This window comes from Salminus brasiliensis, chromosome 14 (genome assembly GCF_030463535.1).
Source record: "Salminus brasiliensis chromosome 14, fSalBra1.hap2, whole genome shotgun sequence".
Lineage (NCBI taxonomy): Eukaryota > Metazoa > Chordata > Actinopteri > Characiformes > Bryconidae > Salminus > Salminus brasiliensis.
Window position 1 is genome coordinate 20612587 of NC_132891.1, and position 72089 is coordinate 20684675.

A 72089-nucleotide genomic window follows, 5' to 3' on the forward strand; every position below is an offset into this window, starting at 1 on the left:
ACCTACCTGTTACACACTTGCAGACAGATTAATAGCGAGCCACACACAGTTGCAGATGCACAGACCCTTGAAGGACAGATCCTCCATCAGGAAGGGAGGGAGGCGATCATGCTGTCGGTAAAACCTGTAAGACAAACAAAGAAAGTCAATACATGTATAGAAACTGAATGATGACTTACCTGTTACACACTTGCAGACAGATTAATAGCGAACCACAAACAGTTGCAATGGACAGAACCTTGTTGACTGTATGGACCATCAGGAAGGGGGGAGCCATTGGTCCTGAAAGCCTGTAAGACATCAAAAAGGCAATATATGTATAGACACTGAATGATCACTTACCTGTTACAGAGTTGCAGAATGATGGACAGCGAACCACACACAGTTGCAGAGGAAAATATTTGTTAGAAGGATACACCTTCAGGGAGAAGAAGAGGTTAATGGACTTCTTGAGAACCTGTAACACAAAAAAGAAAGTCAATACATGTATAGAAACTGAATGCTCACCAACCTGTTACACACTTGCAGACAGATAGTAGCGACTCACACATAGTTAAAGATGCACAGACCCTTGAAGGACAGATCCAACATCAGGAACGGAGGGAGGCAGTCATGCTGTCTGAAAAACCTGTAAGACAAACAAAGCATGTCAATACATGTACAGAAACTGAATGATGACTTATCTGTTACACACTTGCAGACAGATAGTAGCGAGTCACACACAGTTGCAATGGACAGTCCCTTGTTGGCTGTATGCAACATCAGGAAGTGGGGAGCCATTGGTCCTGAAAGCTTGTAAGACAACAAAAAGGCAATACATGTATAGACACTGAATGATCACTTACCTGTTACAGAGTTGCAGAATGATGAACATCAAACCTCACACAGTTACAGATTAAAATATTTGGAGGATACACCTTCAGGGAGAAGAAGAGGTTGATGAACTTCTTGAGAATCTGTAACACAAAAAAGAAAGTCAATACATGTATAGAAACTGAATGATCACCAATCTGTTACACACTTGCAGACAGATTAATAGCGAGCCACACACAGTTGCAGATGCACAGACCCTTGAAGGACACATCCTCCATCAGGAAGGGAGGGAGGCGATCATGCTGTCCGTAAAACCTGTAAGACAAACAATGCAAGTCAATACATGTATAGAAACTGAATGATGACCTACCTGTTACACACTTGCAGACAGATTAATAGCGAACCACAAACAGTTGCAATGGACAGAACCTTGTTGACTGTATGGACCATCAGGAAAGGGGGGAGCCATTGGTCCTGAAAGCCTGTAAGACATCAAAAAGGCAATATATGTATAGACACTGAATGATCACTTACCTGTTACAGAGTTGCAGAATGATGGTTAGCGAACCACAGACAGTTACAGATGAGAAGATTTGTTAGAAGGATACACCTTCAGGGAGAAGAAGGTTGATGGACTTCTTGAGAACCTGTAACAGAAAAAAGAAAGTCAATACATGTATAGAAACTGAATGATCACCAACCTGTTACACACTTGCAGACAGATAGTAGCAACTCAAACACAGTTGCAGATGCACAGACTCTTGAAGGACAGATCCACCATCAGGAAGGGGGGAGCCATTGGTCCTGAAAGCCTGTAAGACATCAAAAAGGCAATATATGTATAGACACTGAATGATCACTTACCTGTTACAGAGTTGCAGAATGATGGACAGTGAACCACACACAGTTACAGATGAAAATATCTGTAAGAAGGACACAACTTCAGGGAGAACAAGAGGTTGATGAACTTCTTGAGAATGTGTAACACAAAAAAGAAAGTCAATACATGTATAGAAACTGAATGATGACCTACCTGTTACACACTTGCTGACAGATTAATAGCGAACCACAAACAGTTGCAATGGACAGACCGTTGTTGTCTGTGTGCAACAACAGGAAGGTGGGAGCCGTTGGTTCTTAAAGCCTGTAAGACAACAAAAAGGCAATACATGTATAGACACTGAATGATCACTTAACTGTTACAGAGTTGCAGAATGATGGTTAGCGAACCACAGACAGTTACAGATGAGAATATTTGTTAGAAGGATACACCTTCAGGGAGAAGAAGAGGTTTATGGACTTCTTGAGAACCTGAAACACAAAAAAGAAAGTCAATACATGTATAGAAACTGAATGCTCACCAACCTGTTACACACTTGCAGACAGATAGTAGCGAGTCACACACAGTTGTAATGGACAGTCCCTTGTTGGCTGTATGCAACATCAGGAAGTGGGGAGCCATTGGTCCTGAAAGCCTGTAAGACAACAAAAAGGCAATACATGTATAGACACTGAATGATCACTTACCTGTTACAGAGTTGCAGAATGATGGACAGCGAACCACACACAGTTACAGATGAAAATATCTGTAAGAAGGAAACAACTTCAGGGAAAACAAGAGGTTGATGAACTTCTTGAGAATGTGTAACACAAAAAAGAAAGTCAATACATGTATAGAAACTGAATGATGACCTACCTGTTACACACTTGCAGACAGATTAATAGCGAGCCACACACAGTTGCAGATGCACAGACCCTTGAATGACAGATCCTCCATCAGGAAGGGAGGGAGGCGGTCATGCTGTCCGTAAAACCTGTAAGACAAACAAAGAAAGTCAATACATGTATAGAAACTGAATGATCACCAACCTGTTACACACTTGCAGACAGATTAATAGCGAGCCACACACAGTTGCAGATGCACAGACCCTTGAAGGAAAGATCCTCCATCAGGAAGGGAGGGAGGCGATCATGCTGTCCGTAAAACTTGAAAGACAAACAAAGAAAGTCAATACATGTATAGAAACTGAATGATCACCTAACTGTTACACACTGGCAGACAGATTAATAGCGAGCCACACACAGTTGCAATGGACAGACGCTTGTTGACTGTATGGACCATCAGGAAGGGGAGGGCCATTGGTCCTGAAAGTCTATAAGACAACAAAAAGGCAATACATGTATTGACACCGAACAATCACTTACCTGTTACAGAGTTGCAGAATGATGAACATCAAACCTCACACAGTTACAGATTAAAATATTTGGAGGATACACCTTCAGGGAGAAGAAGAGGTTAATGAACTTCTTGAGAATCTGTAACACAAAAAAGAAAGTCAATACATGTATAGAAACTGAATGATCACCAACCTTTTACACACTTGCAGACAGATTAATAGCGAGCCACACACAGTTGCAGATGCACAGACCCTTGAAGGAAAGATCCTCCATCAGGAAGGGAGGGAGGCGATCATGCTGTCCGTAAAACCTGTAAGACAAACAAAGAAAGTCAATACATGTATAGAAACTGAATGAGGACCTACCTGTTACACACTTGCAGACAGATTAATAGCGAGCCACACACAGTTGCAGATGCACAGACCCTTGAAGGACAGATCCTCCATCAGGAAGGGAGGGAGGCGATCATGCTGTCCGTAAAACCTGTAAGACAAACAAAGAAAGTCAATACATGTATAGAAACTGAATGATGACCTACCTGTTACACACTTGCAGACAGATTAATAGCGAACCACAAACAGTTGCAACGGACAGAATCTTGTTGACTGTATGGACCATCAGGAAGGGGGGAGCCATTGGTCCTGAAAGCCTGTAAGACATCAAAAAGGCAATATATGTATAGACACTGAATGATCACTTACCTGTTACAGAGTTGCAGAATGATGGTTAGCGAACCACAGACAGTTACAGATGAGAAGATTTGTTAGAAGGATACACCTTCAGGGAGAGGAAGGTTGATGGACTTCTTGAGAACCTGTAACAGAAAAAAGAAAGTCAATACATGTATAGAAACTGAATGATCACCAACCTGTTACACACTTGCAGACAGATAGTAGCAACTCACACACAGTTGCAGATGCACAGACTCTTGAAGGACAGATCCTCCATCAGGAAGGGAGGGAGGCGGTCATGCTTTCCGAAAAACCTGTAAGACAAACAAAGAAAGTCAATAAATGTGTAGAAACTGAATGATGACCTACCTGTTACACACTTGCAGACAGATTAATAGCGAGCCACACACAGTTGCAATGGACAGAACCTTGTTGACTGTATGGACCATAAGGAAGGGGGGAGCCATTGGTCCTGAAAGCCTGTAAGACATCAAAAAGGCAATATATGTATAGACACTGAATGATCACTTACCTGTTACAGAGTTGCAGAATGATGGACAGTGAACCACACACAGTTACAGATGAAAATATCTGTAAGAAGGACACAACTTCAGGGAGAACAAGAGGTTGATGAACTTCTTGAGAATGTGTAACACAAAAAAGAAAGTCAATACATGTATAGAAACTGAATGATGACCTACCTGTTACACACTTGCAGACAGATTAATAGCGAACCACAAACAGTTGCAATGGACAGACCGTTGTTGTCTGTGTGCAACAACAGGAAGGTGGGAGCCGTTGGTTCTTAAAGCCTGTAAGACAACAAAAAGGCAATACATGTATAGACACTGAATGATCACTTAACTGTTACAGAGTTGCAGAATGATGGTTAGCGAACCACAGACAGTTACAGATGAGAATATTTGTTAGAAGGATACACCTTCAGGGAGAAGAAGAGGTTTATGGACTTCTTGAGAACCTGTAACACAAAAAAGAAAGTCAATACATGTATAGAAACTGAATGCTCACCAACCTGTTACACACTTGCAGACAGATAGTAGCGACTCACACATAGTTGAAGATGCACAGACCCTTGAAGGACAGATCCAACATCAGGAACGGAGGGAGGCGGTCATGCTGTCCGAAAAACCTGTAAGACAAAAAAAGATAGTCAATACATGTATAGAAACTGAATGATGACCTACCTGTTACACACTTGCAGACAGATTAATAGCGGGCCACACACAGTTGCAATGGACAGACCCTTGTTGACTGTATGGACCATCAGGAAGGGGAGGGCCACTGGTCCTGAAAGTCTGTAAGACAACAAAAAGGCAATACATGTATAGACACTGAACGATCACTTACCTGTTACAGAGTTGTAGAATTATGAACATCAAACCTCACACAGATTAAAATATTTGGAGGAGACACCTTCAGCGAGAAGAAGAGGTTGATGAACTTCTTGAGAATCTGTAACACAAAAAAGAAAGTCAATACATGTATAGAAACTGAATGATGACCTACCTGTTACACACTTGCAGACAGATTGATAGCCAGTCACACACAGTTGCAATGGAAAGACGCTTGTTGGCTGTATACACCATCAGGAAGGGGGGAGCCATTGGTCCTGAAAGCCTGTAAGACATCAAAAAGGCAATATATGTATAGACATTGAATGATCACTTACCTGTTAAGGAGTTGCAGAATGATGAACATCAAACTACACAAAGTTACAGATGAAAATATTTGTTAGAAGGATATACCTTCAGGGAGAAGAAGAGGTTGATTAACTTCTTAAGAATCTGTAACACAAAAAAGAAAGTCAATACATGTATAGAAACTGAATGATCAACAAACTGTTACACACTTGCAGAAAGATCGATAGCGAGCCACACACAGTTGCAGATTCACAGACCCTTGAAGGACAGATCCTCCATCAGGAAGGGAGGGAGGCGATCATGCTGTCCGTAAAACCTGTAAGACAAACAAAGAAAGTCAATACATGTATAGAAACTGAATGATGACCTACCTGTTACACACTTGAAGACAGATAATAGCGAGTCACACACAGTTGCAATGGACAGTCCCTTGTTGGCTGTATGCAACATCAGGAAGTGGGGAGCCATTGGTCCTGAAAGCCTGTAAGACAACAAAAAGGCAGTACATGTATAGACACTGAATGATCACTTACCTGTTACACACTTGCAGACAGATAGTAGCGACTCACACATAGTTAAAGATGCACAGACCCTTGAAGGACAGATCCAACATCAGGAACGGAGGGAGGCAGTCATGCTGTCTGAAAAACCTGTAAGACAAACAAAGCATGTCAATACATGTACAGAAACTGAATGATGACTTATCTGTTACACACTTGCAGACAGATAATAGCGAGTCACACACAGTTGCAATGGACAGTCCCTTGTTGGCTGTATGCAACATCAGGAAGTGGGGAGCCATTGGTCCTGAAAGCCTGTAAGACAACAAAAAGGCAATACATGTATAGACACTGAATGATCACTTACCTGTTACAGAGTTGCAGAATGATGGACAGCGACCCACACACAGTTACAGATGAAAATATCTGTAAGAAGGACACAACTTCAGGGAGAACAAGAGGTTGATGAACTTCTCGAGAATGTGTAACACAAAAAAGAAAGTCAATACATGTATAGAAACTGAATGATGACCTACCTGTTACACACTTGCAGACAGATTAATAGCGAGCCACACACAGTTGCAGATGCACAGACCCTTGAAGGAAAGATCCTCCATCAGGAAGGGAGGGAGGCGGTCATGCTGTCCGTAAAACCTGTAAGACAAACAAAGAAAGTCAATACATGTATAGAAACTGAATGATCACCAACCTGTTACACACTTGCAGACAGATTAATAGCGAGCCACACACAGTTGCAGATGCACAGACCCTTGAAGGAAAGATCCTCCATCAGGAAGGGAGGGAGGCGATCATGCTGTCCGTAAAACTTGTAAGACAAACAAAGGAAGTCAATACATGTATAGAAAGTGAATGATCACCTAACTGTTACACACTTGCAGACAGATTAATAGCGAGCCACACACAGTTGCAATGGACAGACCCTTGTTGACTGTATGGACCATCAGGAAGGGGAGGGCCATTGGTCCTGAAAGTCTATAAGACAACAAAAAGGCAATACATGTATTGACACCGAACAATCACTTACCTGTTACAGAGTTGCAGAATGATGAACATCAAACCTCACACAGTTACAGATTAAAATATTTGGAGGATACACCTTCAGGGAGAAGAAGAGGTTGATGAACTTCTTGAGAATCTGTAACACAAAAAAGAAAGTCAATACATGTATAGAAACTGAATGATCACCAACCTTTTACACACTTGCAGACAGATTAATAGCGAGCCACACACAGTTGCAGATGCACAGACCCTTGAAGGAAAGATCCTCCATCAGGAAGGGAGGGAGGCGATCATGCTGTCCGTAAAACCTGTAAGACAAACAAAGAAAGTCAATACATGTATAGAAACTGAATGAGGACCTACCTGTTACACACTTGCAGACAGATTAATAGCGAACCACAAACAGTTGCAATGGACAGAACCTTGTTGACTGTATGGACCATCAGGAAGGGGGGAGCCATTGGTCCTGAAAGCCTGTAAGACATCAAAAAGGCAATATATGTATAGACACTGAATGATCACTTACCTGTTACAGAGTTGCAGAATGATGGTTAGCGAACCACAGACAGTTACAGATGAGAAGATTTGTTAGAAGGATACACCTTCAGGGAGAAGAAGGTTGATGGACTTCTTGAGAACCTGTAACAGAAAAAAGAAAGTCAATACAGGTATAGAAACTGAATGATCACCAACCTGTTACACACTTGCAGACAGATAGTAGCAACTCACACACAGTTGCAGATGCACAGACTCTTGAAAGACAGATCCTCCATCAGGAAGGGAGGGAGGCGGTCATGCTTTCCGAAAAACCTGTAAGACAAACAAAGAAAGTCAATAAATGTGTAGAAACTGAATGATGACTTACCTGTTACACACTTGCAGACAGATTAATAGCGAACCACAAACAGTTGCAATGGACAGACCGTTGTTGTCTGTTTGCAACAACAGGAAGGTGGGAGCCATTGGTTCTTAAAGCCTGTAAGACAACAAAAAGGCAATACATGTATAGACACTGAATGATCACTTAACTGTTACAGAGTTGCAGAATGATGAACATCAAACCTCACACAGATTAAAATATTTGGAGGATACACCTTCAGCGAGAAGAAGAGGTTGATGAACTTCTTGAGAATCTGTAACACAAAAAAGAAAGTCAATACATGTATAGAAACTGAATAATCACCAACCTGTTACACACTTGCAGACAGATTAATAGCCAGTCACACACAGTTGCAATGGACAGACGCTTGTTGCCTGTATGCACCATCAGGAAGGGGGGAGCCATTGGTCCTGAAAGCCTGTAAGATATCAAAAAGGCAATATATGTATAGACATTGAATGATCACTTACCTGTTAAGGAGTTGCAGAATGATGAACATCAAACTACACAAAGTTACAGATGAAAATATTTGTTAGAAGGATACACCTTCAGGGAGAAGAAGAGGTTGATGAACTTCTTAAGAATCTGTAACACAAAAAAGAAAGTCAATACATGTATAGAAACTGAATGATCAACAAACTGTTACACACTTGCAGAAAGATTGATAGCGAGCCACACACAGTTGCAATGGACAGACACTAGTTGGCTGTATGGACCATCAGGAAGGGGGGAGCCATTGGTCCTGAAAGCCTGTAAGACATCAAAAAGGCAATATATGTATAGACACTGAATGATCACTTACCTGTTACAGAGTTGCAGAATGATGGACAGTGAACCACACACAGTTACAGATGAAAATATCTGTAAGAAGGACACAACTTCAGGGAGAACAAGAGGTTGATGAACTTCTTGAGAATGTGTAACACAAAAAAGAAAGTCAATACATGTATAGAAACTGAATGCTCACCAACCTGTTACACACTTGCAGACAGATAGTAGCGACTCACACATAGTTGAAGATGCAAAGACCCTTGAAGGACAGATCCAACATCAGGAACGGAGGGAGGCGGTCATGCTGTCCGAAAAACCTGTAAGACAAAAAAAGATAGTCAATACATGTATAGAAACTGAATGATGACCTACCTGTTACACACTTGCAGACAGATTAATAGCGGGCCATACACAGTTGCAATGGACAGACCCTTGTTGACTGTATGGACCATCAGGAAGGGGAGGGCCACTGGTCCTGAAAGTCTGTAAGACAACAAAAAGGCAATACATGTATAGACACTGAACGATCACTTACCTGTTACAGAGTTGTGGAATTATGAACATCAAACCTCACACAGATTAAAATATTTGGAGGATACACCTTCAGCGAGAAGAAGAGGTTGATGAACTTCTTGAGAATCTGTAACACAAAAAAGAAAGTCAATACATGTATAGAAACTGAATAATCACCAACCTGTTACACACTTGCAGACAGATTGATAGCCAGTCACACACAGTTGCAATGGACAGACGCTTGTTGGCTGTATACACCATCAGGAAGGGGGGAGCCATTGGTCCTGAAAGCCTGTAAGACATCAAAAAGGCAATATATGTATAGACATTGAATGATCACTTACCTGTTAAGGAGTTGCAGAATGATGAACATCAAAATACACAAAGTTACAGATGAAAATATTTGTTAGAAGGATATACCTTCAGGGAGAAGAAGAGGTTGATGAACTTCTTAAGAATCTGTAACACAAAAAAGAAAGTCAATACATATATAGAAACTGAATGATCAACAAACTGTTACACACTTGCAGAAAGATCGATAGCGAGCCACACACAGTTGCAGATGCACAGACCCTTGAAGGACAGATCCTCCATCAGGAAGGGAGGGAGGCGATCATGCTGTCCGTAAAACCTGTAAGACAAACAAAGAAAGTCAATACATGTATAGAAACTGAATGATGACCTACCTGTTACACACTTGCAGACAGATTAATAGCGAACCACAAACAGTTGCAATGGACAGAACCTTGTTGACTGTATGGACCATCAGGAAGGGGGGAGCCATTGGTCCTGAAAGCCTGTAAGACAACAAAAAGGCAGTACATGTATAGACACTGAATGATCACTTACCTGTTACAGAGTTGCAGAATGATGGACAGCGAACCACACACAGTTACAGCTGAACATATCTGTAAGAAGGACACAACTTCAGGGAGAACAAGAGGTTGATGAACTTCTTGAGAATGTGTAACACAAAAAAGTAAGTCAATACATGTATAGAAACTGAATGATCACCAACCTGTTACACACTTGCAGACAGATTAATAGCGAGCCACACACAGTTGCAGATGCACAGACCCTTGAAGGACAGATCCTCCATCAGGAAGGGAGGGAGGCGGTCATGCTGTCCGTAAAACCTGTAAGACAAACAAAGAAAGTCAATACATGTATAGAAACTGAATGATGACTTACCTGTTACACACTTGCAGACAGATTAATAGCGAACCACAAACAGTTGCAATGGACAGAACCTTGTTGACTGTATGGACCATCAGGAAGGGGGGGAGCCATTGGTCCTGAAAGCCTGTAAGACATCAAAAAGGCAATATATGTATAGACACTGAATGATCACTTACCTGTTACAGAGTTGCAGAATGATGGACAGAGAACCACACACAGTTGCAGAGGAAAATATTTGTTAGAAGGATACACCTTCAGGGAGAAGAAGAGGTTAATGGACTTCTTGAGAACCTGTAACACAAAAAAGAAAGTCAATACATGTATAGAAACTGAATGCTCACCAACCTGTTACACACTTGCAGACAGATAGTAGCGACTCACACATAGTTAAAGATGCACAGACCCTTGAAGGACAGATCCAACATCAGGAACGGAGGGAGGCAGTCATGCTGTCTGAAAAACCTGTAAGACAAACAAAGCATGTCAATACATGTACAGAAACTGAATGATGACTTATCTGTTACACACTTGCAGACAGATAGTAGCGAGTCACACACAGTTGCAATGGACAGTCCCTTGTTGGCTGTATGCAACATCAGGAAGTGGGGAGCCATTGGTCCTGAAAGCCTGTAAGACAACAAAAAGGCAATACATGTATAGACACTGAATGATCACTTACCTGTTACAGAGTTGCAGAATGATGGTTAGCGAACCACAGACAGTTACAGATGAGAAGATTTGTTAGAAGGATACACCTTCAGGGAGAAGAAGGTTGATGGACTTCTTGAGAACCTGTAACAGAAAAAAGAAAGTCAATACATGTATAGAAACTGAATGATCACCAACCTGTTACACACTTGCAGACAGATTAATAGCGAGCCACACACAGTTGCAGATGCACAGACCCTTGAAGGACAGATCCTCCATCAGGAAGGGAGGGAGGCGGTCATGCTGTCCGTAAAACCTGTAAGACAAACAAAGAAAGTCAATACATGTATAGAAACTGAATAATCACCAACCTGTTACACACTTGCAGACAGATTAATAGCGAGCCACACACAGTTGCAGATGCACAGACCCTTGAAGGACAGATCCTCCATCAGGAAGGGAGGGAGGCGATCATGCTGTCCGTAAAACCTGTAAGACAAACAAAGAAAGTCAATACATGTATAGAAACTGAATGATGACCTACCTGTTACACACTTGCAGACAGATTAATAGCGAGCCACACACAGTTGCAGATGCACAGACCCTTGAAGGACAGATCCTCCATCAGGAAGGGAGGGAGGCGATCATGCTGTCCGTAAAACCTGTAAGACAAACAAAGAAAGTCAATACATGTATAGAAACTGAATGATGACTTACCTGTTACACACTTGCAGACAGATTAATAGCGAACCACAAACAGTTGCAATGGACAGAACCTTGTTGACTGTATGGACCATCAGTAAGGGGAGGACCACTGGTCCTGAAAGCCTGGAAGACAACAAAAAGGCAATACATGTATAGACACTGAATGATCACTTACCTGTTACAGAGTTGCAGAATGATGGACAGCGAACCACACACAGTTACAGATTAAAATATCTGTAAGAAGGACACAACTTCAGGGAGAACAAGAGGTTGATGAACTTCTTGAGAATGTGTAACACAAAAAAGAAAGTCAATACATGTATAGAAACTGAATGCTCACCAACCTGTTACAAACTTGCAGACAGATAGTAGCGACTCACACATAGTTGAAGATGCACAGACCCTTGAAGGACAGATCCAACATCAGGAACGGAGGGAGGCGGTCATGCTGTCCGAAAAACCTGTAAGACAAAAAAAGAAAGTCAATACATGTATAGAAACTGAATGATGACCTACCTGTTACACACTTGCAGACAGATTAATAGCGGGCCACACACAGTTGCAATGGACAGACCCTTGTTGACTGTATGGACCATCAGGAAGGGGAGGGCCACTGGTCCTGAAAGTCTGTAAGACAACAAAAACGCAATACATGTATAGACACTGAACGATCACTTACCTGTTACAGAGTTGCAGAATGATGAACATCAAACCTCACACAGTTACAGATTAAAATATTTGGAGGATACACCTTCAGGGAGAAGAAGAGATTGATGAACTTCTTGAGAATCTGTAACACAAAAAAGAAACTCAATACATGTATAGAAACTGAATGATCACCAACCTGTTACACACTTGCAGACAGAGAGTAGCAACTCACACACAGTTGCAATGGACAGACCTTTGTTGGCTGTATGCAACATCAGAAAGGGGGGAGTCATTGGTCCTGAAAGCCTGTAAGACAATAAAAAGGCAATACATGTATAGAAACTGAATGATGACTTACCTGTTACACACTTGCAGACAGATTAATAGCGAGCCACACACAGTTGCAGATGCACAGACCCTTGAAGGAAAGATCCTCCATCAGGAAGGGAGGGAGGCGGTCATGCTGTCCGTAAAACCTGTAAGACAAACAAAGAAAGTCAATACATGTATAGAAACTGAATGATGACTTACCTGTTACACACTTGCAGACAGATTAATAGCGAACCACAAACAGTTGCAATGGACAGAACCTTGTTGACTGTATGGACCATCAGGAAGGGGGGAGCCATTGGTCCTGAAAGCCTGTAAGACATCAAAAAGGCAATATATGTATAGACACTGAATGATCACTTACCTGTTACAGAGTTGCAGAATGATGGACAGCGAACCACACACAGTTGCAGAGGAAAATATTTGTTAGAAGGATACACCTTCAGGGAGAAGAAGAGGTTAATGGACTTCTTGAGAACCTGTAACACAAAAAAGAAAGTCAATACATGTATAGAAACTGAATGCTCACCAACCTGTTACACACTTGCAGACAGATAGTAGCGACTCACACATAGTTGAAGATGCACAGACCCTTGAAGGACAGATCCAACATCAGGAACGGAGGGAGGCAGTCATGCTGTCTGAAAAACCTGTAAGACAAACAAAGAATGTCAATACATGTACAGAAACTGAATGATGACTTATCTGTTACACACTTGCAGACAGATAGTAGCGAGTCACACACAGTTGCAATGGACAGTCCCTTGTTGGCTGTATGCAACATCAGGAAGTGGGGAGCCATTGGTCCTGAAAGCCTGTAAGACAACAAAAAGGCAATACATGTATAGACACTGAATGGTCACTTACCTGTTACAGAGTTGCAGAATGATGGACAGCGAACCACACACAGTTACAGATGAAAATATCTGTAAGAAGGACACAACTTCAGGGAGAACAAGAGGTTGATGAACTTCTTGAGAATGTGTAACACAAAAAAGAAAGTCAATACATGTATAGAAACTGAATGATGACCTACCTGTTACACACTTGCAGACAGATTAATAGCGGGCCACACACAGTTGCAATAGACAGACCCTTGTTGACTGTATGGACAATCAGGAAGGGGAGGGCCACTGGTCCTGAAAGCCTGTAAGACAACAAAAAGGCAATACATGTATAGACACTGAACGATCACTTACCTGTTACAGAGTTGCAGAATGATGAACATCAAACCTCACACAGATTAAAATATTTGGAGGATACACCTTCAGCGAGAAGAAGAGGTTGATGAACTTCTTGAGAATCTGTAACACAAAAAAGAAAGTCAATACATGTATAGAAACTGAATAATCACCAACCTGTTACACACTTGCAGACAGATTGATAGCCAGTCACACACAGTTGCAATGGACAGACGCTTGTTGGCTGTATGCACCATCAGGAAGGGGGGAGCCATTGGTCCTGAAAGCCTGTAAGACAACAAAAAGGCAGTACATGTATAGACACTGAATGATCACTTACCTGTTACAGAGTTGTAGAATGATGGACAGCGAACCACATACCGTTACAGATGAAAATATTTGTTAGAAGGATACACCTTCAGGGAGAAGAAGAGGTTAATGGACTTCTTGAGAACCTGTAACACAAAAAAGAAAGTCAATACATGGATAGAAACTGAATGCTCACCAATCTGTTACACACTTGCAGACAGATAGTAGTGACTCACACATAGTTGAAGATGCACAGACCCTTGAAGGACAGATCCAACATCAGGAACGGAGGGAGGCAGTCATGCTGTCTGAAAAACCTGTAAGACAAACAAAGAATGTCAATACATGTACAGAAACTGAATGATGACTTATCTGTTACACACTTGCAGACAGATAGTAGCGAGTCACACACAGTTGCAATGGACAGTCCCTTGTTGGCTGTATGCAACATCAGGAAGTGGGGAGCCATTGGTCCTGAAAGCCTGTAAGACAACAAAAAGGCAATACATGTATAGACACTGAACGATCGCTTACCTGTTACAGAGTTGCAGAATGATGGACAGCGAACCACACACAGTTACAGATGAAAATATCTGTAAGAAAGACACAACTTCAGGGAGAACAAGAGGTTGATGAACTTCTTGAGAATCTGTAACACAAAAAAGAAAGTCAATACATGTTTAGAAACTTAATGATCCCCTACCTGTTACACACTTGCAGACAGATAGTAGCGACTCACACACAGTTGCAGATGCACAGACCCTAGAAGGACAGATCCACCATCAGGAAGGGAGGGAGGCGGTCATGCTGTCCGAAAAACCTGTAAGACAAACAAAGAAAGTCAATACATGTATAGAAACTGAATGATGACCTAACTGTTACACACTTGCAGACAGATTAATAGCGAGCCACACACAGTTGCAATGGACAGACCCTTGTTGACTGTATGGACCATCAGGAAGGGGAGGGCCACTGGTCTTGAAAGTCTATAAGACAACAAAAAGGCAATACATGTATAGACACTGAACAATCACTTACCTGTTACAGAGTTGCAGAATGATGAACATCAAACCTCACACAGTTACAGATTAAAATATTTGGAGGATACACCTTCAGGGAGAACAAGAGGTTGATGAACTTCTTGAGAATGTGTAACACAAAAAAGAAAGTCAATACATGTATAGAAACTTAATGATGACCTACCTGTTACACACTTGCAGACAGATTAATAGTGAGCCACACACAGTTGAAGATGCACAGACCCTTGAAGGACAGATCCTCCATCAGGAAGGGAGGGAGGCGGTCATGCTGTCCGTAAAACCTGTAAGACAAACAAAGAAAGTCAATACATGTATAGAAACTGAATGATGACCTACCTGTTACACACTTGCAGACAGATTAATAGCAAGCCACAAACAGTTGCAATGGACAGACCGTTGTTGTCTGTGTGCAACATCAGGAAGGTGGGAGCCGTTGGTTCTGAAAGCCTGTAAGACAACAAAAAGGCAATACATGTATAGACACTGAATGATCACTTACCTGTTACAGAGTTGCAGAATGATGGTTAGCGAACCACAGACAGTTACAGATGAGAATATTTGTTAGAAGGATACACCTTCACGGAGAAGAAGAGGTTGATGGACTTCTTGAGAATCTGTAACACAAAAAAGAAAGTAAATACATGTATAGAAACTGAATGCTCACCAACCTGTTACACACTTGCAGACAGATAGTAGCGACTCACACATAGTTGAAGATGCACAGACCCTTGAAGGACAGATCCAACATCAGGAACGGAGGGAGGCGGTCATGCTGTCCAAAAAACCTGTGAGACAAAAAAAGAAAGTCAATACATGTATAGAAACTGAATGATGACCTACCTGTTACACACTTGCAGACAGATTAATAGCGGGCCACACACAGTTGCAATGGACAGACCCTTGTTGACTGTATGGACCATCAGGAAGGGGAGGGCCACTGGTCCTGAAAGTCTGTAAGACAACAAAAACGCAATACATGTATAGACACTGAACGATCACTTACCTGTTACAGAGTTGCAGAATGATGAACATCAAACCTCACACAGTTACAGATTAAAATATTTGGAGGATACACCTTCAGGGAGAAGAAGAGGTTGATGAACTTCTTGAGAATCTGTAACACAAAAAAGAAACTCAATACATGTATAGAAACTGAATGATCACCAACCTGTTACACACTTGCAGACAGATAGTAGAAACTCACACACAGTTGCAATGGACAGACCTTTGTTGGCTGTATGCAACATCAGAAAGGGGGGAGCCATTGGTCCTGAAAGCCTGTAAGACAATAAAAAGGCAATACATGTATAGAAACTGAATGATGACCTACCTGTTACACACTTGCAGACAGATTAATAGCGGGCCACACACAGTTGCAATGGACAGACCCTTGTTGACTGTATGGACCATCAGGAAGGGGAGGGCCACTGGTCCTGAAAGTCTGTAAGACAACAAAAACGCAATACATGTATAGACACTGAACGATCACTTACCTGTTACAGAGTTGCAGAATGATGAACATCAAACCTCACACAGTTACAGATTAAAATATTTGGAGGATACACCTTCAGGGAGAAGAAGAGGTTGATGAACTTCTTGAGAATCTGTAACACAAAAAAGAAAGTCAATACATGTATAGAAACTGAATGATCACCAACCTGTTACACACTTGCAGACAGATAGTAGCAACTCACACACAGTTGCAATGGACAGACCTTTGTTGGCTGTATGCAACATCAGAAAGGGGGGAGCCATTGGTCCTGAAAGCCTGTAAGACAATAAAAAGGCAATACATGTATAGAAACTGAATGATGACCTACCTGTTACACACTTGCAGACAGATTAATAGCGAGCCACACACAGTTGCAGATGCACAGACCCTTGAAGGAAAGATCCTCCATCAGGAAGGGAGGGAGGCGGTCATGCTGTCCGTAAAACCTGTAAGACAAACAAAGAAAGTCAATACATGTATAGAAACTGAATGATGACCTACCTGTTACACACTTGCAGACAGATTAATAGCGAACAACAAACAGTTGCAGATGCACAGACCCTCGAAGGACAGATCCTCCTTCAGGAAGGGAGGGAGGCGGTCATGCTGTCCGTAAAACCTGTAAGACAAACAAAGAAAGTCAATACATGTATAGAAACTGAATGATGACTTACCTGTTACACACTTGCAGACAGATTAATAGCGAACCACAAACAGTTGCAATGGACAGAACCTTGTTGACTGTATGGACCATCAGGAAGGGGGGAGCCATTGGTCCTGAAAGCCTGTAAGACATCAAAAAGGCAATATATGTATAGACACTGAATGATCACTTACCTGTTACAGAGTTGCAGAATGATGGACAGAGAACCACACACAGTTGCAGAGGAAAATATTTGTTAGAAGGATACACCTTCAGGGAGAACAAGAGGTTGATGAACTTCTTGAGAATGTGTAACACAAAAAAGAAAGTCAATACATGTATAGAAACTGAATGATGACCTACCTGTTACACACTTGCAGACAGATTAATAGCGAGCCACACACAGTTGCAGATGCACAGACCCTTGAAGGACAGATCCTCCATCAGGAAGAGAGGGAGGCGGTCATGCTGTCCGTAAACCTGTAAGACAAACAAAGAAAGTCAATACATGTATAGAAACTGAATGATGACCTACCTGTTACACACTTGCAGACAGATTAATAGCGAACCTCAAACAGTTGCAGATGCACAGACCCTCGAAGGACAGATCCTCCATCAGGAAGGGAGGGAGGCGGTCATGCTGTCCGAAAAACCTGTAAGACAAACAAAGAAAGTCAATACATGTATAGAAACTGAATGCTCACCAACCTGTTACACACTTGCAGACAGATAGTAGCAACTCACACACAGTTGCAATGGACAGTCCCTTGTTGGCTGTATGCAACATCAGGAAGTGGGGAGCCATTGGTCCTGAAAGCCTGTAAGACAACAAAAAGGCAATACATGTATAGACACTGAATGATCACTTACCTGTTACAGAGTTGCAGAATGATGGTTAGCGAACCACAGACAGTTACAGATGAGAATATTTGTTAGATGGATACACCTTCAGGGAGAAGAAGAGGTTTATGGACTTCTTGAGAACCTGTAACACAAAAAAGAAAGTCAATACATGTATAGAAACTGAATGCTCACCAACCTGTTACACACTTGCAGACAGATAGTAGCGACTCACACATAGTTGAAGATGCACAGACCCTTGAAGGACAGATCCAACATCAGGAACGGAGGGAGGCGGTCATGCTGTCCGAAAAACCTGTAAGACAAAAAAAGAAAGTCAATACATGTATAGAAACTGAATGATGACCTACCTGTTACACACTTGCAGACAGATTAATAGCGGGCCACACACAGTTGCAATGGACAGACCCTTGTTGACTGTATGGACCATCAGGAAGGGGAGGGCCACTGGTCCTGAAAGTCTGTAAGACAACAAAAAGGCAATACATGTATAGACACTGAACGATCACTTACCTTTTACAGAGTTGCAGAATGATGAACATCAAACCTCACACAGATTAAAATATTTGGAGGATACACCTTCAGGGAGAAGAAGAGGTTGATGAACTTCTTGAGAATCTGTAACACAAAAAAGAAAGTCAATACATGTATAGAAACTGAATGATCACCAACCTGTTACACACTTGCAGACAGATTAATAGCGAGCCACACACAGTTGCAGATGCACAGACCCTTGAAGGATAGATCCTCCATCAGGAAGGGAGGGAGGCGATCATGCTGTCCGTAAAACCTGTTAGACAAACAAAGAAAGTCAATACATGTACAGAAACTGAATGAGGACCTACCTGTTACACACTTGCAGACAGATTAATAGCGAACCACAAACAGTTGCAATGGACAGAACCTTGTTGACTGTATGGACCATCAGGAAGGGGGGAGCCATTGGTCCTGAAAGCCTGTAAGACATCAAAAAGGCAATATATGTATAGACACTGAATGATCACTTACCTGTTACAGAGTTGCAGAATGATGGTTAGCGAACCACAGACAGTTACAGATGAGAAGATTTGTTAGAAGGATACACCTTCAGGGAGAAGAAGGTTGATGGACTTCTTGAGAACCTGTAACAGAAAAAAGAAAGTCAATACAGGTATAGAAACTGAATGATCACCAACCTGTTACACACTTGCAGACAGATAGTAGCAACTCACACACAGTTGCAGATGCACAGACTCTTGAAAGACAGATCCTCCATCAGGAAGGGAGGGAGGCGGTCATGCTTTCCGAAAAACCTGTAAGACAAACAAAGAAAGTCAATAAATGTGTAGAAACTGAATGATGACTTACCTGTTACACACTTGCAGACAGATTAATAGCGAACCACAAACAGTTGCAATGGACAGACCGTTGTTGTCTGTTTGCAACAACAGGAAGGTGGGAGCCATTGGTTCTTAAAGCCTGTAAGACAACAAAAAGGCAATACATGTATAGACACTGAATGATCACTTAACTGTTACAGAGTTGCAGAATGATGAACATCAAACCTCACACAGATTAAAATATTTGGAGGATACACCTTCAGCGAGAAGAAGAGGTTGATGAACTTCTTGAGAATCTGTAACACAAAAAAGAAAGTCAATACATGTATAGAAACTGAATAATCACCAACCTGTTACACACTTGCAGACAGATTAATAGCCAGTCACACACAGTTGCAATGGACAGACGCTTGTTGGCTGTATGCACCATCAGGAAGGGGGGAGCCATTGGTCCTGAAAGCCTGTAAGATATCAAAAAGGCAATATATGTATAGACATTGAATGATCACTTACCTGTTAAGGAGTTGCAGAATGATGAACATCAAACTACACAAAGTTACAGATGAAAATATTTGTTAGAAGGATACACCTTCAGGGAGAAGAAGAGGTTGATGAACTTCTTAAGAATCTGTAACACAAAAAAGAAAGTCAATACATGTATAGAAACTGAATGATCAACAAACTGTTACACACTTGCAGAAAGATTGATAGCGAGCCACACACAGTTGCAATGGACAGACACTAGTTGGCTGTATGGACCATCAGGAAGGGGGGAGCCATTGGTCCTGAAAGCCTGTAAGACATCAAAAAGGCAATATATGTATAGACACTGAATGATCACTTACCTGTTACAGAGTTGCAGAATGATGGACAGTGAACCACACACAGTTACAGATGAAAATATCTGTAAGAAGGACACAACTTCAGGGAGAACAAGAGGTTGATGAACTTCTTGAGAATGTGTAACACAAAAAAGAAAGTCAATACATGTATAGAAACTGAATGCTCACCAACCTGTTACACACTTGCAGACAGATAGTAGCGACTCACACATAGTTGAAGATGCAAAGACCCTTGAAGGACAGATCCAACATCAGGAACGGAGGGAGGCGGTCATGCTGTCCGAAAAACCTGTAAGACAAAAAAAGATAGTCAATACATGTATAGAAACTGAATGATGACCTACCTGTTACACACTTGCAGACAGATTAATAGCGGGCCATACACAGTTGCAATGGACAGACCCTTGTTGACTGTATGGACCATCAGGAAGGGGAGGGCCACTGGTCCTGAAAGTCTGTAAGACAACAAAAAGGCAATACATGTATAGACACTGAACGATCACTTACCTGTTACAGAGTTGTGGAATTATGAACATCAAACCTCACACAGATTAAAATATTTGGAGGATACACCTTCAGCGAGAAGAAGAGGTTGATGAACTTCTTGAGAATCTGTAACACAAAAAAGAAAGTCAATACATGTATAGAAACTGAATAATCACCAACCTGTTACACACTTGCAGACAGATTGATAGCCAGTCACACACAGTTGCAATGGACAGACGCTTGTTGGCTGTATACACCATCAGGAAGGGGGGAGCCATTGGTCCTGAAAGCCTGTAAGACATCAAAAAGGCAATATATGTATAGACATTGAATGATCACTTACCTGTTAAGGAGTTGCAGAATGATGAACATCAAAATACACAAAGTTACAGATGAAAATATTTGTTAGAAGGATATACCTTCAGGGAGAAGAAGAGGTTGATGAACTTCTTAAGAATCTGTAACACAAAAAAGAAAGTCAATACATATATAGAAACTGAATGATCAACAAACTGTTACACACTTGCAGAAAGATCGATAGCGAGCCACACACAGTTGCAGATGCACAGACCCTTGAAGGACAGATCCTCCATCAGGAAGGGAGGGAGGCGATCATGCTGTCCGTAAAACCTGTAAGACAAACAAAGAAAGTCAATACATGTATAGAAACTGAATGATGACCTACCTGTTACACACTTGCAGACAGATTAATAGCGAACCACAAACAGTTGCAATGGACAGAACCTTGTTGACTGTATGGACCATCAGGAAGGGGGGAGCCATTGGTCCTGAAAGCCTGTAAGACAACAAAAAGGCAGTACATGTATAGACACTGAATGATCACTTACCTGTTACAGAGTTGCAGAATGATGGACAGCGAACCACACACAGTTACAGCTGAACATATCTGTAAGAAGGACACAACTTCAGGGAGAACAAGAGGTTGATGAACTTCTTGAGAATGTGTAACACAAAAAAGTAAGTCAATACATGTATAGAAACTGAATGATCACCAACCTGTTACACACTTGCAGACAGATTAATAGCGAGCCACACACAGTTGCAGATGCACAGACCCTTGAAGGACAGATCCTCCATCAGGAAGGGAGGGAGGCGGTCATGCTGTCCGTAAAACCTGTAAGACAAACAAAGAAAGTCAATACATGTATAGAAACTGAATGATGACTTACCTGTTACACACTTGCAGACAGATTAATAGCGAACCACAAACAGTTGCAATGGACAGAACCTTGTTGACTGTATGGACCATCAGGAAGGGGGGGAGCCATTGGTCCTGAAAGCCTGTAAGACATCAAAAAGGCAATATATGTATAGACACTGAATGATCACTTACCTGTTACAGAGTTGCAGAATGATGGACAGAGAACCACACACAGTTGCAGAGGAAAATATTTGTTAGAAGGATACACCTTCAGGGAGAAGAAGAGGTTAATGGACTTCTTGAGAACCTGTAACACAAAAAAGAAAGTCAATACATGTATAGAAACTGAATGCTCACCAACCTGTTACACACTTGCAGACAGATAGTAGCGACTCACACATAGTTAAAGATGCACAGACCCTTGAAGGACAGATCCAACATCAGGAACGGAGGGAGGCAGTCATGCTGTCTGAAAAACCTGTAAGACAAACAAAGCATGTCAATACATGTACAGAAACTGAATGATGACTTATCTGTTACACACTTGCAGACAGATAGTAGCGAGTCACACACAGTTGCAATGGACAGTCCCTTGTTGGCTGTATGCAACATCAGGAAGTGGGGAGCCATTGGTCCTGAAAGCCTGTAAGACAACAAAAAGGCAATACATGTATAGACACTGAATGATCACTTACCTGTTACAGAGTTGCAGAATGATGGTTAGCGAACCACAGACAGTTACAGATGAGAAGATTTGTTAGAAGGATACACCTTCAGGGAGAAGAAGGTTGATGGACTTCTTGAGAACCTGTAACAGAAAAAAGAAAGTCAATACATGTATAGAAACTGAATGATCACCAACCTGTTACACACTTGCAGACAGATTAATAGCGAGCCACACACAGTTGCAGATGCACAGACCCTTGAAGGACAGATCCTCCATCAGGAAGGGAGGGAGGCGGTCATGCTGTCCGTAAAACCTGTAAGACAAACAAAGAAAGTCAATACATGTATAGAAACTGAATAATCACCAACCTGTTACACACTTGCAGACAGATTAATAGCGAGCCACACACAGTTGCAGATGCACAGACCCTTGAAGGACAGATCCTCCATCAGGAAGGGAGGGAGGCGATCATGCTGTCCGTAAAACCTGTAAGACAAACAAAGAAAGTCAATACATGTATAGAAACTGAATGATGACCTACCTGTTACACACTTGCAGACAGATTAATAGCGAGCCACACACAGTTGCAGATGCACAGACCCTTGAAGGACAGATCCTCCATCAGGAAGGGAGGGAGGCGATCATGCTGTCCGTAAAACCTGTAAGACAAACAAAGAAAGTCAATACATGTATAGAAACTGAATGATGACTTACCTGTTACACACTTGCAGACAGATTAATAGCGAACCACAAACAGTTGCAATGGACAGAACCTTGTTGACTGTATGGACCATCAGTAAGGGGAGGGCCACTGGTCCTGAAAGCCTGGAAGACAACAAAAAGGCAATACATGTATAGACACTGAATGATCACTTACCTGTTACAGAGTTGCAGAATGATGGACAGCGAACCACACACAGTTACAGATTAAAATATCTGTAAGAAGGACACAACTTCAGGGAGAACAAGAGGTTGATGAACTTCTTGAGAATGTGTAACACAAAAAAGAAAGTCAATACATGTATAGAAACTGAATGCTCACCAACCTGTTACAAACTTGCAGACAGATAGTAGCGACTCACACATAGTTGAAGATGCACAGACCCTTGAAGGACAGATCCAACATCAGGAACGGAGGGAGGCGGTCATGCTGTCCGAAAAACCTGTAAGACAAAAAAAGAAAGTCAATACATGTATAGAAACTGAATGATGACCTACCTGTTACACACTTGCAGACAGATTAATAGCGGGCCACACACAGTTGCAATGGACAGACCCTTGTTGACTGTATGGACCATCAGGAAGGGGAGGGCCACTGGTCCTGAAAGTCTGTAAGACAACAAAAACGCAATACATGTATAGACACTGAACGATCACTTACCTGTTACAGAGTTGCAGAATGATGAACATCAAACCTCACACAGTTACAGATTAAAATATTTGGAGGATACACCTTCAGGGAGAAGAAGAGATTGATGAACTTCTTGAGAATCTGTAACACAAAAAAGAAACTCAATACATGTATAGAAACTGAATGATCACCAACCTGTTACACACTTGCAGACAGAGAGTAGCAACTCACACACAGTTGCAATGGACAGACCTTTGTTGGCTGTATGCAACATCAGAAAGGGGGGAGTCATTGGTCCTGAAAGCCTGTAAGACAATAAAAAGGCAATACATGTATAGAAACTGAATGATGACTTACCTGTTACACACTTGCAGACAGATTAATAGCGAGCCACACACAGTTGCAGATGCACAGACCCTTGAAGGAAAGATCCTCCATCAGGAAGGGAGGGAGGCGGTCATGCTGTCCGTAAAACCTGTAAGACAAACAAAGAAAGTCAATACATGTATAGAAACTGAATGATGACTTACCTGTTACACACTTGCAGACAGATTAATAGCGAACCACAAACAGTTGCAATGGACAGAACCTTGTTGACTGTATGGACCATCAGGAAGGGGGGAGCCATTGGTCCTGAAAGCCTGTAAGACATCAAAAAGGCAATATATGTATAGACACTGAATGATCACTTACCTGTTACAGAGTTGCAGAATGATGGACAGCGAACCACACACAGTTGCAGAGGAAAATATTTGTTAGAAGGATACACCTTCAGGGAGAAGAAGAGGTTAATGGACTTCTTGAGAACCTGTAACACAAAAAAGAAAGTCAATACATGTATAGAAACTGAATGCTCACCAACCTGTTACACACTTGCAGACAGATAGTAGCGACTCACACATAGTTGAAGATGCACAGACCCTTGAAGGACAGATCCAACATCAGGAACGGAGGGAGGCAGTCATGCTGTCTGAAAAACCTGTAAGACAAACAAAGAATGTCAATACATGTACAGAAACTGAATGATGACTTATCTGTTACACACTTGCAGACAGATAGTAGCGAGTCACACACAGTTGCAATGGACAGTCCCTTGTTGGCTGTATGCAACATCAGGAAGTGGGGAGCCATTGGTCCTGAAAGCCTGTAAGACAACAAAAAGGCAATACATGTATAGACACTGAATGGTCACTTACCTGTTACAGAGTTGCAGAATGATGGACAGCGAACCACACACAGTTACAGATGAAAATATCTGTAAGAAGGACACAACTTCAGGGAGAACAAGAGGTTGATGAACTTCTTGAGAATGTGTAACACAAAAAAGAAAGTCAATACATGTATAGAAACTGAATGATGACCTACCTGTTACACACTTGCAGACAGATTAATAGCGGGCCACACACAGTTGCAATGGACAGACCCTTGTTGACTGTATGGACCATCAGGAAGGGGAGGGCCACTGGTCCTGAAAGTCTGTAAGACAACAAAAACGCAATACATGTATAGACACTGAACGATCACTTACCTGTTACAGAGTTGCAGAATGATGAACATCAAACCTCACACAGTTACAGATTAAAATATTTGGAGGATACACCTTCAGGGAGAAGAAGAGGTTGATGAACTTCTTGAGAATCTGTAACACAAAAAAGAAACTCAATACATGTATAGAAACTGAATGATCACCAACCTGTTACACACTTGCAGACAGATAGTAGAAACTCACACACAGTTGCAATGGACAGACCTTTGTTGGCTGTATGCAACATCAGAAAGGGGGGAGCCATTGGTCCTGAAAGCCTGTAAGACAATAAAAAGGCAATACATGTATAGAAACTGAATGATGACCTACCTGTTACACACTTGCAGACAGATTAATAGCGGGCCACACACAGTTGCAATGGACAGACCCTTGTTGACTGTATGGACCATCAGGAAGGGGAGGGCCACTGGTCCTGAAAGTCTGTAAGACAACAAAAACGCAATACATGTATAGACACTGAACGATCACTTACCTGTTACAGAGTTGCAGAATGATGAACATCAAACCTCACACAGTTACAGATTAAAATATTTGGAGGATACACCTTCAGGGAGAAGAAGAGGTTGATGAACTTCTTGAGAATCTGTAACACAAAAAAGAAAGTCAATACATGTATAGAAACTGAATGATCACCAACCTGTTACACACTTGCAGACAGATAGTAGCAACTCACACACAGTTGCAATGGACAGACCTTTGTTGGCTGTATGCAACATCAGAAAGGGGGGAGCCATTGGTCCTGAAAGCCTGTAAGACAATAAAAAGGCAATACATGTATAGAAACTGAATGATGACCTACCTGTTACACACTTGCAGACAGATTAATAGCGAGCCACACACAGTTGCAGATGCACAGACCCTTGAAGGAAAGATCCTCCATCAGGAAGGGAGGGAGGCGGTCATGCTGTCCGTAAAACCTGTAAGACAAACAAAGAAAGTCAATACATGTATAGAAACTGAATGATGACCTACCTGTTACACACTTGCAGACAGATTAATAGCGAACAACAAACAGTTGCAGATGCACAGACCCTCGAAGGACAGATCCTCCTTCAGGAAGGGAGGGAGGCGGTCATGCTGTCCGTAAAACCTGTAAGACAAACAAAGAAAGTCAATACATGTATAGAAACTGAATGATGACTTACCTGTTACACACTTGCAGACAGATTAATAGCGAACCACAAACAGTTGCAATGGACAGAACCTTGTTGACTGTATGGACCATCAGGAAGGGGGGAGCCATTGGTCCTGAAAGCCTGTAAGACATCAAAAAGGCAATATATGTATAGACACTGAATGATCACTTACCTGTTACAGAGTTGCAGAATGATGGACAGAGAACCACACACAGTTGCAGAGGAAAATATTTGTTAGAAGGATACACCTTCAGGGAGAACAAGAGGTTGATGAACTTCTTGAGAATGTGTAACACAAAAAAGAAAGTCAATACATGTATAGAAACTGAATGATGACCTACCTGTTACACACTTGCAGACAGATTAATAGCGAGCCACACACAGTTGCAGATGCACAGACCCTTGAAGGACAGATCCTCCATCAGGAAGAGAGGGAGGCGGTCATGCTGTCCGTAAACCTGTAAGACAAACAAAGAAAGTCAATACATGTATAGAAACTGAATGATGACCTACCTGTTACACACTTGCAGACAGATTAATAGCGAACCTCAAACAGTTGCAGATGCACAGACCCTCGAAGGACAGATCCTCCATCAGGAAGGGAGGGAGGCGGTCATGCTGTCCGAAAAACCTGTAAGACAAACAAAGAAAGTCAATACATGTATAGAAACTGAATGCTCACCAACCTGTTACACACTTGCAGACAGATAGTAGCAACTCACACACAGTTGCAATGGACAGTCCCTTGTTGGCTGTATGCAACATCAGGAAGTGGGGAGCCATTGGTCCTGAAAGCCTGTAAGACAACAAAAAGGCAATACATGTATAGACACTGAATGATCACTTACCTGTTACAGAGTTGCAGAATGATGGTTAGCGAACCACAGACAGTTACAGATGAGAATATTTGTTAGATGGATACACCTTCAGGGAGAAGAAGAGGTTTATGGACTTCTTGAGAACCTGTAACACAAAAAAGAAAGTCAATACATGTATAGAAACTGAATGCTCACCAACCTGTTACACACTTGCAGACAGATAGTAGCGACTCACACATAGTTGAAGATGCACAGACCCTTGAAGGACAGATCCAACATCAGGAACGGAGGGAGGCGGTCATGCTGTCCGAAAAACCTGTAAGACAAAAAAAGAAAGTCAATACATGTATAGAAACTGAATGATGACCTACCTGTTACACACTTGCAGACAGATTAATAGCGGGCCACACACAGTTGCAATGGACAGACCCTTGTTGACTGTATGGACCATCAGGAAGGGGAGGGCCACTGGTCCTGAAAGTCTGTAAGACAACAAAAAGGCAATACATGTATAGACACTGAACGATCACTTACCTTTTACAGAGTTGCAGAATGATGAACATCAAACCTCACACAGATTAAAATATTTGGAGGATACACCTTCAGGGAGAAGAAGAGGTTGATGAACTTCTTGAGAATCTGTAACACAAAAAAGAAAGTCAATACATGTATAGAAACTGAATGATCACCAACCTGTTACACACTTGCAGACAGATTAATAGCGAGCCACACACAGTTGCAGATGCACAGACCCTTGAAGGATAGATCCTCCATCAGGAAGGGAGGGAGGCGATCATGCTGTCCGTAAAACCTGTTAGACAAACAAAGAAAGTCAATACATGTACAGAAACTGAATGATGACCTACCTGTTACACACTTGCAGACAGATTAATAGCGAGCCACACACAGTTGCAGATGCACAGACCCTTGAAGGACAGATCCTCCATCAGGAAGGGAGGGAGGCGGTCATGCTGTCTGTAAAACCTGTAAGACAAACAAAGAAAGTCAATACATGTATAGAAACTGAATGATGACCTACCTGTTACACACTTGCAGACAGATTAATAGCGAGCCACACACAGTTGCAATGGACAGAACCTTGTTGACTGTATGGACCATCAGGAAGGGGGGAGCCATTGGTCCTGAAAGCCTGTAAGACATCAAAAAGGCAATATATGTATAGACACTGAACAATCACTTACCTGTTACAGAGTTGCAGAATGATGAACATCAAACCTCACACAGTTACAGATTAAAATATTTGTAGGATACACCTTCAGGGAGAAGAAGAGGTTAATGAACTTCTTGAGAATCTGTAACACAAAAAAGAAAGTCAATACATGTATAGAAATTGAATGATCACCAACCTGTTACACACTTGCAGACAGATTAATAGCGAGCCACACACAGTTGCAGATGAACAGACCCTTGAAGGACAGATCTTCCATCAGGAAGGGAGGGAGGCGATCATGCTGTCCGTAAAACCTGTAAGACAAACAAAGAAAGTCAATACATGTATAGAAACTGAATGATGACCTACCTGTTACACACTTGCAGACAGATTAATAGCGAGCCACACACAGTTGCAGATGCACAGACCCTTGAAGGACAGATCCTCCATCAGGAAGGGAGGGAGGCGGTCATGCCGTCCGTAAAACCTGTAAGACAAACAAAGAAAGTCAATACATGTATAGAAACTGAATGATGACTTACCTGTTACACACTTGCAGACAGATTAATAGCGAACCACAAACAGTTGCAATGGACAGAACCTTGTTGACTGTATGGACCATCAAAAAGGGGGGAGCCATTGGTCCTGAAAGCCTGTAAGACATCAAAAAGGCAATATATGTATAGACACTGAATGATCACTTACCTGTTACAGAGTTGCAGAATGATGGTTAGCGAACCACAGACAGTTACAGATGAGAAGATTTGTTAGAAGGATACACCTTCAGGGAGAAGAAGGTTGATGGACTCCTTGAGAACCTGTAACAGAAAAAAGAAAGTCAATACATGTATAGAAACTGAATGATCACCAACCTGTTACACACTTGTAGACAGATAGTAGCAACTCACACACAGTTGCAGATGCACAGACTCTTGAAGGATAGATCCTCCATCAGGAAGGGAGGGAGGCGGTCATGCTTTCCGAAAAACCTGTAAGACAAACAAAGAAAGTCAATAAATGTATAGAAACTGAATGATGACCTACCTGTTACACACTTGCAGACAGATTAATAGCGAGCCACACACAGTTGCAATGGACAGAACCTTGTTGACTGTATGGACCATCAGGAAGGGGGGAACCATTGGTCCTGAAAGCCTGTAAGACATCAAAAAGGCAATATATGTATAGACACTGAATGATCACTTACCTGTTACAGAGTTGCAGAATGATGGACAGTGAACCACACACAGTTACAGATGAAAATATCTGTAAGAAGGACACAACTTCAGGGAGAACAAGAGGTTGATGAACTTCTTGAGAATGTGTAACACAAAAAAGAAAGTCAATACATGTATAGAAACTGAATGATGACCTACCTGTTACACACTTGCAGACAGATTAATAGCGAACCACAAACAGTTGCAATGGACAGACCGTTGTTGTCTGTGTGCAACATCAGGAAGGTGGGAGCCGTTGGTTCTGAAAGCCTGTAAGACAACAAAAAGGCAATACATGTATAGACACTGAATGATCACTTAACTGTTACAGAGTTGCAGAATGATGGTTAGCGAACCACAGACAGTTACAGATGAGAATATTTGGTAGAAGGATACACCTTCAGGGAGAAGAAGAGGTTTATGGACTTCTTGAGAACCTGTAACACAAAAAAGAAAGTCAATACATGTATAGAAACTGAATGCTCACCAACCTGTTAAACACTTGCAGACAGATAGTAGCGACTCACACATAGTTGAAGATGCACAGACCCTTGAAGAACAGATCCAACATCAGGAACGGAGGGAGGCGGTCATGCTGTCTGAAAAACCTGTAAGACAAAAAAAGAAAGTCAATACATGTATAGAAACTGAATGATGACCTACCTGTTACACACTTGCAGACATATTAATAGCGAGCCACACACAGTTGCAGATGCACAGACCCTTGAAGGACAGATCCTCCATCAGGAAGGGAGGGAGGCGGTCATGCCGTCCGTAAAACCTGTAAGACAAACAAAGAAAGTCAATACATGTATAGAAACTGAATGATGACTTACCTGTTACACACTTGCAGACAGATTAATAGCGGGCCATACACAGTTGCAATGGACAGACCCTTGTTGACTGTATGGACCATCAGGAAGGGGAGGGCCACTGGTCCTGAAAGTCTGTAAGACAACAAAAAGGCAATACATGTATAGACACTGAACGATCACTTACCTGTTACAGAGTTGCAGAATGATGAACATCAAACCTCACACAGATTAAAATATTTGGAGGATACACCTTCAGGGAGAAGAAGAGGTTAATGGACTTCTTGAGAACCTGTAACACAAAAAATAAAGTCAATACATGTATAGAAACTGAATGCTCACCAACCTGTTACACACTTGCAGACAGATCGTAGCGAGTCACACACAGTTGCAATGGACAGACCTTTGTTGGCTGTATGCAACATCAGAAAGGGGAGGGCCACTGGTCCTGAAAGTCTGTAAGACATCAAAAAGGCAATACATGTATAGAAACTGAATAATCACCTACCTGTTACACACTTGCAGACAGATTGATAGCGAGCCACACACACTTGCAATGGACAGACACTTGTTGACTGATTGCACCATCAGGAAGGGGGGAGCTATTGGTCCTGAAAGCCTGTAAGACATCAAAAAGGCAATATATGTATAGACACTGAATGATCACTTACCTGTTACAGAGTTGCAGAATGATGGACAGCGAACCACACACAGTTGCAGAGGAAAATACTTGTTAGAAGGATACACCTTCAGGGAGAAGAAGAGGTTAATGGACTTCTTGAGAACCTGTAACACAAAAAAGAAAGTCAATACATGTATAGAAACTGAATGCTCACCAACCTTTTACACACTTGCAGACAGATAGTAGCGACTCACACATAGTTGAAGATGCACAGACCCTTGAAGGACAGATCCAACATCAGGAACGGAGGGAGGCAGTCATGCTGTCTGAAAAACCTGTAAGACAAACAAAGAATGTCAATACATGTACAGAAACTGAATGATGACTTATCTGTTACACACTTGCAGACAGATAGTAGCGGGCCACACACAGTTGCAATGGACAGACCCTTGTTGACTGTATGGACCATCAGGAAGGGGAGGGCCACTGGTCCTGAAAGCCTGTAAGACAACAAAAAGGCAATACATGTATAGACACTGAATGATCACTTACCTGTTACAGAGTTGCAGAATGATGGACAGCGAACCACACACAGTCACAGATGAAAATATCTGTAAGAAGGACACAACTTCAGGGAGAACAAGAGGTTGATGAACTTCTTGAGGATCTGTAACACAAAAAAGAAAGTCAATACATGTATAGAAACTGAATGATGACCTACCTGTTACACACTTGCAGACAGATTAATAGCGAGCCACACACAGTTGCAATGGACAGAACCTTGTTGACTGTATGGACCATCAGGAAGGGGGGAGCCATTGGTCCTGAAAGCCTGTAAGACATCAAAAAGGCAATATATGTATAGACACTGAACAATCACTTACCTGTTACAGAGTTGCAGAATGATGAACATCAAACCACACTCAGTTACAGATGAAAATATTTGTTAGAAGGATACACCTTCAGGGAGAAGAATAGGTTGATGGACTTCTTGAGAACCTGTAACACAAAAAAGAAAGTCAATACATGTATAGAAACTGAATGATCACCAACCTCTTACACACTTGCAGACAGATAGTAGCGACTCACATACAGTTGCAGATGCACAGACCCTTGAAGGACAGATCCTCCATCAGGAACGGAGGAAGGCGGTCATGCTGTCCGAAAAATCTGTAAGACAAACAAAGAAAGTCAATACATGTATAGAAACTGAATGATCACCAACCTGTTACACACTTGCAGACAGATTAATAACAAGCCACACACAGTTGCAGATGCACAGACCCTTGAAGGACAGATACTCCATCAGGAAGGGAGGGAGGTGGTCATGCTGTCCGAAAAAAATGTAAAACAAACAAAGAAAGTCAATAAATGTATAGAAACTGAATGATGACCTACCTGTTACACACTTGAAGACAGATTAATAGCGAGCCACACACAGTTGCTATAGACAAACCCTTATTGACTGTATGGACCATCAGGAAGGGGGGAGCCACTGGTTCTGAAAGCTTGCAAGACAACAAAAAGGCAATACATGTATAGACACTGAATGATCACTTACCTGTTACAGAGTTGCAGAATGATGGACAGCGAACCACACACAGTTGCAGATGAAAATGTATTTGTTAGAAGGATACACCTTCAGGGAGAAGAAGAGGCTGATGGACTTCTTGAGAACCTGTAACACAAAAAAGAATGTCAATACATGTATAGAAACTGAATGATCACCAACCTGTTACACACTTGCAGACAGATTAAAAGCGAGCCACACACAGTTGCAATGGAAAGACCCTTGTTGACTGTATGCACCATCAGGAAGGGGGGAGCCATTGGTCCTGAAAGACTGTAAGAACACAAAAAGGCAATACATGTATAGAAAGTGAATGCTGACTTACCTGTTACAGAGTTGCAGAATGATGGACAGCGAACCACACACAGTTGCAGATGAAAATGTATTTGTTAGAAGGATACACCTTCAGGGAGGAGAAGAGGATGATGAACTTCTTGAGAATCTGAAACACAACAACGAAAGTCAATACATGTATAGAAACTGAATGATCACCAACCTGTTACACACTTGCAGACAGATTAATAGCGAGCCACACACAGTTGCAAAGGACCATCAGGAAGGGGGGAGCCATTGGTCTTGAAAGCCTGTAAGACAACAAAAAGGCAATACATGTATAGACACTGAATGATCACTTACCTGTTACATAGTTGCAGAATGATGGACAGCGAACCACACACAGTTACACATGAAAATATTTGTTAGAAGGATACACCTTCAGGGAGAACAAGAGGTTGATGAACTTCTTGAGAATCTGTAACACAAAAAAGAAAGTCAATACATGTATAGAAACTGAATGATCACTTACCTGTTACAGAGTTGCAGAATGATGAACATCAAACCACACACAGTTACAGATGAAAATATTTGTTAGAAGGATACACCTTCAGGGAGAAGACGTTGATGAACTTCTTGAGAATCTGTAACACAAAAAAGAAAGTCAATACATGTATAGAAACTGAATGATCACCAACCTGTTACACACTTGCAGACAGATAGTAGCGACACACACAGTTGCAGATGCACAGACTCTTGAAGGACAGATCCACCAATAGGAAGGGAGGGAGGCGGTCATGCTGTCCGAAAAACCTGTAAGGCAAACAAAGAAAGTCAATACATGTATAGAAACTGAATGATGACCTACCTGTTACACACTTGCAGACAGATCAATAGCGAGCCACACACAGTTGCAATGGACAGCCCTTGTTGACTGTATGGACAATCAGGAAGGGGAGGGCCACTGGTCCTGAAAGTCTGTAAGACAACAAAAAGGCAATACATGTATAGAAACTGAATGATCACCTACCTGTTACACACTTGCAGACAGATTGATAGCGAGCCACACACACTTGCAATAGACAGACACTTGTTGACTGAATGCACCTTCAGGAAGGGGGGAGCTATTGGTCTTGAAAACCTGTAACACAATAAAAAGGCAATACATGTATAGAAACTGAATGATCACCTACCTGTTACACACTTGCAGACAGATTGATAGCGAGCCACACACAGTTGCAATGGACAGACACTTTTTGACTGTATGCACCATCAGGAAGGTGGGAGCCATTGGTCCTGAAAGCCTGTAAGACAACAAAAAGGCAATACATGTATAGACACTGAATGATCAATTACCTGTTACAGAGTTGCAGAATGATGGACAGCGAATGCACCATCAGGAAGGGGGGAGCCATTGGTCTTGAAAGCCTGTAAGACAACAAAAAGGCAATACATGTATAGAAACTGAATGATCACCTACCTGTTACACACTTGCAGACAGATTGATAGCGAGCCACACACAGTTGCAATGGACAGAGACTTGTTGACTGTATGCAACATCAGGAAGGTGGGAGCCATTGGTCCTGAAAGCCTATAAGACAACAAAAAGGCAATACATGTATAGACACTGAATGATCACTTACCTGTTATAGAGTTGCAGAATGATGGACAGCGAACTACACACAGTTGCAGATGAAAATGTATTTGTTAGAAGGATACACCTTCAGGGAGAAGAAGAGGTTGACGGACTTCTTGAACACCTATAACACAAAAAAGAAAGTCAATACATGTATAGAAATTGAATGATCACCAACCTGTTACACACTTGCAGACAGATAGTAGCGACTCACACATAGTTGCAATAGACAGACCGATGTTGGCTGTATGCACCATCAGGAAGGGGGGAGCCATTGGTCCTCAAAGCCTGTAAGACAACAAAAAGTCAATACATGTATAGAAACTGAATGATCACCAACCTGTTACACACTTGCAGACAGATAGTAGCGACTCACACATAGTTGCACATGCACAGACCCTTGAAGGACAGATCCACCATCAGGAAGGTAGGGAGGCAGTCATGCTGTCCGAAAAACCTGTAAGACAAACAAAGAAAGTCAATACATGTATAGAAACTGAATGATGACCTACCTGTTACACACTTGCAGACAGATTAATAGCGAGCCACACATAGTTGCAGATGCACAGACCCTTGAATGACAGATCCTCCATCAGGAAGGGAGGGAGGCGGTCCTGCTGTCCGTAAAATCTGTAAGACAAACAAAGAAAGTCAATACATGTATAGAAACTGAATGATGACCTACCTGTTACACACTTGCAGACAGATTAATAGCAAGCCACAAACAGTTGCAATGGACAGACCGTTGTTGTCTGTGTGCAACATCAGGAACGTGGGAGCCGTTGGTTCTGAAAGCCTGTAAGACAACAAAAAGGCAATACATGTATAGACACTGAACGATCACTTACCTGTTACAGAGTTGCAGAATGATGAACATCAAACCTCACACAGTTACAGATTAAAATATTTGGAGGATACACCTTCAGGGAGAAGAAGAGGTTGATGAACTTCTTGAGAATCTGTAACACAAAAAAGAAAGTCAATACATGTATAGAAACTGAATGATCACCAACCTGTTACACACTTGCAGACAGATTAATAGCGAGCCACACACAGTTGCAGATGCACAGACCCTTGAAGGACAGATCCTCCATCAGGAAGGGAGGGAGGCGGTCATGCTGTCCGTAAAACCTGTAAGACAAACAAAGAAAGTCAATACATGTATAGAAACTGAATGATGACCTACCTGTTACACACTTGCAGACAGATTAATAGCGAACCACAAACAGTTGCAGATGCATAGACCCTCGAAGGACAGATCCTCCATCAGGAAGGGAGGGAGGCGGTCATGCTGTCCGTAAAACCTGTAAAACAAACAAAGAAAGTCAATACATGTATAGAAACTGAATGATGACCTACCTGTTACACACTTGCAGACAGATTAATAGCGAGCAACACACAGTTGCAGATGCAGAGACCCTTGAAGGACAAATCCTCCATCAGGAAGGGAGGGAAGCGGTCATGCTGTCCGTAAAACCTTTAAGACAAACAAAGAAAGTCAATACATGTATAGAAACTGAATGATGACCTACCTTTTACACACTTGCAGACAGATTAATAGCAAGCCACAAACAGTTGCAATGGACAGAACCTTGTTGACTTTATGGACCATCAGGAAGGGGGGAGCCATTGGTCCTAAAAGCCTGTAAGACATCAAAAAGGCAATATATGTATAGACACTAAATGATCACTTACCTTTTACAGAGTTGCAGAATGATGAACATCAAACCTCACACAGTTACAGATTAAAATATTTGGAGGATACACCTTCAGGGAGTAGAAGAGGTTAATGAACTTCTTGAGAATCTGAAACACAAAAAAGAAAGTCAATACAAGTATAGAAACTGAATGATGACCTACCTGTTACACACTTGCAGACAGATTAATAGCGAGCCACACACAGTTGCAGATGCACAGACCCTTGAAGGACAGATCCTCCATCAGGAAGGGAGGGAGGCGGTCATGCTGTCCGTAAAACCTGTAAGACAAACAAAGAAAGTCAATACATGTATAGAAACTGAATGATGACTTACCTGTTACACACTTGCAGACAGATTAATAGCGAACCACAAACAGTTGCAATGGACAGAACCTTGTTAACTGTATGGACCATCAGGAAGGGGGGAGCCATTGGTCCTGAAAGCCTGTAGGACATCAAAAAGGCAAAATATGTATAGACACTGAATGATCACTTACCTGTTACAGAGTTGCAGAATGATGGACAGTGAACCACACACAGTTGCAGATGAAAGTATTTGTTAGAAGGATACACCTTCAGGGAGAAGAAGAGGTTAATGGACTTCTTGAGAACCTGTAACACAAAAAAGAAAGTCAATACATGTATAGAAACTGAATGCTCACCAACCTGTTACACACTTGCAGACAGATAGTAGCAACTCACACATAGTTGAAGATGGACAGACCCTTGAAGGACAGATCCAACATCAGGAACGGAGGGAGGCAGTCATGCTGTCTGAAAAACCTGTAAGACAAACAAAGAATGTCAATACATGTACAGAAACTGAATGATGACTTATCTGTTACACACTTGCAGACAGATAGTAGCGAGTCACACACAGTTGCAATGGACAGTCCCTTGTTGGCTGTTTGCAACATCAGGAAGTGGGGAGCTATTGGTCCTGAAAGCCTGTAAGACAACAAAAAGGCAATACATGTATAGACACTGAATGATCACTTACCTGTTACAGAGTTGCAGAATGATGGACAGCGAACCACACACAGTTACAGATGAAAATATCTGCAAGAAAGACACAAGTTCAGGGAGAACAAGAGGTTGATGAACTTCTTGAGAATCTGTAACACAAAAAAGAAAGTCAATACATGTATAGAAACTGAATGATGACCTACCTGTTACACACTTGCAGACAGATTAATAGCGAGCCACACACAGCTGCAGATGCACAGACCCTTGAAGGACAGATTCTCCATCAGGAAGGGAGGGAGGCGATCATGCTGTCCGTAAAACCTGTAAGACAAACAAAGAAAGTCAATACATGTATAGAAACTGAATGATGACCTACCTGTTACACACTTGCAGACAGATTAATAGCGAGCCACACACAGTTGCAGATGCACAGACCCTTGAAGGACAGATCCTCCATCAGGAAGGGAGGGAGGCGGTCATGCTGTCCGTAAAACCTGTAAGACAAACAAAGAAAGTCAATACATGTATAGAAACTGAATGATGACCTACCTGTTACACACTTGCAGACAGATTAATAGCGAACAACAGACAGTTGCAGATGCACAGACCCTCGAAGGACAGATCCTCCTTCAGGAAGGGAGGGAGGCGGTCATGCTGTCCGTAAAACCTGTAAGACAAACAAAGAAAGTCAATACATGTATAGAAACTGAATGATGACCTACCTGTTATACACTTGCAGACAGATTAATAGCGAGCAACACACAGTTGCAGATGCACAGACTCTTGAAAGACAGATCCTCCATCAGGAAGGGAGGGAGGTGGTCAAGCTTTCCGAAAAACCTGTAAGACAAACAAAGAAAGTCAAAAAATGTATAGAAACTGAATGATGACCTACCTGTTACACACTTGCAGACAGATTAATAGCGAGCCACACACAGTTGCAATGGACAGAACCTTGTTGACAGTATGGACCATCAGGAAGGGGGGAGCCATTGGTCCTGAAAGCCTGTAGGACATCAAAAAGGCAATATATGTATAAACACTGAATGATCACTTACCTGTTACAGAGTTGCAGAATGATGAACATCAAACCTCACACAGTTGCAGATGAAAATATTTGTTAGAAGGATACACCTTCAGGGAGAAGAAGAGGTTAATGGACTTCTTGAGAACCTGTAACACAAAAAATAAAGTCAATACATGTATAGAAACTGAATGCTCACCAACCTGTTACACACTTGCAGACAGATCGTAGCGAGTCACATACAGTTTCAATGGACAGACCTTTGTTGGCTGTATGCAACATCAGAAAGGGGAGGGCCACTGGTCCTGAAAGTCTGTAAGACAACAAAAAGGCAATACATGTATAGAAACTGAATGATCACCTACCTGTTACACACTTGCAGACAGATTAATAGCGAGCCAAACACAGTTGCAATGGACAGACCCTTGTTTACTGTATGGACCATCAGGAAGGGGGGAGCCATTGGTCTTGAAAGGCTGTAAGATAATAAAAAGGCAATACATGTATAGACACTGAATGATCACTTACCTGTTACAGAGTTGCAGAATGATGGACTGCGAACCATACAAAGTTGCAGATGAAAATGTATTTGTTAGAATGATACACCTTCAGGGAGAAGAAGAGGTTGATGGACTTCTTGAAAACCTGTAACACAAAAAAGAAAGTCAATACATGTATAGAAACTGAATAATCACCAACCTGTTACACACTTGCAGACAGATTGATAGCCAGTCACACACAGTTGCAATGTACAGACACTTGTTGGCTGTATGCACCATCAGGAAGGGGGGAGCCATTGGTCCTGAAAGCCTGTAAGACATCAAAAAGGCAATATATGTATAGACACTGAATGATCACTTACCTGTTACAGAGTTGCAGAATGATGAACATCAAACTACACAAAGTTACAGATGAAAATATTTGTTAGAAGGATACACCTTCAGGGAGAAGAAGAGGTTGATGAACTCCTTAAGAATCTGTAACACAAAAAAGAAAGTCAATACATGTATAGAAACTGAATGATGACCTACCTGTTACACACTTGCAGACAGATTAATAGCGAACAACAGACAGTTGCAGATGCACAGACCCTCGAAGGACAGATCCTCCTTCAGGAAGGGAGGGAGGCGGTCATGCTGTCCGTAAAACCTGTAAGACAAACAAAGAAAGTCAATACATGTATAGAAACTGAATGATGACCTACCTGTTATACACTTGCAGACAGATTAATAGCGAGCAACACACAGTTGCAGATGCACAGACTCTTGAAAGACAGATCCTCCATCAGGAAGGGAGGGAGGTGGTCATGCTTTCCGAAAAACCTGTAAGACAAACAAAGAAAGTCAAAAAATGTATAGAAACTGAATGATGACCTACCTGTTACACACTTGCAGACAGATTAATAGCGAGCCACACACAGTTGCAATGGACAGAACCTTGTTGACAGTATGGACCATCAGGAAGGGGGGAGCCATTGGTCCTGAAAGCCTGTAGGACATCAAAAAGGCAATATATGTATAAACACTGAATGATCACTTACCTGTTACAGAGTTGCAGAATGATGAACATCAAACCTCACACAGTTGCAGATGAAAATATTTGTTAGAAGGATACACCTTCAGGGAGAAGAAGAGGTTAATGGACTTCTTGAGAACCTGTAACACAAAAAATAAAGTCAATACATGTATAGAAACTGAATGCTCACCAACCTGTTACACACTTGCAGACAGATCGTAGCGAGTCACATACAGTTTCAATGGACAGACCTTTGTTGGCTGTATGCAACATCAGAAAGGGGAGGGCCACTGGTCCTGAAAGTCTGTAAGACAACAAAAAGGCAATACATGTATAGAAACTGAATGATCACCTACCTGTTACACACTTGCAGACAGATTAATAGCGAGCCAAACACAGTTGCAATGGACAGACCCTTGTTTACTGTATGGACCATCAGGAAGGGGGGAGCCATTGGTCTTGAAAGGCTGTAAGATAATAAAAAGGCAATACATGTATAGACACTGAATGATCACTTACCTGTTACAGAGTTGCAGAATGATGGACTGCGAACCATACAAAGTTGCAGATGAAAATGTATTTGTTAGAATGATACACCTTCAGGGAGAAGAAGAGGTTGATGGACTTCTTGAAAACCTGTAACACAAAAAAGAAAGTCAATACATGTATAGAAACTGAATAATCACCAACCTGTTACACACTTGCAGACAGATTGATAGCCAGTCACACACAGTTGCAATGTACAGACACTTGTTGGCTGTATGCACCATCAGGAAGGGGGGAGCCATTGGTCCTGAAAGCCTGTAAGACATCAAAAAGGCAATATATGTATAGACACTGAATGATCACTTACCTGTTACAGAGTTGCAGAATGATGAACATCAAACTACACAAAGTTACAGATGAAAATATTTGTTAGAAGGATACACCTTCAGGGAGAAGAAGAGGTTGATGAACTCCTTAAGAATCTGTAACACAAAAAAGAAAGTCAATACATGTATAGAAACTGAATGATGACCTACCTGTTACACACTTGCAGACAGATTAATAGCGAACAACAGACAGTTGCAGATGCACAGACCCTCGAAGGACAGATCCTCCTTCAGGAAGGGAGGGAGGCGGTCATGCTGTCCGTAAAACCTGTAAGACAAACAAAGAAAGTCAATACATGTATAGAAACTGAATGATGACCTACCTGTTATACACTTGCAGACAGATTAATAGCGAGCAACACACAGTTGCAGATGCACAGACTCTTGAAAGACAGATCCTCCATCAGGAAGGGAGGGAGGTGGTCATGCTTTCCGAAAAACCTGTAAGACAAACAAAGAAAGTCAAAAAATGTATAGAAACTGAATGATGACCTACCTGTTACACACTTGCAGACAGATTAATAGCGAGCCACACACAGTTGCAATGGACAGAACCTTGTTGACAGTATGGACCATCAGGAAGGGGGGAGCCATTGGTCCTGAAAGCCTGTAGGACATCAAAAAGGCAATATATGTATAAACACTGAATGATCACTTACCTGTTACAGAGTTGCAGAATCATGAACATCAAACCTCACACAGTTGCAGATGAAAATATTTGTTAGAAGGATACACCTTCAGGGAGAAGAAGAGGTTAATGGACTTCTTGAGAACCTGTAACACAAAAAATAAAGTCAATACATGTATAGAAACTGAATGCTCACCAACCTGTTACACACTTGCAGACAGATCGTAGCGAGTCACATACAGTTTCAATGGACAGACCTTTGTTGGCTGTATGCAACATCAGAAAGGGGAGGGCCACTGGTCCTGAAAGTCTGTAAGACAACAAAAAGGCAATACATGTATAGAAACTGAATGATCACCTACCTGTTACACACTTGCAGAAAGATTGATAGCGAGCCACACACACTTGCAATGGACAGACACTTGTTGACTGATTGCACCATCAAGAAGGGGGGAGCTATTGGTCTTGAAAACCTGTAAGACAATAAAAACGCAATACATGTATAGAAACTGAATGATCACCTACCTGTTACACACTTGCAGACAGATTAATAGCGAGCCAAACACAGTTGCAATGGACAGACCCTTGTTTACTGTATGGACCATCAGGAAGGGGGGAGCCATTGGTCTTGAAAGGCTGTAAGATAATAAAAAGGCAATACATGTATAGACACTGAATGATCACTTACCTGTTACAGAGTTGCAGAATGATGGACTGCGAACCATACAAAGTTGCAGATGAAAATGTATTTGTTAGAATGATACACCTTCAGGGAGAAGAAGAGGTTGATGGACTTCTTGAAAACCTGTAACACAAAAAAGAAAGTCAATACATGTATAGAAACTGAATAATCACCAACCTGTTACACACTTGCAGACAGATTGATAGCCAGTCACACACAGTTGCAATGTACAGACACTTGTTGGCTGTATGCACCATCAGGAAGGGGGGAGCCATTGGTCCTGAAAGCCTGTAAGACATCAAAAAGGCAATATATGTATAGACACTGAATGATCACTTACCTGTTACAGAGTTGCAGAATGATGAACATCAAACTACACAAAGTTACAGATGAAAATATTTGTTAGAAGGATACACCTTCAGGGAGAAGAAGAGGTTGATGAACTCCTTAAGAATCTGTAACACAAAAAAGAAAGTCAATACATGTATAGAAACTGAATGATCAACAACCTGTTACACACTTGCAGACAGATAGTAGCGACTCACACACAGTTGCAGATGCACAAACCCTTGAAGGACAGATCCACCATCAGGAAGGGAGGGAGGCGGTCATGCTGTCCGAAAAACCTGTAAGACAAACAAAGAATGTCAATACATGTATAGAAAATGAATGATCACCAACCTTTTACACACTTGCAGACAGATTGATAGCGAGTCACACACAGTTGCAATGGACCATCCGGAAGGGGGGAGCCATTGGTCTTGAAAGTCTGTAAGACAACAAAAAGGCAACACATGTATAGACACTGAATTATCACTTACCTGTTACAGAGTTGCAGAATGATGGACAGCGAACCATACACAGTTGCAGATGAAAATGTATTTGAGGGGCAGTGGTGGCTCAGCGGTTAGAGCTCTGGGCTGTCGATAACAGGGTTGTGGGTTCGATTCCCGGGCTCGGCAAGCTGCCACTGTTGGGCCCTTGAGCAAGGCCCTTTACCCTCTCTGCTCCCCGGGCGCTGGAGTTGGCTGCCCACCGCTCTGGGTGTGTGTGTGTATACTCACTGCCCCTAACACATGTGTGTGTGAGTGTGTGTTCACTAACAGATGGGTTAAATGCGGAGGACACATTTCGCTGTACACTGTACAGTGACAAATACCTTACCTTTTTTTTTTTTATTAGTTAGAATGATACACCTTCAGGGAGAAGAAGAGGTTAATGGACTTTTTGAGAACCTGTAACACAAAAAAGAAAGTCAATACATGTATAGAAACTGAATGATCACCTAACTGTTACACACTTGCAGACAGATTAATAGCGAGTCACACACAGTTGCAATGGACAGACCCTTGTTGACTGTATGGACCATCAGGAAGGGGAGGGCCATTGGTCCTGAAAGTCTATAAGACAACAAAAAGGCAATACATGTATTGACACCGAACAATCACTTACCTGTTACAGAGTTGCAGAATGATGAACATCAAACCTCACACAGTTACAGATTAAAATATTTGGAGGATACACCTTCAGGGAGAAGAAGAGGTTAATGAACTTCTTGAGAATCTGTAACACAAAAAAGAAAGTCAATACATGTATAGAAACTGAATGATCACCAACCTGTTACACACTTGCAGACAGATTAATAGCGAGCCACACACAGTTGCAGATGCACAGACCCTTGAAGGACAGATCCTCCATCAGGAAGGGAGGGAGGCGGTCATGCTGTCCGTAAAACCTGTAAGACAAACAAAGAAAGTCAATACATGTATAGAAACTGAATGATGACCTACCTGTTACACACTTGCAGACAGATTAATAGCGAACAACAAACAGTTGCAGATTCACAGACCCTCGAAGGACAGATCCTCCTTCAGGAAGGGAGGGAGGCGGTCATGCTGTCCGTAAAACCTGTAAGACAAACAAAGAAAGTCAATACATGTATAGAAACTGAATGATGACCTACCTGTTATACACTTGCAGACAGATTAATAGCGAGCCACACACAGTTGCAATGGACAGAACCTTGTTGACAGTATGGACCATCAGGAAGGGGGGAGCCATTGGTCCTGAAAGCCTGTAGGACATCAAAAAGGCAATATATGTATAAACACTGAATGATCACTTACCTGTTACAGAGTTGCAGAATGATGAACATCAAACCTCACACAGTTGCAGATGAAAATATTTGTTAGAAGGATACACCTTCAGGGAGAAGAAGAGGTTAATGGACTTCTTGAGAACCTGTAACACAAAAAATAAAGTCAATACATGTATAGAAACTGAATGCTCACCAACCTGTTACACACTTGCAGACAGATCGTAGCGAGTCACATACAGTTGCAATGGACAGACCTTTGTTGGCTGTATGCAACATCAGAAAGGGGAGGGCCACTGGTCCTGAAAGTCTGTAAGACAACAAAAAGGCAATACATGTATAGAAACTGAATGATCACCTACCTGTTACACACTTGCAGACAGATTGATAGCGAGCCACACACACTTGCAATGGACAGACACTTGTTGACTGATTGCACCATCAGGAAGGGGGGAGCTATTGGTCTTGAAAACCTGTAAGACAATAAAAACGCAATACATGTATATAAACTGAATGATCACCTACCTGTTACACACTTGCAGACAGATTAATAGCGAGCCAAACACAGTTGCAATGGACAGACCCTTGTTTACTGTATGGACTATCAGGAAGGGGGGAGCCATTGGTCTTGAAAGGCTGTAAGATAATAAAAAGGCAATACATGTATAGACACTGAATGATCACTTACCTGTTACAGAGTTGCAGAATGATGGACAGCGAACCATACAAAGTTGCAGATGAAAATGTATTTGTTAGAATGATACACCTTCAGGGAGAAGAAGAGGTTGATGGACTTCTTGAAAACCTGTAACACAAAAAAGAAAGTCAATACATGTATAGAAACTGAATAATCACCAACCTGTTACACACTTGCAGACAGATTGATAGCCAGTCACACACAGTTGCAATGTACAGACACTTGTTGGCTGTATGCACCATCAGGAAGGGGGGAGCCATTGGTCCTGAAAGCCTGTAAGACATCAAAAAGGCAATATATGTATAGACACTGAATGATCACTTACCTGTTACAGAGTTGCAGAATGATGAACATCAAACTACACAAAGTTCCAGATGAAAATATTTGTTAGAAGGATACACCTTCAGGGAGAAGAAGAGGTTGATGAACTCCTTAAGAATCTGTAACACAAAAAAGAAAGTCAATACATGTTGTCAGCTCTTTTTCACTATAAATCCCCCAATCAGCTAATAAGCATTTAGAAATGGTGCATAAAAGAATCCAGCTCCGTAGTCAATAGAAAGGCAGAGTGCAACCTTTATTTCTGTATAAAGTATACAAAACAGGTAAAGACTAAGGCACTACATGTAATGCGTTAGCCTGAGACAGCCAGCACTCTCCAAAAGCAGTCTAAAAAGTGGGGCTCCTCTTGGGCCTTATATACTGTCCTTATCTAGCTGTGGCTACCCCCACGCATATTTTTTTTATCGTAATATTTTATGGTTGGATCCGCTTATAATACTATGGGAAGCCCCTTACCCCTTAATCTTGTCACTATTGTATTCGCTTATATCCGTCGTTTGTAAGACTTTTTAAAAAGAGCGCTAACACCTGCAAGGCCATTTGTGCTGACGATCGCACTACTGCAGAATTTTGGGTGTTTTCCACTGAGTTTACCTCAGATTCACCCCAAGTGGGCTCTGCCAATTCCCCCAAGGGCATTTACACTAATCTTGAGTACAGAAATGCTGACTGGCTCAGACTTGGTCATTATAGCAGAATACACATACAATCATGTTTATGAGTACATAATGTGTTCTTACACACAAATAATCCATCATTTCCCCCCTTTCGTAACTTTATGTTACGAATAATATAGCAGGGTAGGAATGTCAATACATGTGAACACAACAGGATATATGCTTATATGCGTACAGGGTTATGGAAAACATACCAGGTGGATATATGTATCAAGTGGACATAATAAGTGAAACAAAAAAACATGTTGTAAGAAATAAAAAATCAAAAGTAAAAATCACCCCAAAAGGTTGTGACTGCTAAAGCTTATTCATCCCCGGTTGATAACTTCCCAGAGAGGTTCCATGCACGTAGCTTAACTAGTTTCGTGCTACATGATTATATCAAGTTGTGATTATACTGTTGTTGATATGATTAATATTGATATGATGTTGTTGATATGATTGATATGGATATGATGTTAGTGTTAGTGTGTTAATGTTATTGATATTGATGTAATAAGGACACTAACATGGACTGCAACACAGCACTAACAGTTAACACTTGACAGTAGGCAAACACAAATTCCTCACAAAAAACAACTACAAACAAAACAACTATGATGAACATACTTATCAAAAAACAAAACAAACAAAACAAAACAACTATAACTAACAAAAACAACTACAAACAAAATAACTATAACCAAACAAAACATACTATCACACAAAACACAAACAAAACAAAACAAAACTAACTATCATTTCCCCCCTAGGAACTATCAGAATAAGGATAACAACAAACAGTAAGGTGGGGGAGTTAGGACTTGTGAAGTGATGACATGGGGACGTAGTGGGAGTAATCAGGTGGCTGAAAATCATCCGCAAAGAGATCGTCAGAGGATGATATGGTCTGGAGGATAGGTCTTGACAAATAATAATTGGGGCTGGGACGCAGATTGTAAAAGCCTGCATACATTTCTTTGGACACAGATTTGTCTACTGCCCTGACTATAAGGCCTCGAATGCAGGGGATGACACAACAGCCACACAAAGCCAACAATGAGATGCCCACAATCAGACTAGACAGAATGGCGATGGCAAAGGCCTTCCATCTGCCAAACATAGATTCCAGCCAACCAGTTAAACTGGAGTCGACGCCAGAATTCTCAGCTAGTTCGTTCTTCAGATATGATAGGGCTCTGGTGATGCTTCCATCACTGGCAGTATGATTTGGAATGATTGTACAACACAAGTCTCCAAACATAGCACATACTCCACCCCTTCAACTAACAACATGTCAAGAGCAACACGATTTTGCCATGACATTAAGGAGGAAGCATGGAGTTGTTCAGCAATGGCAGACAGGGCATCATGAGTGTAGTTGACAAAGCGCTGTTGATTATAATAGATATAATTTATCCAATCAACATTCTTGTTGAGAGTAACCCACCATAATATGGATTCAAAGCCTGCAGCAATTGGATTTCTTGCCTTAAACTCATCAGGGACCCCCCTTGGGACACCTATAGCGTCAATATAAACTTTGTCATCAAAGCTGGATAGAGGGGTATCACGTCGAACTCTATGTTTATGGGGAGTGGATGCTGGGTTCAAAATGCCTTTGTCCAGTTCCTCTTGTGAAACTGGAACTAGAGTGAAAGGAACAATTAACATTACTCTAACACATAGACCTGTCCAGCCATCATCTAGGGTAACATACAGTCAAGGATCTCCACAAACCCAGTATACGTCTGGGACAGAGACTGTATTATCTTTAAGGGCAAATAAGGGGTGATTTGGTTGCACAAACTCAACAAATGTGTTGGTGTGCGTCTCAAACATACGAGATCCAGTCTGTGAAGGTGAGACAGTCCTGTCTATCATCCAAATTCTTTCACATTGTCCTGTGAAGTTGCTCAGCTGGTGCATAAAAACAATCAGGGAAAACAGTAGTGTTAAGCCAAGATGCCAGTACATTGGTTTGATTACCAGTAACAACTGGTGTGGGCATTGGAGAGAAGATTGTCATGTTTTGATATTTAGAACAAAGGGCCTCACTCTGAAAATTATGGTACCATGAGTTACCCTTATACATCAGACACCAGAATGGACACAGGTCGCTGGATGAGACATCAAGATTATTATTACATTCAGTAGAGTTAAATGGGACAGGCCAAATTAAAGGGTGTGTGCGTCCTTTTGCACACACCACACAATTGTCTTTTGTGAGAGAACGGGCCGTAAAGGACATATAAGACATCCAAACATTTGTGACCTGGACAGAGGTTTCTACATTAGGCTGTGTCTTGAGCGTGTTCAATAATGTATAAAGACTATTTGTCACACTTCTGGGCAACCGGAATGAAATAAGTTTGAGAGACACGTTGGTGAAATTTTGGTGCGGCTGGTAGGGATAATTTGTCAAATCTTTCCTTTCGGTCGACAAAATGATAGGCAGGACAACAAGAATTGAAATGACAGTTAAAATCAACAATGTCCACCTTAGGCCACAAAGCCCAGGCCACCGAAAAGGGTGCCATGGGCGTCTACATGGGGTTACCATGATGCTGGAAAGAGGTTGAGGATTCACAGGCTGCAGATGCTCCTGGAGGGGACTGGTAGGATGACGTGGACGGATCAGAATATGGGTGATAATTCAGATCAAACAAGGCTTCGGTCTGCTGAATAGGGATTCTTGAATGCTTGCAACTCACAGGGCGGGTGTTGCGATATAGAACCAGTCCACACTCCGGCATCCACGCACACGAAACCCAGGTGTAAAGGACAGCTCCACTGCTTTTGGTGACAGTGCAATTCAACCAGATAGATTTACCTGGGAGCCTGGTATGGATCTCGAACCCTTCTTTAGTAGGCTGATCACCCAGGATTAGCCTTATTCTCTTCAGCAGGCGGGCAGCAGTACTTGGTTTGGCGAAGGTTCTGATATAGCTAGGGAAGTCGTGTGATGCTGGACCAAAGCTATGAGGTTGTGGCCACTGGACAGGCAAACCCCCTTCCGCGGGTCTGCCCTGGGTGGATATGGGAGAGACTGCTGAACAGTCTACTCCTTCAAATACGTTAAAATCACACTTGAACTCCAGGGTCACGTAGGTGGTGGAGGGGGTATTCAACCGCCTCCTTGTTATACAGGTTATACAGGGTGTGTTCAGCTTATTGTTGGTTGGTGTGGCTCACTTCCGGCCTTGACGGCTGTACCTTAAATACAAGAAAACAAACACTGTCCAGACATAAATGAAAAAGAAAATATGGTGATTGAAAATAGGGCTACACCTCAGTATATTGCATGACAATGCACTGACCAGGATACGTTAATCTAGCTTTCTCATAGAAATGCTTAACAGTAGGAACAATACAAGTAAGCAGTACGAGAATAGTGACAATTGTGACGAGAATTTGAGGCAGCATTGTTTGCCAATGCTGCGATTTCATCCAGGCCCACCAAGAGCTATCCTGTGGATCAATACTGGCTAGGTATTGATCACGACGCTTCGTCAATATATTCAGTATACTTGTGAGGTTATCTACTATCCCCCTCGGGTGGATGTAGGTACAACAATGGTTGCCAAACTTTACACAGGTACCTGCATTATTGGCCTTGGATACATCACTAGTAAATCGCTTTGAGAGTTCAAGCTTCTCAATGTCACTCAGCTGTCCGTTTTCCTGCAATGAGTCAATGGTGTAGTTTAAGAAATGCTGTTGATTATACCACAGATAATGCAACAAGGAATCATTTTTGACTTGTGCCCATGAAAATTGTTCTGGTGAGACAAGTGGGTTACCGGCAAAAACTAACTCCAAAAATTTGACAGAATCTACAGGTGTGTTCTGAGGAATGTTGATGGTTGGGCTAACTGTTGGGGCAATATCATGATCAATTAAGAAGTCAGAGTTAAACAGGGTAACACTCCCTGTTAGTACTACCGGGGCGCAACAACCATACCAATTAGGTGGAATGGCTTGTAGCAGTCCTGTGTTGTCACAGACCCAGAAGATATCTGCGACAGGTAAAGTACCTTTAGTGAAATCTAACATAAAACTAGTGTCAGCTACTAAAGTGCGGTTTGCTTTGACAATGATCTTTCTACCTACTGCATCATACCTTGTTTTACAAAGTTTGGTCATGCCAGTGCTACCCAAGGTAGAACAGAAACAAAGTGGGTAAGATTGATCAGGTGCTACAATATTACTTGGCAGTGTTGTAGCTGGTCTTGTTAATAGAAATGGATCACACTTGTGTAAATTGTCATCCATTTGACGAGGATCCATGTAATGTAACAGACAACGTAGGATACACTTTTTCTCTAAGTGTCTCCGATCTCTACACATACTAATGCTACTTAGTGGTGCTATTTGAGGTTTTAGTCCTACATTATGACAAGCTATACAAGGTTGGTTAGTAAATGATTTGGCAGAAAATAGAAGGTATTGATATAACATATTGTATTGTCCTCCATGTTTGGTGACAACTTCGGTTCTGTTTAACCAGATTTCTTGGCCAGGGAACCAGTCAGGTTCCTGGTTTGAGTTGTTATAGTCATCGTGGAGTGTCGTGATTGATATGTCAGCAAAATCTCCCGCTAGTAAGTACAGCAAGACAATCCATATAGACATGTTTGTTCTGTTTTCTACTCAACTCTCAACCCTCCTAATCTCAAAATTTTTGGATGCTGCCCAATTTCTTCACCTGGAAAGCGACGAGGGCCCCTACTTATGGCCCGACCCCGCTTTAATCAGGACTGATGAGAGGGGGACTTCTTAGAGAATTGTTAGTAGATGTAAGTGCACAATTACTTAACTGCTGTCTGAGTCTTCAGATTGTGACTGCTGTCTGGTCATGCTTCTAGTGACCGGTCTGGACACACCACTTGGTCCGGCTTTCTCACTTCCGTCAGTTGGTGAGGGTGCCTTCGTAGGGGTGTCGCCTGGCTGTGCTTCAACTTGTGGTGAGGCAGGCTCAGCTGGCTGGTCCAATTTGGTCAATTCGGGTGCAGAAAGTATAATGTGATACCCAGTTCGTCTGGCATTAGTTAAAACAAATGAATTGGACGTTAACAACGAATGCAATGCATGGTTGGTATACAAATCAACCTTGTGCCCCTGGGTGATAGAAGTAGCTTTTTCATAGGCAAAGGCTGCTGCAGCCAAGCCTTGGTAACAAGGGGGCATATCCTGTTCAATTTTGTCAAGCTGGGAACTAAAGTATGCAACCGGCTGGTACCCCCCCATCAGATGCCTGCGTCAATACGGCATTTGCATACCCACTTTTGGTTGCTACAAACTGTTGAAATGGTTTAGAATAATCTGGGTTTGCTAGTGCTGGAGCAGTACATAAGTCCATTTTGCTGACCTGCTGCTCGAATTAGCCTCCTAAGAGGAGATGTTTTTAGTGCAAAGTCACAAATCTATTGACTACTGTAGCCTGCCATACCTAAAAAGGTTAGCATTTCAGAGACTGTAGTGGGTCTAGGTGCATTTTTCACTGCTGTGATTGAGTGAATATTGTTGTTGATACGGTAGACGAGCATTTGTTTTGACTTGAATTTCGACTTCACCTCCTGATGTCACTAGGCCTATGTCAGTATCATGTGTTGTCCACAATTTCTCTGGCACTTTAGCTAAAATGTCTTTCTGCTCTTGAGTGAGTGTGTATTGTATTGCCAACTGTGAGTGTCCTGTTAACAAGGACCTTTTCTGCAACTGTTCTATCAACTGATTTTACAGCTATCCTATAATAGGAACCATCGGCTGACCTATGTATGAACCTATTGTCAGTCTTCACCCAGTTGATTTCTCTGCATGCCTTCGTCATGCATGTTGGGTAATTGGTCAATCAGGCCTTTAAGATCTAGGAAGGACCATGGGACATAGGTTTGTTCAGGTCCCTTGTAAAGAATGGGATACAGGGAAGCTTTTTCTTTCTTGCCCTTTTTGTCCTTGATACGTCTTGATCGTCTTGGTACATAAGGGTAATCTATTAGTTTTTTCACTTCTTCATCTTCTGATGAGCTTTCAGCAGTGTCACTCTGTTGTTCTTCTTGGTAATTCATCTCTTGTTTTTCTCTTCTCATGTCTCGGGGTAGTGAGCTGGTTTTATGTGGTCTCTGGATCTGGTCTCTTTGTTTATTCAGGATCTTCAGTTCCGTTTCTGTCCGTTTTGCCAGTTCTTCTGTCTCCCTCATCAAAGTGTTGAAATGTGTTTGTTCATCCTCACGTCTGTGTCTTGCATGCTGCTCTGACTCAATCATCAGTTCACCATGCACTCGTCGAGGGATCATGTCAGTGTTTTCTTGCGTTGATTTGGTCATCCAGCCACTTGCTGTGCCTTCTTGTTCATGAGGTGTGCTCTGCATTGAAGGCTTTTGATGCGAACCGCCATTGATATACAGCCATTTGTAATCAGGTGCATTCAGAGTTATTGCTTGGGTGTCATTCTTTAGTGAGTCATCTCTTTTGCACAGGCTGTGTAGTGTCAGCTTGGGTGTACTCGGAGAAACTGCCGTAGGTCTCTCAGCCCCCCTCTCGGGCTGCCTCACCTCTTCTCTAGATGGACATGGGGTTGGAGTCTGGTAGTGACTCTCAGGGACTGCAGGTGTGCTTGTGGAATCTGGTTGATCTTTGACTTTGAACTTGACCATACCTTGCATTTCCATCTCCATGTCAGCCTCGGTCCACGTGGTTACTTGCAGTGGGCACTGGGTTGCAGTTGATTCTTTGTTCTTGGAGCCTGGAACATATGGAGGTGGTCGTTCACTCTTGAGTTTGGGGTACAGTCGGGGTCGTTCTGATTGGTCCCCATGTTGCTTGTACAGCTTCTCTTTTTCTTTCAGAAGTGTGGCTTGCTCCATGAAGGCTTTGAGAATGGTCATACGTCTTTGCTGCTTGATGTTTTTTCTTGGACGAAACCACCTTTTTCCCTTCTAGGTCTGCAACAGTTTGACACAGGTCTTCATCAAAGGTTTCTCTCTTGGGCCACTGATGTGTGAGGTTCTTGGTCAGTTTGTTCCACTTCCGCATAGTCCTCTTTAATTCTACCTCTGGAGCTATTCCTGAGGCTGCCACTAAGTCTATGGGTGATGGTTCCCTTTTTTCTATCTTTGAAGCTCGTGATCCCATCATGTGTGTTACTTAAGTGATAGTGTCTGTGTAATCTAAAAATAATTTGGGTACTATTAAAGGGTTGCTAACAGACTGTGTGAATGTGTGTGTTTAGGTCTGTGCAAGTTGACCTGTGGGTGGATGTGAGGTGAGTCAGTCCAATGGTCACCGCCTCTAGGTGGAGCTTTCTCTCTCTCGTCCCCTCCTTGGTTTCAGCCAGGAAAGGGTTTGCTATCTGCCCTCTCATTGTCCCCTGTGGATCACTGGAGACAAAGACCTAATAAAACATTAGATTTAGCATGTTTCTTTTTTTTTTTTTTTTTCATCTATTTTATTAAAATATAGGCTAGCTTTGGTTACTTCTACTGTTTCAATCCTTACCTGTTCTTTTATCATACCAGTGGAGTGCGTGAATAACTAGAAAATGTTTGAGTAGTTGTCTGACCTTCACACTTCATATATTTTATTGGTCTCTTGCGCTTGGTTAAATGACTAAGGCATATGTCTCTTTATTGACTTTTCTTTCTGCTATTCTGGGGTCCAGAGAGGCTGCCCCATTCCAACTAACTTCAGCATGGATCTTATGTACTGTTTCAGCAGTGCGCTTCAGCGCTTCTATGTGAAACTTCATCCCAATTGGATTGAAGCCATCTGCCAAAATCATTGTCGCGGAGCCATGCTCCCACAAAACAGTGCATGTACTAATGGACAGGTAGACTTGTAGCTCCCTACACTGTCTATCCTGAATGTCTGCTGCCACAGATAATGGTTCAAATGATCCCCATGGCAGGTTCTCTAACCCCAATATGACTCCTGTTGCACTAGAACTAGTCATGAGTATATGTAAGACAGGAGTCAATAGTCTTGAGGTCCAAAAACACCTAATTCTCTCAGTTAATCTGAGGTGTGGAAAAACCTCTTCAGCAAGGTCCAGGTTATACCAATCAGTTAACAACCACAATTTATGATTGACAAGCTGTGTTGATTGCCAACGCTCAATGCCTTGCACATTCTTGTATGTTCTCTCTAACCAGAAATGATCCCCTGCATTTCAGCTAAAAGCAACTCACTGTCCATGATGTTGCTCTGCTCTACAGGACAAATACAATTTTACACACACCACCTTGTGTGTTCTAACACAATATAACCGTTAATATTCCTTCATAGAGCCTTTATTCAAGCAGACACATACAATAATACCGTTACAGTACACATGTGTTATCATCTACAGTTACCTCTGTAACCGTTATAGGTCATGGCCACATGTAGCTCCTACAGTTATATCTTTTACTACTTCTGTATATAACAGCCAATACTCTTTAACCCAACCTGGTGCTTACTAACCATCAACACAATTTACTATACATCCATCAACATGCCTTCTAAGGCTTTTTAAGTATCAGTTGATATAGGATACACATTACTGGGCTTGTGGGCCCGCAAGACCAGCTCTGGTTCCGTATATCTCTAATTATCTACATCCAATAAACTTTAAGTTATGCTTTGTCACTTTATTCCCTCTCCTGATACATGTTAGGATCTTAACAACAACACGGACAAAGGTCTTGATACCTTGATAAGGTATTATATCAATAGAGACCACAGTATAAGAGATAATAATACTATTGCCTGTGCCTCCCATTATCTTTTTAAACGTCATTAAACATTTTTAACAAGAAAATTCAAGAATAGCAAGCACTTAGCAAAAGAAAACACAATTAAAACATGTCCTAAACAATATTTAGGACAGACAAAAACTTGTAACATATACTTTGGTACCAATATTACTTGTGCACTTTTTCCTTTTTCTTCTCTAGGCCTTTTTCTTTAATGGCTTTATCTCTGAGGGTTATTCCCTTAACCCTTTTTTCTCTCTGCCGGCTTTTCTCTATGCCATTTTATCATCACTTTTTTATTTGGTTTTCTGAATATTACTCCTTTTTCTGTGGTTTTCTAGAAGTTATTTACTTTTTATTTGGTTTTCTGAAGAGTTTTACTCCTTTTTTTGAGGTTTTCCAGAAGTTATTTACTTTTTATTTGGTTTTCTAATAACAGTTATCAGCATTTCTCATTGACTCGGAGCCAGATATACTGAAAGCTGAACACCACTGAAGCCTGTGGACAGCCAGGCCCTATCCCCCCTTAAGCAGATTTTTGAATACAAAGATCGGCTTACCTTAAAGATGAAATGGGCGCGCTAAAGGACAGGAGGACAGGAACAGGCCGGGCACAGGTGCGGTTTCAGTCAAACAGGACGCAAGGCGCGTAGAGCGAAGCCAACCAACGGGCCACCAAAATGTCGGCTCTTTTTCTTTATAAATTCCCCCAATCAGCTAATAAGCATTCAGAAATGGTGCATAAAAGAATCCAGCTCCGTAGTCAATAGAAAGGCAGAGTGCAACCTTTATTTCTGCATAAAGTGTACAAAAATAAGGTGAAGACTAAGGCATTACAAATAATGCGTTAGTCTGAGACAGCCAGCACTCTCCCAAAGCAGTCTAAAAAGTATGGTTCTGCCTGGGCCTTATATACTGTCCTTATCTTGCTGTGGTCCCTCCTACGCATATTTCTTTTATCATGATATTTTTCGGTTGTACCGGCTTATGTCAAGATCTAGAGCCCCTTGCTCGTTAACTAAGGAACTTACCCGCTGCACTCGCTTATGTTCTTGCAAGGACATACTTCTTTGCTTATGTTCTTGCAAGGACATACTTCTTTTTCAAGAAAACGCTGACTCTTGGCAGGCTGTTTGTGCTGACTCTTGCAGTACTGCAGAATTTTGGTTTTTTTCCAATCATTGGGTTTTTTCCAATCAGATTACCTCTGATTCACCCCAACCAAGCCCCGCCTCATTTGGCAAGGGCTTCTATACCAGTTTGGTCCAGTTTGGGTGTGAAGCAATCTGGCTGTATCATGCTAAGGACATTGTGGCACGTAGAATATACAGATAACATATTTTTAAATGTACATAACCATCAATGTATAGAAACTGAATGATGACCTACCTGTTACACACTTGCAGCCAGATTAATAGCGAGCCACACACAGTTGCAATGGAAAGACCCTTGTTGACTGTATGGACCATCAGGAAGGGGAGTGCCACTGGTCCTGAAAGTCTGTAAGACAAAAAAAAGGCAATACATGTATAGACACTGAATGATCACTTACCTGTTACAGAGTTGCAGAATGATGGACAGCGAACCACACACAGTTGCAGATGAAAATGTATTTGTTAGAAGGATACATCTTCAGGGAGCAGAAGAGGTTGAAGAACTTCTTGAAAACCTGTAACACAAAAACGAAAGTCAATACATGTATAGAAATTGAATGATCACCAACCTGTTACACACTTGCAGACAGATAGTAGCGACTCACACATAGTTGCGATGGACAGACCGTTGTTGGCTGTATGCACCATCAGGAAGGGGGGAGCCATTGGTCCTGTAAGCCTGTAAGACAACAAAAAGGCAATACATGTATAGACACTAAATGATCACTGACCTGTTACAGAGTTGCAGAATGATGGACAGCGAACCACACACAGTTACAGATGAAAATATTTGTAAGAAGGACACAACTTCAGGGAGAACAAGAGGTTGATGAACTTCTTCAGAATCTGTAACACAAAAAAGAAAGTCAATACATGTTTAGAAACTGAATGATCACCAACCTGTTACACACTTGCAGACAGATAGTAGCGACACACACAGTTGGAGATGCACAGACCCTTAAAGGACAGATCCAACATCAGGAAGGGAGGGAGGCGGTCATGCTGTCCGAAAAACCTGTAGGACAAACAAAGAAAGTCAATACATGTATAGAAACTGAATGATGACCTACCGGTTACACACTTGCAGACAGATTAATAGCGAGCCACACACAGTTGCAATGGACAGACCCTTGTTGACTGTATGGACCATCAGGAAAGGGAGGGCCACTGGTCCTGAAAGTCTGTAAGACAACAAAAAGGCAATACATGTATAGACACTGAATGATCACCTACCTGTTACACACTTGCAGACAGATTGAAAGCGAGCCACACACAGTTGCAATGGACAGACACTTGTTGACTGTATGCACCATCAGGAAGGGGGGAGCCATTGGTCCTGAAAGCCTGTAAGACAACAAAAAGGCAATACATGTATAGACACTGAATGATCACTTACCTGTTACAGAGTTGCAGAATGATGGACAGCGAGCCACACAAAGTTACAGATGAAAATATTTGTTAGAAGGATACACCTTCAGGGACAAGAAGAGGTTGATGGACTTCTTGAGAATACGTAACACAAAAAAGAAAGTCAATACATGCATAGAAACTGAATAATCATCAACCTGTTACACACTTGCAGACAGATTAATAGTAAGCCACACACAGTTTCAGATGCACAGACCCTTGAAGGACAGATCCTCCATCAGGAAGGGAGGGAGGCGGTCATGCTGTCCGAAAAACCTGGAAGACAAACAAACAAAGTCAATACATGTATAGAAACTGAATGATGACCTACCTGTTACACACTTGCAGACAGATTAATAGCGAGCCACAAACAGTTGCAATGGACAGACCCTTGTTGACTGTATGGACCATCAGGAAGGGGGGAGCCATTGGTCCTGAAAGCCTGTAAGACAACAAAAAGGCAATACATGTATAGACACTGAATGATCACTCACCTGTTACAGAGTTGCAGAATGATGGACAGCAAACTACACACAGTTGCAGATAAAACTGTATTTGTTAGAAGGATACACCTTCAGGGAGAAGAAGAGGTTGATAAACTTCTTGAAAACCCGTAACACAAAAAAGAAAGTCAATACATGTATAGAAATTGAATGATCACCAACCTGTTACACACTTGCAGACAGATTAATAGCGACTCACACACAGTTGCAATGGACAGACCGTTGTTGGCTGTATGCACCATCAGGAAAGGGGGGAGCCATTGGTCCTGAAAGCCTGTAAGACAAAAAAAAGGAAATACATGTATAGACACTGAATGATCACTTACCTGTTACAGAGTTGCAGAATGATGGACAGCGAACCACACACAGCTGCAGATGCACAGACCTTTGAAGGAAAGATCCAACATCAGGAACGGAGGGAGGCAGTCATGCTGTCCGAAAAACCTGTAAGACAAACAAAGAATGTCAATACATGTATAGAAACTGAATGATGACCTACCTGTTACATACTTGCAGACAGATAGTAGCGAGTCACACACAGTTGCAATGGACAGTCCCTTGTTGGCTGTATGCAACATCAGGAAGTGTGGAGCCATTGGTCCTGAAAGCCTGTAAGACAACAAAAAGGCAATACATGTACAGACACTGAATGATCACTTACCTGTTACAGAGTTGCAGAATGATGGACAGCTAACTACACACAGTTGCAGATGAAAATTTATTTGTTAGAAGGATACACCTTCTGGAAGAACAAGAGGTTGATGGACTTCTTGAAAACCTGTAACACAAAAAAGAAAGTCAATACATGTATAGAAATTGAATGATCACCAACCTGTTACACACTTGCAGAAAGATAGTAGCGACTCACACACAGTTGCAATGGACAGACCGTTGTTGGCTGTATGCACCATCAGGAAGGGGGGAGCCATTGGTCCTGAAAGCCTGTAAGACAACAAAAAGGCAATACATGTATAGACACTGAATGATCACTTACCTGTTACAGAGTTGCAGAATGATGGACAGCGAACCAAACACAGTTACAGATGAAAATATTTGTTAGAAGGATACACCTTCAGGGAGAAGAAGAGGTTGATTGACTTCTTGAGGACCTGTAACTCAAAAAAGAAAGTCAATACACGTATAGAAACTGAATGATCACCAACCTGTTACACACTTGCAGACAGATAGTAGCGACTCACACACAGTTGCAGATGCACAGACTCTTGAAGGATAGATCCTCCATCAGGAAGGGAGGGAGGTGGTCATGCTGTCTATAAAACCTGTAAGACAAACAATGAAAGTCAATACATGTATAGAAACTGAATGATGACCTACCTGTTACACACTTGCAGACAGATTATTAGCGAGCCACACACAGGTGCAGATGCACAGACCCTTGAAGGACAGATCCTCCATCAGGAAGGGAGGGAGGCGGTCATGCTGTCCCGTAAAACCTGTAAGACAAACAAAGAAAGTCAAAACATGTATAGAAACTGAATGATGACCTACCTGTTACACACTTGCAGACAGATTAATAGCGAGCCACACACAGGTGCAGATGCACAGACCCTTGAAGGACAGATCCTCCATCAGGAAGGGAGGGAGGCGGTCATGCTGTCCGTAAAACCTGTAAGACAAACAAAGAAAGTCAAAACATGTATAGAAACTGAATGATGACCTACCTGTTACACACTTGCAGACAGATTAATAGCGAGCCACACACAGTTGCAGATGCACAGACCCTTGAAAGACAGATCCTCCATCAGGAAGGGAGGGAGGCGGTCATGCTGTCCGTAAAACCTGTAAGACAAACAAAGAAAGTCAATACATGTATAGAAACTGAATGATCACCAACCTGTTACAAACTTGCAGACAGATAGTAGCGACTCACACACAGTTGCAGATGCACAGACCCTTGAAGGACAGATCAACCATCAGGAAGGGAGGGAGGCGGTCATGCTGTCCGAAAAACCTGTAAGACAAACAAAGAAAGTCAATACATGTATAGAAATTGAATGATCACCAACCTGTTACACACTTGCTGACAGATTAATAGCGACTCACACACAGTTGCAATGGACAGACCGTTGTTGGCTGTATGCACCATCAGGAAAGGGGGGGAGCCATTGGTCCTGAAAGCCTGTAAGACAACAAAAAGGCAATACATGTATAGACACTGAATGATCACTTACCTGTTACAGAGTTGCAGAATGATGGACAGCGAACTACACACAGTTACAGATGAAAATATTTGTAAGAAGCACACAACTTCAGGGAGAACAAGAGGTTGATGAACTTCTTCAGAATCTGTAACACAAAAAAGAAAGTCAATACATGTTTAGAAACTGAATGATCACCAACCTGTTACACACTTGCAGACAGATAGTAGCGACACACACAGTTGGAGATGCACAGACCCTTAATGGACAGATCCAACATCAGGAAGGGAGGGAGGCGGTCATGCTGTCCGAAAAACCTGTAGGACAAACAAAGAAAGTCAATACATGTATAGAAACTGAATGATGACCTACCGGTTACACACTTGCAGACAGATTAATAGCGAGCCACACACAGTTGCAATGGACAGACCCTTGTTGACTGTATGGACCATCAGGAAAGGGAGGGCCACTGGTCCTGAAAGTCTGTAAGACAACAAAAAGGCAATACATGTACAGACACTAAATGATCACCTACCTGTTACACACTTGCAGACAGATTGAAAGCGAGCCACACACAGTTGCAATGGACAGACACTTGTTGACTGTATGCACCATCAGGAAGGGGGGAGCCATTGGTCCTGAAAGCCTGTAAGAAGGATACACCTTCAGGGACAAGAAGAGGTTGATGGACTTCTTGAGAATACGTAACACAAAAAAGAAAGTCAATACACGTATAGAAACTGAATAATCACCAACCTGTTACACACTTGCAGACAGATTAATAGCAAGCCACACACAGTTTCAGATGCACAGACCCTTGAAGGCCAGATCCTCCATCAGGAAGGGAGGGAGGCGGTCATGCTGTCCGAAAAACTTGTAAGACAACAAAAAGGCAATACATGTATAGACACTGAATGATCACTTATCTGTTAAAGAGTTGCAGAATGATGGACAGCGAACCACACACAGTTGCTGATGAAAATGTATTTGTTAGAAGGATACACCTTCAGGGAGAAGAAGAGGTTGATGGACCTCTTGAGAACTTGTAACACAAATAAGAAAGTCAATACACGTATAGAAACTGAATGATCACCAACCTGTTACACACTTGCAGACAGATTAATAGCAAGCCACACACAGTTGCAGATACACAGACCCTTGAAGGATAGATCCTCCATAAGGAAGGGAGGGAGGCGGTCATGCTGTCCGAAAAACCTGGAAAACAAACAAACAAAGTCAATCATGTATAGAAACTGAATGATGATCGACCTGTTACACACTTGTAGACAGATTAATAGTGAGCCACACACAGTTGCAATGGAAAGACCCTTGTTGACTGTATGGACCATCAGGAAGGGGAGTGCCACTGGTCCTGAAAGTCTGTAAGACAACAAAAAGGCAATACATGTATAGACACTGAATGATCACTTACCTGTTACAGAGTTGCAGAATGATGGACAGCGAACCACACACAGTTGCAGATGAAAATGTATTTGTTAGAAGGATACATCTTCAGGGAGCAGAAGAGGTTGAAGAACTTCTTGAAAACCTGTAACACAAAAAAGAAAGTCAATACATGTATAGAAATTGAATGATCACCAACCTTTTACACACTTGCAGACAGATAGTAGCGACTCACACATAGTTGCGATGGACAGACCGTTGTTGGCTGTATGCACCATCAGGAAGGGTGGAGCCATTGGTCCTGAAAGCCTGTAAGAAAACAAAAAGGCAATACATGTATAGACACTGAATGATCACTTACCTTAACAGAGTTGCAGAATGATGGACAGCGAACCACACACAGTTGCAGATGAAAATGTATTTGTTAGAAGGATACACCTTCAGGGAGAAGAAGAGGTTGATGGACTTCTTGAGAAACTGTAACACAAAAAAGAAAGTCAATACATGTATAGAAACTGAATGATCACTAACCTGTTACACACTTGCAGACAGATACTAGCGAGTCACACAAAGTTGCAATGGACCGACCGTTGTTGTCTGTGTGCAACATCAGGAAGGTGGGAGCCATTGGTTCTGAAAGCCTGTAAGACAACAAAAAGGCAATACATGTATAGACACTGAATGATCACTTACCTGTTATAGAGTTGCAGAATGATGGACAGCGAACCACACACAGTTACAGATGAAAATATTTGTTAGAAGGACACACCTTCAGGGAGAAGAAGAGGTTGATGGACTTCTTGAGAACCTGTAACCCAAAAAAGAAAGTCAATACATGTATAGAAACTGAATGATCACCAACCTGTTACACACTTGGAGACAGATAGTAGCGACTCACACACAGTTGCAGATGCACAGACCAACCATCAGGAAGGGAGGGAGGCGGTCATGCTGTCCGAAAAACCTGTAAGACAAACAAAGAAAGTCAATACATGTATAGAAATTGAATGATCACCAACCTGTTACACACTTGCTGACAGATTAATAGCGACTCACACACAGTTGCAATGGACAGACCGTTGTTGGCTGTATGCACCATCAGGAAAGGGGGGAGCCATTGGTCCTGAAAGCCTGTAAGACAACAAAAAGGCAATACATGTATAGACACTGAATGATCACTTACCTGTTACAGAGTTGCAGAATGATGGACAGCGAACCACACACAGTTACAGATGAAAATATTTGTAAGAAGGACACAACTTCAGGGAGAACAAGAGGTTGATGAACTTCTTCAGAATCTGTAACACAAAAAAGAAAGTCAATACATGTTTAGAAACTGAATGATCACCAACCTGATACACACTTGCAGACAGATAGTAGCGACACACACAGTTGGAGATGCACAGACCCTTAAAGGACAGATCCAACATCAGGAAGGGAGGGAGGCGGTCATGCTGTCCGAAAAACCTGTAGGACAAACAAAGAAAGTCAATACATGTATAGAAACTGAATGATGACCTACCGGTTACACACTTGCAGACAGATTAATAGCGAGCCACACACAGTTGCAATGGACAGACCCTTGTTGACTGTATGGACCATCAGGAAAGGGAGGGCCACTGGTCCTGAAAGTCTGTAAGACAATAAAAAGGCAATACATGTATAGAAACTGAATGATGATCTACCTGTTACACACTTGTAGACAGATTAATAGTGAGGCACACAAACATTTGCAATGGACAGACCCTTGAAGGACAGATCCTCCATCAGGACGAGAGGGAGGCTGTCATGCTTTCCGTAAAACCTGTAAGACAAACAAAGAAAGTCAATACATGTATAGACAGTGAATGATCACCTACCTGTTACACACTTGCAGACAGATTGAAAGCGAGCCACATACAGTTGCAATGGACAGACACTTGTTGACTGTATGCACCATCAGGAAGGGGGGAGCCATTGGTCCTGAAAGCCTGTAAGACAACAAAAAGGCAATACATGTAAAGACACTGAATGATCACTTACCTGTTACAGAGTTGCAGAATGATGGACAGCGAGCCACACAAAGTTACAGATGAAAATATTTGTTAGAAGGATACAACTTCAGGGACAAGAAGAGGTTGATGGACCTCTTGAGAACTTGTAACACAAAAAAGAAAGTCAATACACGTATAGAAACTGAATGATCACCAACCTGTTACACACTTGCAGACAGATTAATAGCAAGCCACACACAGTTGCAGATACACAGACCCTTGAAGGATAGATCCTCCATCAGGAAGGGAGGGAGGCGGTCATGCTGTCCGAAAAACCTGGAAGACAAACAAACAAAGTCAATACATGTATAGAAACTGAATGATGATCGACCTGTTACACACTTGTAGACAGATTAATAGTGAGCCACACACAGTTGCAATGGAAAGACCCTTGTTGACTGTATGGACCATCAGGAAGGGGAGTGCCACTGGTCCTGAAAGTCTGTAAGACAACAAAAAGGCAATACATGTATAGACACTGAATGATCACTTACCTGTTACAGAGTTGCAGAATGATGGACAGCGAACCACACACAGTTGCAGATGAAAATGTATTTGTTAGAAGGATACATCTTCAGGGAGCAGAAGAGGTTGAAGAACTTCTTGAAAACCTGTAACACAAAAAAGAAAGTCAATACATGTATAGAAATTGAATGATCACCAACCTGTTACACACTTGCAGACAGATAGTAGCGACTCACACATAGTTGCGATGGACAGACCGTTGTTGGCTGTATGCACCATCAGGAAGGGGGGAGCCATTGGTCCTGAAAGCCTGTAAGAAAACAAAAAGGCAAGACATGTATAGACACTGAATGATCACTTACCTGTTACAGAGTTGCAAAATGATGAACATCAAACCACACACAGTTCTAGATGAAAATATTTGTTAGAAGGATACACCTTCAGGGAGAAGAAGAGGTTGATTAACTTCTTGAGAATCTGTAACACAAAAAAGAAAGTCAATACACGTATAAAAACTGAATGATCACCAACCTGTTACAGACTTGCAGACAGATTAATAGCAATCCACACACAGTTGCAGATGCAAAGACCCATGAAGGACATATCCACCATCAGGAAGGGAGGGAGGCGATCATGCTGTCCGAAAAACCTGTAAGACAAACAAAGAAAGTCAATACATGTATAGACACTGAATGATCACTTACCTTAACAGAGTTGCAGAATGATGGACAGCGAACCACACACAGTTGCAGATGAAAATGTATTTGTTAGAAGGATACACCTTCAGGGAGAAGAAGAGGTTGATGGACTTCTTGAGAAACTGTAACACAAAAAAGAAAGTCAATACATGTATAGAAACTGAATGATCACTAACCTGTTACACACTTGCAGACAGATACTAGCGAGTCACACAAAGTTGCAATGGACAGACCGTTGTTGTCTGTGTGCAACATCAGGAAGGTGGGAGCCTTTGGTTCTGAAAGCCTGTAAGACAACAAAAAGGCAATACATGTATAGACACTGAATGATCACTTACCTGGTACAGAGTTGCAGAATGATGGACAGCGAACCACACACAGTTACAGATGAAAATATTTGTTAGAAGGATACACCTTCAGGGAGAAGAAGAGGTTGATGGACTTCTTGAGAACCTGTAACCCAAAAAAGAAAGTCAATACATGTATAGAAACTGAATGATCACCAACCTGTTACACACTTGCAGACAGATAGTAGCGACTCACACATAGTTGCGATGGACAGACCGTTGTTGGCTGTATGCACCATCAGTAAGGGGGGAGCCATTGGTCCTGAAAGCCTGTAAGACAACAAAAAAAAAAATACATTTATAGACACTGAATGATCACTTACCTGTTACAGAGTTGCAGAATGATGAACATCAAACCACACACAGTTACAGATTAAAATATTTGTTAGAAGGATACACCTTCAGGGAGAAGAAGAGGTTGATGAACTTCTTGAGAATCTGTAACACAAAAAGAAAGTCAATACATGTATAGAAACTGAATGATGACCTACCTGTTACACACTTGCAGACAGATAGTAGCGACACACACAGTTGGAGATGCACAGACCCTTAAAGGACAGATCCAACATCAGGAAGGGAGGGAGGCGGTCATGCTGTCCGAAAAACCTGTAGGACAAACAAAGAAAGTCAATACATGTATAGAAACTGAATGATGACCTACCGGTTACACACTTGCAGACAGATTAATAGCGAGCCACACACAGTTGCAATGGACAGACCCTTGTTGACTGTATGGACCATCAGGAAAGGGAGGGCCACTGGTCCTGAAAGTCTGTAAGACAACAAAAAGGCAATACATGTATAGACACTGAATGATCACCTACCTGTTACACACTTGCAGACAGATTGAAAGCGAGCCACACACAGTTGCAATGGACAGACACTTGTTGACTGTATGCACCATCAGGAAGGGGGGAGCCATTGGTCCTGAAAGCCTGTAAGAAGGATACACCTTCAGGGACAAGAAGAGGTTGATGGACTTCTTGAGAATACGTAACACAAAAAAGAAAGTCAATACACGTATAGAAACTGAATAATCACCAACCTGTTACACACTTGCAGACAGATTAATAGCAAGCCACACACAGTTTCAGATGCACAGACCCTTGAAGGACAGATCCTCCATCAGGAAGGGAGGGAGGCGGTCATGCTGTCCGAAAAACTTGTAAGACAAACAAAGAAAGCCAATACATGTATAGAAACTGAATGATGACCTACCTGTTACACACTTGCAGTCAGATTAATAGCGAGCCACACACAGTTGCTATGGACAGACCCTTGTTTACTGTATGGACCATCAGGAAGGGGGGAGCCATTGGTCCTGAAAGCCTGTAAGACAACAAAAAGGCAATACATGTATAGACACTGAATGATCACTTATCTGTTACAGAGTTGCAGAATGATGGACAGCGAACCACACACAGTTGCTGATGAAAATGTATTTGTTAGAAGGATACACCTTCAGGGAGAAGAAGAGGTTGATGGACCTGTTGAGAACTTGTAACACAAATAAGAAAGTCAATACACGTATAGAAACTGAATGATCACCAACCTGTTACACACTTGCAGACAGATTAATAGCAAGCCACACACAGTTGCAGATACACAGACCCTTGAAGGATAGATCCTCCATAAGGAAGGGAGGGAGGCGGTCATGCTGTCCGAAAAACCTGGAAAACAAACAAACAAAGTCAATACATGTATAGAAACTGAATGATGATCGACCTGTTACACACTTGTAGACAGATTAATAGTGAGCCACACACAGTTGCAATGGAAAGACCCTTGTTGACTGTATGGACCATCAGGAAGGGGAGTGCCACTGGTCCTGAAAGTCTGTAAGACAACAAAAAGGCAATACATGTATAGACACTGAATGATCACTTACCTGTTACAGAGTTGCAGAATGATGGACAGCGAACCACACACAGTTGCAGATGAAAATGTATTTATTAGAAGGATACACCTTCAGGGAGAAGAAGAGGTTGATGGACTTCTTGAGTACCTGTAACACAAATAAGAAAGTCAATACACGTATAGAAACTGAATGATCACCAACCTGTTACACACTTGCAGACAGATTAATAGCAAGCCACACACAGTTGCAGATACACAGACCCTTGAAGGATAGATCCTCCATCAGGAAGGGAGGGAGGCGGTCATGCTGTCCGAAAAACCTGGAAGACAAACAAAGAAAGTCAATACATGTATAGAAACTGAATGATGATCTACCTGTTACACACTTGTAGACAGATTAATAGTGAGCCACACAAACATTTGCAATGGACAGACCCTTGAAGGACAGATCCTCCATCAGGACGAGAGGGAGGCTGTCATGCTTTCCGTAAAACCTGTAAGACAAACAAAGAAAGTCAATACATGTATAGACAGTGAATGATCACCTACCTGTTACACACTTGCAGACAGATTGAAAGCGAGCCACATACAGTTGCAATGGACAGACACTTGTTGACTGTATGCACCATCAGGAAGGGGGGAGCCATTGGTCCTGAAAGCCTGTAAGACAACAAAAAGGCAATACATGTAAAGACACTGAATGATCACTTACCTGTTACAGAGTTGCAGAATGATGGACAGCGAGCCACACAAAGTTACAGATGAAAATATTTGTTAGAAGGATACAACTTCAGGGACAAGAAGAGGTTGATGGACCTCTTGAGAACTTGTAACACAAAAAAGAAAGTCAATACACGTATAGAAACTGAATGATCACCAACCTGTTACACACTTGCAGACAGATTAATAGCAAGCCACACACAGTTGCAGATACACAGACCCTTGAAGGATAGATCCTCCATCAGGAAGGGAGGGAGGCGGTCATGCTGTCCGAAAAACCTGGAAGACAAACAAAGAAAGTCAATACATGTATAGAAACTGAATGATGATCGACCTGTTACACACTTGTAGACAGATTAATAGTGAGCCACACACAGTTGCAATGGAAAGACCCTTGTTGACTGTATGGACCATCAGGAAGGGGAGTGCCACTGGTCCTGAAAGTCTGTAAGACAACAAAAAGGCAATACATGTATAGACACTGAATGATCACTTACCTGTTACAGAGTTGCAGAATGATGGACAGCGAACCACACACAGTTGCAGATGAAAATGTATTTGTTAGAAGGATACATCTTCAGGGAGCAGAAGAGGTTGAAGAACTTCTTGAAAACCTGTAACACAAAAAAGAAAGTCAATACATGTATAGAAATTGAATGATCACCAACCTGTTACACACTTGCAGACAGATAGTAGCGACTCACACATAGTTGCGATGGACAGACCGTTGTTGGCTGTATGCACCATCAGGAAGGGGGGAGCCATTGGTCCTGAAAGCCTGTAAGAAAACAAAAAGGCAAGACATGTATAGACACTGAATGATCACTTACCTGTTACAGAGTTGCAAAATGATGAACATCAAACCACACACAGTTCCAGATGAAAATATTTGTTAGAAGGATACACCTTCAGGGAGAAGAAGAGGTTGATTAACTTCTTGAGAATCTGTAACACAAAAAAGAAAGTCAATACACGTATAAAAACTGAATGATCACCAACCTGTTACAGACTTGCAGACAGATTAATAGCAATCCACACACAGTTGCAGATGCAAAGACCCATGAAGGACATATCCACCATCAGGAAGGGAGGGAGGCGATCATGCTGTCCGAAAAACCTGTAAGACAAACAAAGAAAGTCAATACATGTATAGACACTGAATGATCACTTACCTTAACAGAGTTGCAGAATGATGGACAGCGAACCACACACAGTTGCAGATGAAAATGTATTTGTTAGAAGGATACACCTTCAGGGAGAAGAAGAGGTTGATGGACTTCTTGAGAAACTGTAACACAAAAAAGAAAGTCAATACATGTATAGAAACTGAATGATCACTAACCTGTTACACACTTGCAGACAGATACTAGCGAGTCACACAAAGTTGCAATGGACAGACCGTTGTTGTCTGTGTGCAACATCAGGAAGGTGGGAGCCTTTGGTTCTGAAAGCCTGTAAGACAACAAAAAGGCAATACATGTATAGACACTGAATGATCACTTACCTGGTACAGAGTTGCAGAATGATGGACAGCGAACCACACACAGTTACAGATGAAAATATTTGTTAGAAGGATACACCTTCAGGGAGAAGAAGAGGTTGATGGACTTCTTGAGAACCTGTAACCCAAAAAAGAAAGTCAATACATGTATAGAAACTGAATGATCACCAACCTGTTACACACTTGCAGACAGATAGTAGCGACTCACACATAGTTGCGATGGACAGACCGTTGTTGGCTGTATGCACCATCAGTAAGGGGGGAGCCATTGGTCCTGAAAGCCTGTAAGACAACAAAAAAAAAAATACATTTATAGACACTGAATGATCACTTACCTGTTACAGAGTTGCAGAATGATGAACATCAAACCACACACAGTTACAGATTAAAATATTTGTTAGAAGGATACACCTTCAGGGAGAAGAAGAGGTTGATGAACTTCTTGAGAATCTGTAACACAAAAAGAAAGTCAATACATGTATAGAAACTGAATGATGACCTACCTGTTACACACTTGCAGACAGATAGTAGCGACACACACAGTTGGAGATGCACAGACCCTTAAAGGACAGATCCAACATCAGGAAGGGAGGGAGGCGGTCATGCTGTCCGAAAAACCTGTAGGACAAACAAAGAAAGTCAATACATGTATAGAAACTGAATGATGACCTACCGGTTACACACTTGCAGACAGATTAATAGCGAGCCACACACAGTTGCAATGGACAGACCCTTGTTGACTGTATGGACCATCAGGAAAGGGAGGGCCACTGGTCCTGAAAGTCTGTAAGACAACAAAAAGGCAATACATGTATAGACACTGAATGATCACCTACCTGTTACACACTTGCAGACAGATTGAAAGCGAGCCACACACAGTTGCAATGGACAGACACTTGTTGACTGTATGCACCATCAGGAAGGGGGGAGCCATTGGTCCTGAAAGCCTGTAAGAAGGATACACCTTCAGGGACAAGAAGAGGTTGATGGACTTCTTGAGAATACGTAACACAAAAAAGAAAGTCAATACACGTATAGAAACTGAATAATCACCAACCTGTTACACACTTGCAGACAGATTAATAGCAAGCCACACACAGTTTCAGATGCACAGACCCTTGAAGGACAGATCCTCCATCAGGAAGGGAGGGAGGCGGTCATGCTGTCCGAAAAACTTGTAAGACAAACAAAGAAAGCCAATACATGTATAGAAACTGAATGATGACCTACCTGTTACACACTTGCAGACAGATTAATAGCGAGCCACACACAGTTGCTATGGACAGACCCTTGTTTACTGTATGGACCATCAGGAAGGGGGGAGCCATTGGTCCTGAAAGCCTGTAAGACAACAAAAAGGCAATACATGTATAGACACTGAATGATCACTTATCTGTTACAGAGTTGCAGAATGATGGACAGCGAACCACACACAGTTGCTGATGAAAATGTATTTGTTAGAAGGATACACCTTCAGGGAGAAGAAGAGGTTGATGGACCTGTTGAGAACTTGTAACACAAATAAGAAAGTCAATACACGTATAGAAACTGAATGATCACCAACCTGTTACACACTTGCAGACAGATTAATAGCAAGCCACACACAGTTGCAGATACACAGACCCTTGAAGGATAGATCCTCCATAAGGAAGGGAGGGAGGCGGTCATGCTGTCCGAAAAACCTGGAAAACAAACAAACAAAGTCAATACATGTATAGAAACTGAATGATGATCGACCTGTTACACACTTGTAGACAGATTAATAGTGAGCCACACACAGTTGCAATGGAAAGACCCTTGTTGACTGTATGGACCATCAGGAAGGGGAGTGCCACTGGTCCTGAAAGTCTGTAAGACAACAAAAAGGCAATACATGTATAGACACTGAATGATCACTTACCTGTTACAGAGTTGCAGAATGATGGACAGCGAACCACACACAGTTGCAGATGAAAATGTATTTGTTAGAAGGATACATCTTCAGGGAGCAGAAGAGGTTGAAGAACTTCTTGAAAACCTGTAACACAAAAAAGAAAGTCAATACATGTATAGAAATTGAATGATCACCAACCTGTTACACACTTGCAGACAGATAGTAGCGACTCACACATAGTTGCGATGGACAGACCGTTGTTGGCTGTATGCACCATCAGGAAGGGGGGAGCCATTGGTCCTGAAAGCCTGTAAGAAAACAAAAAGACAATACATGTATAGACACTGAATGATCACTTACCTTAACAGAGTTGCAGAATGATGGACAGCGAACCACACACAGTTGCAGATGAAAATGTATTTGTTAGAAGGATACACCTTCAGGGAGAAGAAGAGGTTGATGGACTTCTTGAGAAACTGTAACACAAAAAAGCAAGTCAATACATGTATAGAAACTGAATGATCACTAACCTGTTACACACTTGCAGACAGATACTAGCGAGTCACACAAAGTTGCAATGGACAGACCGTTGTTGTCTGTGTGCAACATCAGGAAGGTGGGAGCCATTGGTTCTGAAAGCCTGTAAGACAACAAAAAGGCAATACATGTATAGACACTGAATGATCACTTACCTGTTACAGAGTTGCAGAATGATGGACAGCGAACCACACACAGTTGCAGATGAAAATGTATTTGTTAGAAGGATACACCTTCAGGGAGAAGAAGAGGTTGATGGACTTCTTGAGAAACTGTAACACAAAAAAGCAAGTCAATACATGTATAGAAACTGAATGATCACTAACCTGTTACACACTTGCAGACAGATACTAGCGAGTCACACAAAGTTGCAATGGACAGACCGTTGTTGTCTGTGTGCAACATCAGGAAGGTGGGAGCCATTGGTTCTGAAAGCCTGTAAGACAACAAAAAGGCAATACATGTATAGACACTGAATGATCACTTACCTGTTACAGAGTTGCAGAATGATGGACAGCGAACCACACACAGTTACAGATGAAAATATTTGTTAGAAGGATACACCTTCAGGGAGAAGAAGAGGTTGATGGACTTCTTGAGAACCTGTAACCCAAAAAAGAAAGTCAATACATGTATAGAAACTGAATGATCACCAACCTGTTACACACTTGCAGACAGATAGTAGCGACTCACACACAGTTGCAGATGCACAGACCAACCATCAGGAAGGGAGGGAGGCGGTCATGCTGTCCGAAAAACCTGTAAGACAAACAAAGAAAGTCAATATATGTATAGAAATTGAATGATCACCAACCTGTTACACACTTGCTGACAGATTAATAGCGACTC